A 72,089-nucleotide genomic window follows, 5' to 3' on the forward strand; every position below is an offset into this window, starting at 1 on the left:
GGGTCCTGGTCCGAGGGGCTCTGCATTTTAATTTAATTTTAAATGAAGCTTCTTAAACATTTTACAAACCGTATTTACTTTACATACGACAATAGTTTAGTTACATATTATAGACTTATAGAAAGAGACCGTCTAAAAACGTTAAAATGTATTATGGCACGCAAAACCTTAAATTAGAGTGAATAAATGAAGACTCGGCACGCCACTTCTGAAAGGTTGCCGACCCCTGTGCTATACAAACTCCACGGCCCACCTGTGCCATGACAACAACTGTTTTTCTGCATATAAAAGCCAGGGCCGGTGTTAGGGGGTAGCAAGCAGGGCAATTGCCTGGTGCCCCATGTCACAGGGGGCCCTGAGAAACTAAATTACTCAGGCTTTGGCTTCAGCCCCAGGTGGCGAGACTTGGAGCCCCGGGCTTCAGCCCCAGGTGGTGGGGCTTTGGCTTTCTGCCCTGGGCCCCAGCAGGTCTAATGTCAGCCCTGCTTGGCAGACCCCCTGAAACCTGCTCACGGCCCCCCAGTTGAGAACCCGGACCCCTGTTTGAGAACTACTGTACTAACACACACAGTTCCGGAGCAGAAGAGCTTACAATGTAAAGTATATTTATGGCAGGGAGTTGATTATAACTTCACGATGGTGTTGTCATTTCTCTGGGAGGTACAAAAATTTGTGTTTGGTCACCTGAGGGGTTTTTACAAAGATGGTATTGATCATCAGCAATCATTATTTTTTAGGCTTTTTTAGTGCTCAGTTCAGCTGATCCTGAATTCTGAGGCAGTGGTTTTTGCAGAGAGGTCAGTGTCCCATTTCTGTATGGTCTCCATTTGCAAAGTTAGTCTTTGATTTTATTTGCTAATCGCACTGAGGTATGCCTATAAATCATTCTCTTCTTTTGTTTCTAGGCCTTTTCAGCTAAGGTCTTTCACTGGCTACTTTCCCCCATGGCTGCCCACAGGGAGGGGCAAAAGGGGTAGTTTGTCCCTGGCCCACCATTTGAGAAAGCCCTTAAAATGACGGAGGGGTGACTGGGCCAAATTTGAGTGAAAGGCATTGCAAACGGGGTTGCAGCACTACTCATGTTTGGTCCAGCCACCCTCCATCATGGCAGAATGGTGTCTGGGCCAAATTTGAGTGAGTGGCATTGTGACCTGGCACACTGGTTCACAGCATCAGTTAGGTTTGATGCCCATCATGTATAGTGCAGGGAGTAACTCGCCCACCCTGGCTGGGCCCAAATCCCACCATTACCATCACTGGCATCCTGAGGCTGGGCCCGAGCTGACTCCCTAGGCTGAGAGCCCAAGAATAGGAGCAGGGTCGGGGTCCTGCTCCTACTGGCAGCAGGGCTGGATCTCAGGGAGAGGCAGAACTGCAAGTGGCAAAGTGCCCCATCCTCCTGGGGAGGGCAGCAACCCAGCAGGCCTGGGGCCTCTCTGACCCATCCCCTCCCCTTGTCTTAAACTCTTTCATCTCCATGGTAGTTTTTTTTGGAAGGATTGGGGGCGTCAGTTTCAGATTTGGTATTTGGTCCCAGAACTCTCAAAACCTCTCTGCAGCCCTACTTCCCCCAAGAAACAATTCCTGCATGCAGATGGAACAGCTCCAAGATCTGAAGGAGAGAATATTTACCAAAGACAAGACACTGCTGCTTAAAACTGTGTTGTTTGCTACAGTAATAAGGAAAGAAAAGAGATCCTGGAGATAGAAATATACTAAGAATTGCACAGTGCTATAGAGGGTCCTTTGAGTGTCACTCTTGGGGCTCAGGCCATCATATGGCCCACCTCCAATAAAGTCTGCAACTTAATAATCAACTGTAAAGACTCTTTGGGTTCCATAATGGGTCACATACCAACCTGCTTTTCAGATTTTACCAAGTTGGTGGCAGTATCCCTTACTTAATAGTTAATTAGCTGAAGATACTCCAAGCAACTCAATATAACAGCAAAAAAAGTCACTATAGATATTCTCTAACACACCAACATATCAAAGAGGATTTACCTGCCATGATGTACGGCTGAAATGCCTATGGAAATGCTACAGCACAGGAAAGAAAAAGGATTGATCTGAATTTTATACTATCTGTCTCCTAAATTCCTAGTACTTGAGTGCACACAAGCTTGTACGCTTTTTTCCCCCAACATTTCATATACTCCAGGAAATTCCTGAGAGACAATTTTCTATCTAGTTATACACTTTAATTCCAAAAGTGATGTCAGTGAGAAGTTATAGTGCAGCGGTAGAAGCATCTCTTGTTTTGTCTCGCAAACAGTACAGTAATTTACGGCTGTACCACTAAGGGATATCTATGCTAGTCTCCTGATCGTATCAGGACAGGATGGTGAAGTAGCCCTGGAAGCAAGGCAGAGTAATTAACTGAGAGAAAAAGTGGTCTCTACCCAGAACGACAAGGGCAAATTTGCTTGTTCAGCGTCTCAAAGGCCATGTCTTATGAAAATATGGGGAAACAACAAACGCATTGCTTACTAATTGGAAAAAACAAAGGCTGGGATTTCCAAAGGGCCTGAAGGGAGTAAGGCACCAACTTGCATTGAATTTCAGTGGCAGATGGGCATTTAACTCCCTTAAACTCCTCTGAAATTTCCAGCTAAAATACATAAAAGTGTATGGCACAACCAAACGCACCAGCACACGTGCCATTAAAAAGGAGGGAGGAGAGAGAAATCATTCTCCTTTACTGCTGCAATTACATTATTGTAGCTATATTAGATATAATGAGCACTAATAAGCCACACTTCTCTTTGGGTATTCAGACAGTGCTCTCTGTAGACTAAAGCATGGTTATGCTTCGGATAAACTGGGTTTCAAAACAATTTAAATTGGTGGAGTGACTGGCTTTCCACTGGAAGAGATTCCAAGTGAAACAACTCCACAAGATGTCCATTTTACCCTCTCTCTAATTTTTGGTCAGAGTCCAGTTTTAAGAACTTAGCCTACTTTCCAGTTTAACCCATTTCCTCTGCCCACCTTCTCATTCCCTAGGAATGCAAACAACAGAGGAACATTAATATTTGCTTTATTATTATGTCTTTAAGCTAGAGAGAGACAGATCTGTGTGTTGGGTAAGGTTTGTTTTCCACTTGGGGTTGCCCCTGTATGTTCTGAGCCTATCAAGAAGCAGACTAGTTGGAAGACCAGGCCATCCATCTCACTCCTTGCCTGCTGTCATTTTGTTCTGATCTTGGCAAGGGAAGGCAATGCCAAATTGAGGCTACTGGTTTTGATCAATAACTTCTTTACTTCATATGTCTCTCTCTTTCTCAGTGTCTGAGTTGTATCTTGCTGCTGGAAACCGCAGAATTTTGGCCTTTTCCCTAATGAATTTTCACTTCCTATGAGTTTTCGTTTTTATTTAAAAAACCCAGCATTTGTCTCTCTACAGTAAACAAGAAAAGGACACACTGTAACTACGACATTTAGGTTAAAATGTTGGCGTCCCTGGGAAAAGCTGAAATAAGATGGTGAATGCAAAGTGAAAGCCACCCAGTCCTACCGCTGGGATGAATGATGATGAGACACAGAGCTATTAGCAGTTGCTGAGGTAACATGAGGCGACTGTGTAGTCACTTGAACATTTCTCTGCAGGGCTGTACATTGTAGTTCAGGGTCCTCGGTTAAACCAAACTCTCCCCTCAAATATTCACTTGAAACTAAATAGTCGTGCCTAGTGTGTTTTAGTTTTTATACCAAATATTGATCAAAATGATCCCTAATGAAGGAGGGGATGGTCTAGAAGCAGAGATGGGTTTACACCACAGCAGGACAAGGTTTTTGTCTATCTGAAAAGAGTCATCCCCACATTATACTGATGGGAAAAGAACATTAATCTTCGGAGCATGTCCTCATCCTAACCCAATCACTGTACATCCAGATAAGAATAATTGTCATAGTTCATAGCTTGTAAAATATGATTTAAAGTAAACACTGCCAGTGAAATGAAAGATTCCTTAATCTACTCCCACATCTAATTCACAGTAAACCTCTAACACTCTAATTTACTGTAAACCGACAACATTATGGACAATCTGAGGAAAGAATCCCTCAGGCTGACCAAAGATTTTGGAAATCCAGATGCTTCAGACTAATTTCTTATAATGCAGATTTAAAAACAGGCTCCTGGGATAAGAAACAATAGAAGCCTCCTTAGGCCCTAATAAATACCATAGGCCACAGATTAAAAAAACAAACCAAAACACATCAACAGAAAGACCTGTTGTATTCTAACACTGAACAAGGAACTTTATTAGAAATCAGGGCAATAGTATTATCCGTAAAGCTATTCTGCTCTCTCTGCTTCATTGCAATGCTTCGCCCTAGAACTTTTCCTAGCCTTACCATCTGCCTGGCTTCCTGCTATAGATTAAAAGAAACACTACACATATCCTCAAATGGGGTCCAGAGACAAAGCTTAAAGCAGGTATCAACACTGCAGCTTTATTTCATCTCTGAGGAGGGGAGATGCCTAGGGAACAAGTTTTGGTTTCCTTTCTTTTCCTGTAAAAACGGACCATTTTGACCAAAGCTCCCTTTTTCTGTGAAAATTTTCCTTTGGTCAAAAAGCCCATTTTTCACTGACTTTTGACAAATAACTTCTGCACAAATCTAGTCAGGAGCTCCCAACTTCTACTTCAGTGCTTATACTGCTACACTATTCCCCCTCTATATTTTATTCATTAATAAAATACTCTCATTTTCATCATCACCGTCATGGTCATCACTGTCATTATTAACATAGAAAAATATGTTTTCACACCCCTTTAGAACACAGGGAGATATGTTCCGTGCCCAAAGAGAATCCAATCTAAACTAGATGGAACCAAAAAGACATGGAACAATGGGTCAGTTGAGGTGGAGGCTGTGGAGAAAGTACTGGTGAAGAGAACAAGGTAGAAAGGCAATCCTGAGGTAGTAAGCAGAAGGAAAGGAGGCTGCATTTTAGCAGTAAGGAAGTGGTAGAATTTTTCAAGAGTGGGAGGAGCATAAATGAAGGTGCAAAGCCAAAAGTTAGATAAGGAGATGAAGAGAGCAGTGCTTTGCTATATTTAGAGAGTAGGGGCTTTCAGACACATTGATAGTATCGCAGGCTCAGCAGCCCACTGTAACACACCCACTCTGCATCTCACACCTCACTGGCTTTTATATTAGTGACAGCTCCTGAAAAGGAGTCTTATCCGTTCTGTGATGTCAAGCCACTGTCTGGAGGTGTTTGTATAAAACAAAAGCATTTATAACATGTGGTATTTACTAATAACTGTCAGCTCCCTCTTGCACAGCCACTTCACTTCCTCACACACACAGAGTAAGAACACACATCTTTTAAATGATGTGCATATGATTGTTATGGCTCCTCTGGAATGGTTACTGTCTTTTGTTTGAACATCTCATTGCCACAATTTATAACACTCTTCTTATTTATCCATCAGCTTGTGTAATTGTTCCAAGTGAGCCATTCTGTCTGCTGTGTAACGTAAATCCATCTTCAGACACTTTTGAAGACATGCGTCAGAACAACACTTAGCATTTCAATAGTGCCTTACATTGGAGGATCTCAAATCACTTTACAAACATTGATGAATTTAGCCTTAAAATAGCCCCATGTGGGCAGGTTTAGGGCTGAGCAAATAATGCGTAACCAGGCCCTTATTCAGCAAGGTACTTAAATTGGGGCATTAACTTCAATAGGACTACTCATATGCTCAACCTGAAGTTCCTTGCTGGATAGGACCCTAAATGATTTATTCAATGAATTTGGCCTCTCTTCCTGTTTGCAAACTGTTGGCAGCTTACAAAATTTTTCTTGTAAGGAGGCCTCTTTTCAAAATCAATCCCCTTAGTTTTAAAAGGCATTTGTTTAGAGTATGTTTTTATATTTATAAAAAAGAAACATAGATTTTTGTTTCTTTTATGCTTTCCTTTTCGGGCTGAAGTGATTCGTACATGCATCACTGAGGTGTGATTGCTCAGTAGTTAAGGCACTTGACTACAATCCTGAACGTCATGGATTTGTATCTTGCTTGAGCTCACAATGAGAGATCACCTCCAGTTCAACTAGCTGCAAAATGGGTACCTGATTCTTTAGGTGAGGGCTGTCAACGCGGTCAGAGCTGATGCTGCCACACAGGGGCGGCTCTACCAATTTTGCAGTCCCAAGCAGTCACCGCCGAATTGCCGCCACGCCCAGAAGAACAACGGAGCTGCTGCTGAATTGCTGCCACAGGACACGGACTGCTGCCCCATTCTGAATGCCGCCCCAAACACCTGCCTGGAAAGCTGGTGCCTGGAGCCGGCCCTACTGCCACATCACTCCTTTGTGTATCGTGGGCTATGAAACTGAAGTACTTTAACTACATCAGGCAATGAACCATTGGCTCGGGGAGACTGTGATGCATAACCTTTGTGTGTTATACCTCTCCCCATCCTGGTCTGTGTTGTTTTTCTCTGTTTAAAATGAAGAAAAGCTTGTCAGAGCAAGATACTTCTGCTCTGTTTGTACGGTTCCTAGCACAATAGGACCTTTAGGCACTATTGCAATAAACATGACAACAACAACATATCTTGTGGTGAGCCTCTGCCAAGGAGTACATTTCACTCACAAGTAATCCCATCGCCTAGTTCTACTGTGCATGAGTGTAAAGTGAACAGGATTTTGACCCCAAAATCAATAGGATGAGCAGAGCTCTCTGACTGGAAGTGTCTCTCTATTCCAACTGTTTTGGCTCTGTGACCCAAGTAGCATAGGTGCTGGAGGTCACCAGGCCAACCAGAGACTACTTCCAATGCTAAAAACAAAACCAAACCACTCCACAGTGTCCACAACAGGACATGTACAAACAATGCTGGGACAGGGCCATGATTAAAATTAGTTTGAGAATGTGTTAAACAAAAACAAGTTCAATTTGCTGGATTTCCTTTTTTAAAAAAATCGAAGCTGGCCAGTCTCTCCAATGGATCTTGGCAAATACAGCCATCTACAAATCTATCTTCCCATTGAACTTGTTTTCTCATTTCAATCCTTCTTGTCAAAAATAGAGATTATTTTTCTTCACTGAGGGGAAAGAGGAATGTAATTTACATTTATTTCCCTAGTAAATATTTAAAGTCAAATTCTCTCAGTTACACTGGTACTAAAGCCCTGAAGAAAGTAGGATTGCATTGATGTAAATGGGAGGAAACTCTGACCCTTTTATGTGACTTATTAAAAATACATTTGAAGAGAATAATCTAAGTAAGATGCAAAGATCTCAGGACTAATTCAGGAGTAAATTTTATGAAAAGGCCTCTTTTGAGTGTGCAAATTACATATGTTTGTAACTTCACTTGGCTATTGTACATGCATGCTCACTTTAAGAAAGAGGAGGGTGATTTGAGTTTTTAACTTAAATTGTCTGGCTTGCTGGTGACAAATTACAATGAACTGTACTGATGCACTTATGTTCTTATGTTCTAAAGAATGGTCATACTGGGTCAGACCAAAGGGTATTAGCAATGCTGGGGTATTATTTCTATGTGCTTTTTAGGTTGTGTCAAGGTACCCTTTTTTAGTGATTATATACACCCAAAAGAAACAAACAAACCACCTGTGCAGACACTTTAAATAGCCTTCTGCCTGAATGTGCACCAGTGTTAGAATTTACACCCAGAACTGGATGGCCTCAATGCGTTTTACAGGAACAATTTCTAACATATGTGTGCACAGATATTGGACAATTTACTGTATGTGCATAGCTGGTAGATACTGAAAGTCAATGTACAAGCATTTGCATATGCAACATTTGAGGTGAATGTCTCTGTGTGTGTGTGTGTGATTTTGCACATGCACATACAGAGGCCAAGGTCTGAAAATTTACCCCTCAGAGAGGTGCAAGCAACACATTACGTGTATGGTGGTCAGAAAATGGACATAAAGGATTGTAAATGGTAAGCCAGCATCTCTAACAGGTTTCAGAGTAGCAGCCGTGTTAGTCTGTATCCGCAAAAAGAACAGGAGTACTTGTGGCACCTTAGAGACTAACAAATTTATTAGAACATAAGCTTTTGTGGGCTACAGCCCACTTCATCGGATGCATAGAATGGAACATATAGTAAGAAGATATATACACATTCAGAGAAAGTGGAAGTTGCCACACAAACTGTAAGAGGCTAATTAATTAAGATGAGCTATTAGCAGGAGAAAAATCTTTTAGCCTCTTACAGTTTGTATGGCAACTTCCACCTTCTCTGTATGTATCGATGTATCTTCTTACGATATGTTCCATTCTATGTGTGCGATGAAGTGGGCTGTAGCCCACGAAAGCTTATGCTCTAATAAATTTGTTAGTCTCTAAGGTGCCACAAGTACTCCTGTTCTTTTTGAGTATCTCTAACAATAATTTACCCAAACAAGGGAACCCAGGCAGACCCATCATATCTGGCCAAAGCACTTTTACTCAAGGAATATCAGGACACATAGAAACCATCCTCAAACCACTCACCACACAAAAAACTAGCTTTCTTCGTGACACTATCAACTTCTGCCAGAAACTCTGCAATGTTAACAACCTCACCCAGCACATCATCCTTTCCACCTCTCTGTCACCAACATTCCTCACCAAGATGGCGTTGCTGCCTGCTTCAGATACCTACAAAATAATGCACAGTTCTTGGAAATGCACCCCAACAACACACCCTCAAACTTATCCATTTCATCCTCACCCATAACACTTTTATATTTAATAAAAAATGCTTTCTCCAACCCATGGGAACAGCATGGTTCTGGGATGGGGCCTGAATATGCCAACCTCTTCTTAGGCCAATTTGAGGAAGAATTTCTGGAAAAATGCATCATAAAACAAATTATATAACTGATACATCAATGATATTTTCATCCTCTGGACAGACTATCTAAACTTGCTCATAGATTTCCACCACAACTTCAACAACCACCACCCACTCATCTATTAATCTCTCTCTAGAACACTCCTACACCAGTATCTACTTCCTGGACGCCATAATTAGCTTCAGCAATGGAACACTACAGAAACTATATACAAGAAACCCATGGATCACAGCACTTACTTCCACAGACTCAGCAACCACCCCAGATACATCAAGAAATCTGTTATCTGCAGCCAGGCATGAATACCACAGAATTTTCTCCAAAAAGGAAGTCTGGGATACACACCTAAAGATAGAATCATAGAATATCAGGGTTGGAAGGGACCTCAGGAGGTCATCTAGTCCAACCCCTTGCTCAATGCAGGACCAATCCCCAATTTTTGCCCCAGATCCCTAAATGGCCCCCTCAAGGATTGAATTCACAACCCTGGGTTTAGCAGGCCAATGCTCAAACCACTGATACTTAAAACTGCCTTCACTAAACAAAGGACACTCTACCAGAGAAGTAGATCACATACTGGAAGAGCCACAAAGATACCACAGGAGAACTTGCTGCACTACAGAAACCCCACTGCTAAAAAAATCACCACTGACCACACACTCTTAGTTCTTGCCAACCACCCCACACTGGAACCCATACAGTTCATCAATAGGGCTACGGTTTAGTCATGGGTGTTTTTAGTAAAATAAACAAAAATTCATGGCCCCTGACCTGTCCATTACTAGTACCGTAAATACCCGGACTAAATCTTGGGGTGACTGCTACTGCAGGGGCACCCCAGGGGGCCACTGCTGGTGGGCTGCTGCGGGGGGGTGGGACCAGTGGCACCAGCTGCCAGGGGCCATCGGAGCAGCTGCTTCAGCTTCCCCAAGAACCACTAAAACAAACAAAAGGAAGTATTTTTTCACACAATGCACAGTCAACCCATGGAACTCTTTGCCAGAGGATGTAATGAAGGCCAAGACTATAACAGGGTTCAAAAAAGAACTAGATAAATCCATGGAGGATAGGTCCATCAGTGGCTATTAGCCAGGATGGTCAGGGATAGTGTCCCTAGCCTCTGTTTGCCAGAAGCTGGGAATGGGTGACAGGGAATGGATCACTTGATTATCTGTTCTGTTCATTCCCTCTGGGGCACGTGGCATTGGCCACTGTTGGAAGACAGGATACTGGGCTAGATGGACCTATGGTCTGACCCAATATGGTCGTTATCTTATGTTTCTTATGTAACCACTGCTGGGAGCTGCCAGAGCAGCAGCTGCTCCGGCTGCTCTGGGGACCGCTGCTCAGGCGGTCCCCGGTGCCAGCCACACAGCCCAAGCTGCGGCTGGCCCCGGGGCTGGCCGAGCGTCTGGGTGCAGAGCCACTCCTGCAGTGGCCGGTGTGGCTGTCCCTGGGGCCACCTGAGCAGCTGGCCCCAGAGCCAGCTGAGTGGACAGCCTTGGGGTCAGCCACTCAGGCCACTGCAGAAGTCACAGAGGTTGTGGAAAGTCATAGAATCCGTGACTTCCGCGACCTCCGTGACAGACATGGAGCCCTAATCATCAAGCAGTTCCAATCCATATTTTGATTGGGACCATATTGTGAATAATCTTTCCTGAACCCTCTCTTCTAGCCTTCATACAACCTCCTAGCCTTGCCAAGCTCATCATCAGGAACAAGCTCCCCACAGATCAGGACCCACAAACTCAAAGCGGCACCAGACCCTGCCATAATAGATTTAAAACCTGCAGACATATTTCCACTGCTACAATGATCACACTCCCCACAACGCATCTTTCAAGATCCATGGGTCCTACACATGCCTATCACAACATATAGTGTATGTCATCCATTGCACCCTAAATGCCAACAACAACTATGCAGTGAAACCAGACAGACAATCACTACACTCTCAAATGAACTCACACAGAAAAATGATAAAATACCACCATATAACTTCTGGGCAAACACTTTTCACAAAGCAAACACTCCATATCTGACCTCTAAGTTCTCATCCTCAAAGGAAACCTGCACACTAAAAACCTTGCACTTAAGAGAAAGACTGGTTTTATGGTGTCATAACAATTGGTAACACATCCTAGTGCCCACTAACCCTTAATTATCCACTTCATTTTATGTGTCTCCTACAATGTGTGAGCCCCTTATGTTTAACAATCTGTCCCACCTTGTGTTTTGCTCAGATGCTGTTACCTTCTCCAAACATGTGGAAGAGCTCTGTATAGATCAAAATCTTGTCCCTTCCACCTTGTCTTTAAGCATAATCTGGCACTCAGTGGATGAGCAAACTAAGTGTAACACAGAGGAAAGTAAATCTAGAGCAGGAAAAGCCACTGTAGGATAGAGTAGGCCCCTCCTGCCATGTTATCGCCTCAATTGTTAGTTACTTTTCCTTGTACACATTCTGGTCTACCCATATTTTACACTCATTTTGAATATACAATGACTTCAAAAGTGGTGGAAGCTACATTCCTTTAGCACTTAGTGAGTCAAAATTCTCCTCTCATAGCAGATCTATGCTATTGCATCTCCATTTAAATCAATGGAATTTATTCCTGATTTACACTGGTGTAAATGAAAGGAGAATTGATCCCACAGCCTATTACTTATGACATTTAACCTAGAGCACGCAATTTGATCAGAGCCTTCCATAAGCACTTCACTTGTTTACACTTGAGGCCAAATCTTGGGTCTTATTGAAGCCACTGACCAAACTCTCATTGTTTTAAAGGGACCAGGATTTGGCTACCTTGTCTGAATTTGTCCTAAGATTTTAGGGACGGCTAAGCATCACAAAATGGGGAAGAGATGGCCAGCCCTCTGTGGAGATAGAGGTGGTTAGGGACTATTTAGAAAAGCTGGACGTGCACAAGTCCATGGGGCCGGACGAGTTGCATCCGAGAGTGCTGAAGGAATTGGTGGCTGTGATTGCAGAGCCATTGGCCATTATCTTTGAAAACTCGTGGCGAACCAGGGAAGTCCCGGATGACTGGAAAAAGGCTAATGTAGTGCCAATCTTTAAAAAAGGGAAGAAGGAGGATCCTGGGAACTACAGGCCAGTCAGCCTCACCTCAGTCCCTGGAAAAATCATGGAGCAGGTCCTCAAAGAATCAATCCTGAAGCACTTGCATGAGAGGAAAGTGATCAGGAACAGCCAGCATGGATTCACCAAGGGAAGGTCATGCCTGACTAATCTAATCGCCTTTTATGATGAGATTACTGGTTCTGTGGATGAAGGGAAAGCAGTGGATGTACTGTTTCTTGACTTTAGCAAAGCTTTTGACACGGTCTCCCACAGTATTCTTGTCAGCAAGTTAAGGAAGTATGGGCTGGATGAATGCACTATAAGGTGGGTAGAAAGCTGGCTAGATTGTCGGGCTCAACGGGTAGTGATCAATGGCTCCATGTCTAGTTGGCAGCCGGTATCAAGTGGAGTGCCCCAAGGGTCGGTCCTGGGGCCGGTTTTGTTCAATATCTTCATAAATGATCTGGAGGATGGTGTGGATTGCACTCTCAGCAAATTTGCGGATGATACTAAACTGGGAGGAGTGGTAGATACGCTGGAGGGTAGGGATAGGATATAGAGGGACCTAGACAAATTAGTGGATTGGGCCAAAAGAAATCTGATGAGGTTCAATAAGGATAAGTGCAGGGTCCTGCACTTAGGATGGAAGAATCCAATGCACCGCTACAGACTAGGGACCGAATGGCTAGGCAGCAGTTCTGCGGAAAAGGACCTAGGGGTGACAGTGGACGAGAAGCTGGATATGAGTCAGCAGTGTGCCCTTGTTGCCAAGAAGGCCAATGGCATTTTGGGATGTATAAGTAGGGGCATAGCGAGCAGATCGAGGGACGTGATCGTTCCCCTCTATTCGACATTGGTGAGGCCTCATCTGGAGTACTGTGTCCAGTTTTGGGCCCCACACTTCAAGAAGGATGTGGATAAATTGGAGAGAGTCCAGCGAAGGGCAACAAAAATGATTAGGGGTCTGGAACACATGAGTTATGAGGAGAGGCTGAGGGAGCTGGGATTGTTTAGCCTGCAGAAGAGAAGAATGAGGGGGGATTTGATAGCTGCTTTCAACTACCTGAAAGGGGGTTCCAAAGAGGATGGCTCTAGACTGTTCTCAATGGTAGCAGATGACAGAACGAAGAGTAATGGTCTCAAGTTGCAGTGGGGGAGGTTTAGATTGGATATTAGGAAAAACTTTTTCACTAAGAGGGTGGTGAAACACTGGAATGCGTTACCTAGGGAGGTGGTAGAATCTCCTTCCTTAGAGGTTTTTAAGGTCAGGCTTGACAAAGCCCTGGCTGGGATGATTTAACTGGGAATTGGTCCTGCTTCGAGCAGGGGGTTGGACTAGATGACCTTCTGGGGTCCCTTCCAACCCTGATATTCTATGATTCTATGATTCTAAGTGGGAATGGACAAGACCAGTGCATAATATCACAGTACATTAAAAAAAAATCACTGAAATGAAGATGAACACCACATAAAAATAGAGAACTCTGAATTTCTCCCTTCTCTAGATTTAAATCAGACCCTTCACCATTCTATGGATGTGGTTTATACTAAAGAATCTGAGAACAATCCCTAAGCAGTGAATTGAACACTCTATCATTCCAAAATGTGATATGAAAGTGAGCGAACACAAGATATGAAAGGACAAAAAATTAATATTCATACCCTCATAGCTCCTAATGATAAATGATGTCCCACATGTACATTGAAAATTGCCTTCCTTTTGCTTATGAGGGTTTTTATATTTAAGGTTATTGAAATAGAAAGAAATATCTTGAAATATCTATAATTATGGGGGAATACTATAATTGGAAAAATATATCTTGTTTCTTTATATGCCTCTTACTGGCTTTCTGAATAACACCTAAAGTGCAGATTTGAAGTCCAGCAGGTGCTGGATTCACATGGATTAACAAAAAGAAAATGAGTACTTGTGGCACCTTAGAGACTAACAAATTTATTTGAGCATACGCTTTCGTGAGCTACAGCTCACTTCATCGGATGATGTGACGAAGTGGGACTGTTCTTAATGTTTCCTCTGAATAGTGTGGGGGGTGCCTCAGTTTCCCCTATGCAGTTCTTAAGTATCTAGGTGGTGGGGTAAGGGTGTATGATCATTGCAGAGCCCTAGAGGGCAGGTGTGTGCAGGGGTCTGGACACAGAGAATGGCCAACACCCTGTTTTCTGGCAACTGATGGCCTGGCCCTTCCCCCCTGCGAGGTGAGAGCTAAAGGGTTGGAAAACAAAGGAATCAGGTGACCTCCTGGCCCAAGAAAAGGGAAAGTGAGAGGAGGAGGGGCTGGAGGGAGTTTCAGTTTGAGGCTGGCTGGGGCCATGGAGTGAAGTACAGACGTGGTTGTCTGGCTCACTGCCCCCCAAAATGGACCGAGCCGAGGGGTCCTGTTCTCTGCACCTACAAGCTCTGTGTTAGACCATGTTCCTGTCGTCTAATAAACCTCTGTTTTACTGCCTGGCTGAGAGTTACGTCTGACTGCGGAGTTGGGGTGCAGTACCCTCTGGCTTCCCCAGGAGCCTGCCTGGGTGGACTCGCTGTGGGAAGCGCAGGGATGGGCAGAGGGTACTGAATGCTCCGAGGTCAGACCCAGGAAGGTGGAAGCTGTATGAGCTGTGTGTCCTGCAGACAGTCTGCTCACAGAAAGGAGTCTTCCCCAGAGTCCTGACTGGCCTCGTAGGGAGCAGTTCCAGAGCATCGCCCAGGGACTCCGTGACAACTAGTGAGCTGTAGCTCACGAAAGCTCATGCTCAAATAAATTTGTTAGTCTCTAAGGTGCCACAAGTCCTCCTTTTCTTTTTGCGGACACAGACTAACGTGACTTCTACTCTGAAACCTGTCATGGATTCACTGTTACTCTCAGACAGAAATACACACATTAGTTCAGACTTATTAAGACTTATCTTATTAAGCTACTGTCTCCCAATATTTACAAAAGCTTTACAACCCACAAACTGCAGCTTTATCACATGGGTTACAAGATTGTTGCAATAGTTCAGAGTAAAAAATGTCAGGCTTGCCTAGTACTTTGACGGGAGATCCCCAAGGAAAAGTAAAGGTATTGCAAGAAGTATCTGTGATTCAGAAGGGGATGCTCTTCTCTGGGAGCCACTGCTGAACCAGTGATCCAGCAAAGTGGTAAGAGAAATCTTTTGGATGAGATGTTCTGCAGGGGTGGGGCTGTTATCCTTTATATCCTGGCCAAATCCCAGTTTGGATAACTACCTGGTTTATCCTACCTGGATTATCCAGCAGTTTCAAGTGGATAAAATGCTTTTTCCATCTGACCTCTCCTGCAGTGTTTTTTTAAATTGCTGCTGCTTTCCATCCAATGGTAACTGCACATCAGCACTGGGGAAAGTTATTCTTGTGTATAGGAAAAGGGCAGTATCTCTTTAAATAGTTTGTGAGCCTCCTGTGGCACTCAACCTGATGTATGTTTGAGAAGCTTTCAGAAGTCAGACTCAGCAGCATTATGTATGTTGCTAAGCCTTGCATGTTTATGTATATTTACCAAGTATGGTTATTTGACCCCAACTGTGCTCATGTGGTTTTCTCATAGTATTATTGTCATGTAAAAAGCAAAGGACCCAGCAAGGATTTAAACTGAGATCACTCAGCAAGAAAGATACTATGAGGCTGAATCCTTTGGTGCTGTGAAGCGGTGTAGAGAAGTCTTTAAAAAAGGGTGTGTGTTTGTGGAAATGCCCTCCTGGGAATATCCTTTGAGTCAAGGAGCTCTCCCCCTCATTTTAAGGAGACGAAAAACAGCTCTACATCAGCTCTGTTTTCAATGTAGGATGCATAATGGGGGCAGGGAGGTGAAGAGAAGGGACATAGCCACAGGGAAGTATGCTGCCACTATTCTCTGTTTCCAAAAGGCCCAAGAATACAGGGAACACAGAAGTGGCTTAAAGCAACCTTTGCCTCTCCTCTCCATTTCTGTACTGAGTGCATAAGCTGAGAATCAAAGAATATGGTTTATAGAAATGACAGCTACTGTTATCCCTTAATTACCAATTAGTCCATTCCATTTAGTCATGACAGATGCTATTAAATACATTGGACCAAGAATTTGGCCCATTGAACACATCATCCCCAAATACTGGAACATTTCTAACCCGAGAAGGAAAGGTGTATCCAAGTCATAGAATTCTTTTCCCTGACTGAGGGTGTGTAAATCTCCATGTTTGTTATGATACAGACACTGCTTCCAAAATGAAGAAGTCTGCCATATATTCCTAGAATATATAGGTCTGATTCTCCTCTTCCATGGTGTAAAGCAGCTGTAACTGCCCTGAAGCCTATACACAATCAAGCCTTAGCAGTTGTTCAGAGCTTTTATTTCATCTAATGTTTAGGCCACTAACACAGTATGTTTTAGGAGGCAAGAAGAAGTGCAATTCAAATGAGAAGGCACAGACGAGAATGACCTTTGAATTACTGACTTCAAGCAAACTAACCTACACACAAGTTTTTCCCATTATAGAGAGTTCTTCTGCTTTTTGGAGTCCTAAAATGTCAAAGTCACTGCGGTCAAGTTTTCAAAGTGCCAGCCACACATCCAGAGTCTACAGCTCAAATAAGATGAAGAAAACTATGGCATGCCTGAACTGTGTGTCTCCACTTCATTCCTCATCAACCTTCAGGTCACACAGTATTCTGGATGCTTCTTTTTGCCGTGGAGTTCCTCACTCTTCAATCTCAGTACCAGTGTTATTCTTTAGATACAGTTCATGTATCTAGATGAGAGCATTCGGTGGGGGAACAGGGGTTCACATATGCAGGTGATATCCAGCTGTAACTTTTACTCCTATCTCATTGACATGGTCAGATTTGCTTCTTGATGGCTTGGGGTTGGCTCAGGTGTAAACCAGAACAGACCAAGATGCCATGAGTTAGATCTGGTTGTCAGTTTGAGGCACTGGTCTATGCAGAGGAGCTTTTCCCTAGAATAGAATTCAAGTGGGACTACTTATAAGCTTTAACTTAAGCATATGTTTGAGCGATTTGCTTGATCACTGCTTAGGTGAACATGAACACGGAACCAGAGTAACAGCCGTGTTAGTCTGTATTCGCAAAAAGAAAAGGAGTACTTGTGGCACCTTAGAGACTAACAAATTTATCTGAGCATAAGCTTTCGTGAGCTATAGCTCACTTCATCAGATGCATTCAGTGGAAAATACAGTGGGGAGATTTATATACATAGAGACATGAAAAAATGGGTCTTACCATACACACTGTAACGAGAGTGATTACTTAAGGTGAGCTATAACCAGCGGGAGAGCGGGAGGGAGGGGGGTGGAACTTTTTGTAGTGATAATCAAGGTGGGCCATTTCCAGCAGTTGACAAGAACATCTGAAGAACAGTAGAGGGTGGGGAGGTGGAATAAAGATGGGGAAATAGTTTTACTTTGTGTAATGACCCATCCACTCCCAGTCTCTATTCAAGCATAAGTTAATTGTATCCCATTTGCAAATTAATTCCAATTCAGCAGTCTTTTGTTGGAGTCTGTTTCTGAAGTTTTTTTGTTGAAGATTTGCAACTTTTAGGTCTGTAATCGAGTGATCAAAGAGATAGACGTGTTCTCTAACTGGTTTTTGAATGTTATAATTCTTGATGTCTGATTTGTGTCCATATATTCTTTTACGTAGAGACTGTCCAGTTTGACCAATGTACATGGCAGAGGGGCACATGATGGCATATATCACACTAGTAGATGTGCAGGTGAACGAGCCTCTGATCATGTGGCTGATGTGATTAGGCCCTATGATGGTGTCCCCTGAATAGGTATGTGGACACAGTTGGCAACGGGCTTTGTTGCAAGGATAGGTTCCTGGGTTAGTGGTTCTGTTGTGTGGTGTGTGGTTGCTGGTGAGTATTTGCTTCAGGTTGGGGGGCTGTCTTAAAGCAAGGACTAGCCTGTCTCCCAAGATCTGTGAGAGTGATGGGTCGTCCTTCAGGATAGGTTGTAGATCCTTGATGATGCGTTGGAGAGGTTTTAGTTGGTGGCTGAAGGTGATGGCTAGTGGCATTCTGTTATTTTCTTTGTTGGGCCTGTCCTGTAGGAGGTGACTTCTGGGTACTCTTCTTCCTCTGTCATGGACCGGTCACATCCTCACATTCCAAACTAGTCACATTGAAATAAGGTACTATTGGGCTGTTAGGAATACAATCCTGTCCTGATAATGCCGATCACCTCCAGAGAAAGGGAAGTGCCTAGAAGATGTAAAAGGAAACTTAGTTTGATATCATCCTGTCTGGCAAGAACTCACTTATGTGAAATCCTCATTTCTGTGTTTGTTCTATCACTGTAGTCTCCATTTCCCCATTGTTTGTCTGTATAATCTCTGTCTGGTTCTGTGATTGTTTCTGTCTGCTGTACAATTAATTTTGCTGGGTGTAAACTAATTAAGGTGGTGGGATATAATTGGTTAAATAATCATATTACAATATGTTAGGATTGGTTAGTTAAATTTCAGTAAAATGATTGGTTAAAGTATAGCTAAGCAGAATTCAAGTTTTACTATATAGTCTGCAGTCAATCAGGAAGTGAGTGGGGGAAATGGGAACAGGGAATGGGGGTGGGGAAATTGGAATCATGTTTGGCTAGGGGCAGAAATAGGAACAGGGACACAGGTGTAAGGCTCTGTGGTGTCAGAGCTGGGAAGGGGGACACTAAGGAAGGAAACTGGAATCATGCTTGCTGGAAGTTCACCCCAATAAACATCAAATTGTTTGCACCTTTGGACTTCAGGTATTGTTGCTCTCTGTTCATGCGAGAAGGACTCGGGAAGTAAGTGGGTGAAGGAATAAGCCCCCTAACATCTCGTATAGATACCTCATACAGATACAGGCAGACTTCATTTTCCTTTCCAAATGCAAACAGATGGACATCATACCAAAAGGACTGAAGGTAAAAAATCCATTACAATTTACATACCACACAGACTATGCTGACTGCTTGTGCCACACACTCTCAAAGAAACTGCGGAACTACCTGATCAACATCCTCTACAGCAAACAGGGAAAGATTAAGAATGAGCTCTCAAAACTGGATACTCTCATAAAACCTTCCACACAAACTTCCTTGTGGCTGGATTTTACAAAAACTAGACAAGCCATTTACAACACACACTTTGTTTCTCTACAAAAGAAAAAGGACACTAAACCATCTAAACTACTACATGCCACAAGGGGCCACAGCAATAATTCCCTTAACCCACCCAGCAATATTGTTAATCTATCCAACTATACTCCTAGCCCAGCAGAAGAATTTGTCCTATCTCGGGGCCTCTCCTTCTGCCCCTCCACCCCCACAAACATGTTACAGTTCTGCGGTGACCTAGAATCCTATTTTCGACATCTCTGACTCAAGGAATATTTCCAACACACCGCTGAACAACATACTAACCCACAGAGACCTTCCTACCAAGACTACAAAAAGAAGGATTCTGGGTGAACTCCTCCTGAAGGTTGAAACAACAGACTGGACTTCTACATAGAGTGCTTCCGCTGACGTGCACGGGCTGAAATTGTGGAAAAGCAGCATCACTTGCTCCATAACCTCAGCAGTGCAGAACACAATGCCATCCACAGCCTCAGAAACAACTCTGACATCCTAATCAAAAAGGCTGATAAAGGAGGTGCTGTCATCATGAATAGGTCAGAATATGAACAAGAGGCTGCTAGGCAGCTCTCCAACACCACTTTCTACAAGCCATTACCCTCTGATCCCACTGAGGGTTACCAAAAGAAACTACACCATCTGCTCAAGAAACTCTCTGAAAAAGCACAAGAACAAATCCACACAGACACACCCCTGGAACCCCGACCTGGGGTATTCTATCTGCTACCCAAGATCCATAAACCTGGAAATCATGGATGCCCCATCATCTCAGGCATTGGCACCCCGACAGCAGGATTGTCTGGCTACGTAGACTCCCCCCTCAGGCCCTACGCTACCAGCACTCCCAGCTGACTTCTTGAGGAAACTACAATCCATCAGTGATCTTCCTGAAAACACCATCCTGGCCACTATGGATGTAGAAGCCCTCTACATCAACATTCCACAGAAAGATGGATTACAAACCGTCAGAAACAGTATCCCTGATAATGTCACGGCAAACCTGGTGGCTGAACTTTGTGACTTTGTCCTCACTCATAACTATTTCACATTTGGGGACAATGTATACCTTCAAATCAGTGGCACTGCTATGGGTACCCTCATGGCCCCACAGTATGCCAACATTTTTATGGCTTCCTCAGCTCTCGTCCCCTAATGCCCCTTGTCTACTTGCGCTACATTGATGATATCTTCATCATCTGGACCCATTCCTTGAGGAATTCCACCATGATTTCAACAATTTCCATCCCACCATCAACCTCAGCCTCGACCAGTCCACACAAGGGATCCACTTCCTGGACACTACGGTGCTAATAAGCGATGGTCACATAAACACCACCCTATACTGGAAACCTACTGACCGCTATTCCTACCTACATGCCTCCAGCTTTCATCCAGACCACACCACACGATCCATTGTGTACAGCCAACCTCTACGATACAACCGCATTTGCTCCAACCCCTCAGACAGAGACAAACACCCATAAGATCTCTATCAAGCGTTCTTACAACTACAATACCCACCCGTTGAAGTGAAGAAACGGATTGACAGAGGCAGAAGAGTACCCAGAAGTCACTTACTACAGGACAGGCCCAACAAAGAAAATAACAGAATGCCACTAGCCATCACCTTCAGCCGCCAACTAAAACCTCTCCAACGCATCATCAAGGATCTACAACCTATCCTGAAGGACGACCCATCACTCTCACAGATCTTGGGAGACAGGCTAGTCCTTGCTTTAAGACAGCCCCCCAACCTGAAGCAAATACTCACCAGCAACCACACACCACACAACAGAACCACTAACCCAGGAACCTATCCTTGCAACAAAGCCCATTGCCAACTGTGTCCACATATCTATTCAGGGGACACCATCATAGGGCCTAATCACATCAGCCACACGATCAGAGGCTCATTCACCTGCACATCTACCAATGTGATATATGCCATCATGTGCCAGCAATGCCCCTCTGCCATGTACATTGGCCAAACCGGACAGTCTCTACGTAAAAGAATAAATGGACACAAATCAGACGTCAAGAATTATAACATTCAAAAAACCAGTTGGAGAACACATCAATCTCTTTGGACACTCAATTACAGACCTAAAAGTTGCAATTCTTCAACAAAAAAACTTCAAAAACAGACTCCAACGAGAGACTGCTGAATTGGAATTAATTTGCAAATGGGATACAATTAACTTATGCTTGAATAGAGACTGGGAGTGGATGGGTCATTACACAAAGTAAAACTATTTCCCCATCTTTATTCCACCTCCCCACCCTCTACTGTTCTTCAGACGTTCTTGTCAACTGTTGGAAATGGCCCACCTTGATTATCACTACAAAAGGTTCCCCCTCCTCTGCCCCCCGCTCTGCTGCTAGTAATAGCTCACCTTAAGTGATCACTCTCGTTACAGTGTGTATGATAAGACCCATTTTTTCATGTTCTCTGTGTATATAAATCTCCCCACTGTATCTTCCACTGAATGCATCCGATGAAGTGAGCTGTAGCTCATGAAAGCTTATGCTCAGATAAATTTGTTAGTCTCTAAGGTGCCACAAGTACTCCTTTTCTTTTTATGAACAAGGAAGTATCTGAGCAATTCAGGGGGATGAAATTCACCTTCCACTACTGTTAGAACACAATTTTTGGGTGTGGTGAGTAGTGTCTTTTGCTGATTTACTATTTTCATCATACAGTGCAATTACTGAAAATGAATTGTAGATGGACTAACTTACTAGACTGTTCAGCTGTGTAGACATGGTGCTGAATTTTGCAGCCAGGGCTTTGATATTATCAGAGTACATGAAATCAATTTAAGATGCACTATACTGGCTGCCTGTATTCTTGGCTTGAAGGTACAGGTTTTGACATACAAAGGCCAAATACTCTCCTCAGTTACATCTGTGCTCCTCTTTTCATATCAAGCCCGTTACATTCAGTAGCGTTGTGTAGGATAACAAAAACTGAAGATAAGATTGGGTTCCTGAAACACTAATCTTTGTGATCACTGGTGCCTTATGTGCCCACCCCCCCTCTTTATTTTGTACTGCTTAGATCAAGGAGGAAAGAGAAGGGTGCAGTCAGAACTCTAAGTTGAATCTGACAGCAGTGCATTTGCATTTGTGGTTTTGTACCACTAGGACTTCTATCTGGCCCTAGGTTTATTTATGACTAAAATGTAATAGAGTTATTGCAACTATGTTCTCTTCTACACAGCAGGAAATTCTGAGCCAGGGTAACATGGGAAAGAGTAACTTTTTAGTATTATCATCATCATCAACAACAGCAACCATTGTGAGGTACTCAGGTTAAGACTTAAGAGAAATTACTGTTTGCCTTGAATGAGTTTTTAGGATTCACAGAAAATGTCCAGGGTGCCTGGTGATACAAGGTAACTCTAGTATCAGTGTGGAAATGATTCATTCTTCAAGTCTAGTGAAGATCAGGCACTTTCCACAGCTTCAGCAGGATCACTTTATCTGATAAAGGCTGTTACTATGCAGCCTTGGCACACATTTGTATTGACTAATGCCCAATCCTACAGGAAGGTCTGTGTGGGCAGAGCCCTGTGCTCATCTGGAGCCCCATTTAGTGGGGCACTGCATGGGCACAGGAGTCCACCTTTTAGAGCTCACTGAAGGACTGGGGCCTCATTTTGCTAACTCACTCTGGAGCACTCCAGGTTAGGATAGTCAGCAACCCCAAATCGCTTATGCATCCCTTCTCATGAAAGGGACGTTTGTCCAGGACTGGCTCTTTTAGGGCCTGATCCTGTTAGATACAAACTGCCCTTCACTCCAGTTGATTTCAGTAGGAACTGAGGGTGCTGCTTAGCACATTGCAGGAACAAACCCAAAATAAAGTTTAAATTTAATTTGTTCCCGCTCCTTGCATTAGCTTCTAAGGCTAGGATCCTGAGGGTGAAACTAGCCTGACCCTCCTGGGAGCAATGGGGACATCCATTTGCCTCTCCTCAAGCTGACACTTATGTACCCATTCTACTTTATGCTATGACCTTGTTCCACCACTTCGGTGTCTTAAAGCGTAAGTGTAATTTGCTCCCACCTTTACACTGCCAGGAAGTGCTTTGTAAAGTGTTAATGTTTTGTATTTTACTTCTAGCAACTGCATGGAAACTCTTTGCAGTCTGTACTGTACATTATCAGCCTTAATTCTTTCAGAACAGTGAAGAGGTAGAAATCTCATTGAAAAAATGGTGTGAGGGCTGTAAAGGCCGCAGTCCTGCAAGGTACTCTGTGCAGGCAGACTCCAGAGACAAGGCAGAACAGCTGCTTTTAATGAGGTGCTGTATGGACTCTGGGGTTGACCTATGCATAGCAGCTTACCAAATCAGGGAGAAATCCTGTCCCTTTTTGCCACTGATTTCAATGGAGCCAGGATTTTACACTTTAATTTATTCTTGTGTGTGCACAAAAATGTAGATTCTAGTGAGTAATTTTAAGGTTTTATTTGAAATTCAGGACACAATATCCAGTGGCTTCCCCTACCCCCATTGTTTCTAACATGTTTGTATGGGGTTTATGGGAGGTTTTGTTTCCGTAATAAATTTCCCTTTTTCCTTTGAATTAAATTTGTGGGGTTTGGTACTTATTTAGTGTAAGGGTAAATGGATGCGAAAAGAGACAGATGGAAATGAGAGGGAGATTTCTAGGTCTTAGGGAGAGGGCACAAGAAACTGGAACAGAGAGGGAAGGGGGCAGGCAGGCAGACAATCTTTAAGATGGCTTCTGACAAATGATGGCAGCCATTTTAAGTAATGACATTCATGATTCTGGAGTCAAATTTGTACAGCTACACATCTGGGAAAATTGCCAGACTCATGTACAAAATGATTCCAGTTTGGAAGACTGTCCCTTATGCAGAATACTGAAAGATTAAAAAAAGTAAAAATCTACCCAGCACAACCACAACATATTCGTAGAATGCATTAAATATAATCTGTTGACACCTCATTTCAACATCGCAGATCGCAGTGAGAACTGAACAAGGCACATAAATCCCTTGTTATGCGAAAGGATTAAAGAAGAATGGAATGAATGTTATCCTACTGCTAGAGTTTCTATATAGCAATCTAATAAGAGGGGAGGGGAAAGCCCAGTGTCAAGCAAAGAATGCAAAAGAGGATTTGGGGAATAGCACCATACACCTGCAGCCTCACAGACAGGCAGATTTTCAGTTCTCTGCAAACGCAACTCATGCTAATTTAGAAGTGTAGAAGGAAAGTTTTGGCAGCATAGAGAAAGAGAGGCTGCTCTTGTTCTGTAGAACCATGCTCAATAAAGGGCATATACAATATCACAGGTATCCGTTTCCAAGACTAGGAAGGTACGAAACTGTCGGCAGTCAGGTAATGTACTTCATACTAATAAGTGCTATGGATGAGTTGTACATTGAATTCACTGATAGGTAGATAATTTCACATTTCTTACAAAGGCCTAGTTTTATGAAAAACATCATTTACGTGGGAGAGTCCAAAAATCTCCCCTCCTCTCTGGCAGCTGAGCTGCTGATGCAATTTATTATTAAAAATAGCATTTTAAAAATCCTGCTGTAGGCAAGGTTTGGCTGCTTCCAAAATTCACACCTTCTATGATTTTCAGGCAACTCTCCATCTCCTCATATAATACAGCTCAGGCTCATTGTGGGTCTGGTAAGGCATTAATTGCCATTAGTGTTCCCCTGATCCAGAATGAAAATGAAATATAACATAGAACTGACACTTTAGCATCCCCCTAGCTTTTCTATGCAATTCCCGCAGCTAAGGCTGGAATATGGATTTTGGGGCCTCTAATAAGGCTATTCTCGGGGGAGTATGGAGTGAAGGAATTTCTAGAGATCCCATTTTCCCTTACTTAAGACAAGCTACAACTACAGTTTAATAGAGTGCAGATAAATGTTGATAGCCTGATCAGACCTCATGGGTTTCTCACTTCAACAGATGTCACTTATTTTAGTCCAGAAGTACTATAAAGCTTCCACAGTCACTCACTTATTGCTGAAAATTATTGCCCTTAAACATAAAGATTCATGCAAATGAGATTATAGGAAGAATAATTTGCATGAAGGGACTTACACAACAGAATTTAAAGTTTCCTGCATGATTAATTTTTTTAGTATCTATTGTTTTGGGCTTCTACTACCTTTGGGCCTTGAGAGTATGTCTAATAATCTTATGTTAAATTTGGGACTGTCCCACAATTTGGGGATTCCTTGGGTTTGGGGATACATATAAATCTGTGGTCAAGGGGATTTTAGATTTCCAGGGAACCTCCAAATTGTTGGGTTTTTTAATCCTCCTTCCGTGTTGCTAAGTGCTGTGCTACTAGAAAGAAAGACAAAGAAAGATACTGCTGTCAGGTGAATCAGAGCTGAAAAACAAATTCCTTATTTGTATTAGACAAAATCCTTATTTGTTCTGTATTTTGAACTTCAACTTTAGCATGCCAATCTCAGACACATATTTGCATTTCTTTTATAAAAGGGTAAATACAATGGGGAAATTAATGACTTGTGGAAAGAATTACAGACAGACTCAATCTAACCCACAGATTGGGAACTTGATGGAAGCTTTGTACAAACAATGGACTGCAAAATCATCTTTTTTTATTTGTGAACAGCAAAGTAGTGATGTTTTATGGCTTTGGTTTTGTATAAAACGGAAGCAAATTCTACAGAAAACATACATCATTTGTGTTCATTTTTAAAATACTGACTTGACCAAAAATATTTTTAAATAAAAAGTAGAAAAGGGGAAACTTAAAGTTTCTGTTTGTGTCAGGAGATTCTGGGGAAGACATTTAAAAGACACTTAATGCCTGCAATAATTTCAATGACTCTGGGGAGCAGAATGTTTGAATTTCTAAATGCTAAAAGAGGACAGTAAACCATTCCAAGGTCTTAGAGTACTTTCCTGACATGTAATGTACAAACTGTGAGGACCCAGCAGCAATGTACATTTGCATTTCCGCAGTTGTCCCTGCTGAGAAGATCGAAGATAAATCAGTGGGTTCACATGTATAATTTACTGCAGGAGCCTCTCAAGACTGCTCTCGTGAAGTGTACAGTATTTGCAATTATTTTATGAATACTTATTTGCCATATGCTGATGGTCTTTTTTTAGGAGAAAAAATAAACTAATTTAACTTAATTCTCAATCAGCATATTAAGTGTAAAATGACAACCAGAGTGTTTAACTTTATTGTTCTGATGTGTGTAATTTGTTGAGGCAGTACAACAAGTGTTATTTTTCACTGAGTAGGCCAAAGCAAGATTAAAAAAAAGGAACAAAATGAGGGTCCTGATTCCACAAAGCACATAAATATCTGGTTAAATCCAAGCCTATTCAGCAAAGCACAGGAGCACATACGTAAGTGCTATTGTAATGCCTGCTCTAATGTCTGCTGCCTGGGAACTTTTTGTGACAGATCTCCCATACAGGGGCCCTCGCTGGTGACAGTAAGCAAAGACAAGAAAATGGTGTAAAACTATCCTGTAAAGTTGGCTGTACTGTGGTAGGCAGGTTCTCAGCGTAGGGGTGGGGCTGAATCTCTCAACTTGGAAATGAAAAAAAAAGGCCTTTCCGAACTCTCTGATACACCTGGACAAGCCATTTATTAATACTTGATGCTGCGATTTGTCAAGAGTCCTCCAACGTACTTTTAAAGTGCCTTTTGCTGGAAGATGCACATTCAATGTGCTAACAGATGTTTTCCGCTGGGGTCTAAACCACAATCCAATTTTGATTTCCCCTCTTAACTAGTTTACAGCTCGATGGTCTAATTTAGCCAAAGGAGCTAAAATATTTTGTTGCACTAGTGAAATGGCAAATTCCTTGATTTTGTTGTGTTGGGCTCCGTGAGGCTAAGGACTGGGCCAAAGGGTGTATAAATATTGAAGAGGGAGTGTTTAGGGGGCCTTGTGCTGGCCCTCTGTAGGGGGTGAGTTTCATTCTAATGCATGGGTTCTACTGCATTTGGTCTGTAATGTACCATAAGAAACCTTTCCTGATGCCTGTAAGAGGATATGGCGCATGAGAATTTAAACTCTTCAGTGCATACAGGCTGTTCCCTTCCTTTCACTTGGGTGGTAGGGGCCAGTGTGTTGCTATTGAAGGACCAGTGTTTTAGACTTACCTCTCCAGTTGTACACACGTGAGTCTCACAGTGATGGTTTGTATGTGGTCTGCAGCCCATAGGTACATTTTACGTTCATGGTCTTGGACTGTCCACTTTTCAGGCAATGGGTTATTCTAGATTGTGCCCTGTTAGAATGCTGTGTACATTTGAATCATGACTGACAATAAACACTCTTAAGGGAGAGGCCAGAACAAAACCACCGTGGACCTGAACATCCAAATTCTGCAGCTTGGGCTCCTTGCCAGTGGTTAAAAATGTTCATCTGTTTAACATGGCTCCAAGGACACTTGACAAGGGACAATGGCTGTACTTTCCTGGGTGCATTGCCAGGTGGTCTGAGGCCAAGGAGCAGGGGCCATGTGGTTCATCTGGGAAGTTCCAGATGGCTAAGGGGAGATATGATTGAGGTCTATAAAGCCATGACTGGTGTAGAGAAAGTAGATAAGGAAGTATTGTTTACTTCTTCTCATAACACAAGAACTAGGGCTCACCAAATGAAATTAATAGGCAGCAGGTTTAAAACAAATAAAGAAGTATTTCTTCACACAACACACAGTCAACTGTGGAACTCCTTGTCAGAGGATATTGTGAAGGGCTCAAAAAAGAACTAGATAAATTCATGGAGGATAGGTCCATCAATGGCTATTAGCCAGGATGGGCAGGGATGGTGTCCCGGAAGCTGGGAATGAGCGACAGGGGATGGATCAATTTATGATTATCTGTACTGTTCATTCTCTCTGGGATACCTGGCACTGGCCACTGTCGGAAGACAGGATACTGGGCTAGACGGACCTTTGGTCTGACCCAGTAGGGCCATTCTTATGTTCTTATGTCTTGCTGAATCAAGCTCTGGTTGTGTATCTAGCTAGAGGTACTGATACAGTTCTCATTACCACAGTATCCCACAACACTCCTGTGAGGTAGAGACGTGCTATTATCCCATTATACAGATAGGAATGGAGACCAGGTGACTTGTCCAAGGTCACACAGGAAGTTTGTAGGAGAGCAGGGACCCGAATGCTTGTCTTTCAAGTACTAGCGAATGCCCATAGTGGGTAGACCATCCTTCTCACTGATAGGAGGAGGAATGAAACCCAGAGTAAGCAGGAGACTTTTCTCCTACATACTGTCAAATAAAGACCACCAAGGCCACCAGGGAAAACCATATGTACATGTTTCAAAAATACATATAAATTATTCAAATCACTTCTATAGTACCATATAATATATATACACAATTCTTTAGAAACACAGCAAGATATTTTCCCTATCCTGACAGTATAAACTGAGCAAGACAAGACAAAACGCAGTTATATTTCAGGACTTGGAAGCTGTGGTGGGATTATAGAGTAGGAAGAGAAGGTGGGAATGATTTATTGAATAAAAAGTGGATTTGAAGATGGTGTTTGGAAGAGGATGGGAGCTGGAGGAGCCTGTTCTAGGAGCGGGGGAAAGGAACACTGGTGATGACCAAAAAACGAGCCAAGAGTAGGGGGAAATTATGAGGGTCAGTCATCACAAAGACATAAGAAATCTAGGTTTCAGAGTAGCAGCCGTATTAGTCTGTATCTGCAAAAAGAAAAGGAGTACTTATTTGTTAGTCTCTAAGGTGCCACAAGTACTCCTTTTCTTTTTATAAGAAATCTAGCACATTAGGTAGTTGCTGGTGAAAATGCATCCAAATACTAACCAGGTGGAAAATCTTCTGAAGGCGCTTATAAATTTGTGGGGCATTTGGAAGAAGAACTGATGAGAGGGTCCTTGGGCCATCTTGTTGTGCACAGGAGGCTCGTTCATGAGTCTTGGGTTTGTCACAGAGGAAGTCTGTGGTAGCACAGGGAATCAAACCCACCTTCCAACCTAGTGCTCTAACCACTGTATAGGGAATAGAGACCTGAAGCTATCTATGTCAATGTGTGGATGGCAAGTGGAACAATTGGGTTATCCTAATTACAGAGTAAAGTTAGAAAATTGGTTAGCAATGACATTTTAAAACTGTCTTGTGGAATGATCTGTTACTAAATATCCTTTTTCCTTTACATACTATATCTGAAAAGGAGGCGCGGGGCAAAATGTCATTTTTAATTGTATCTTCTGTTCCCAAGGTAAATTCTAGCCCTTTTGTTCTAAAAGAAAAAAGATTGCACTATCTCATGCATATGGCCTAAAATAAGATGCTTACAGTGCCAGAAAAAAAAAGAGTTATTTTTATCAAATGAATATAATTAGGGAGTCTGCATTTTAGTTTCTATTTTTGCAAGTGTTCAATACCTTGCAATTTCTTAGAAAAATCAGGTTTTTACATGTTTATTTAAATTGTAGCAGTATACATCAGAACAGGAATCAGTTTCATTCGTACTGAAACAAACAACAAATAAAATTATTCATAAAAACTTTTAAGAACAGTTTCACTTAGTGTTTGCTTCCTGTGTTCCCGCAGCATATCTAACCACACAGATTAAAAACCACGGAACATGCTGCTGTTACTGGTATACGCCATCAAAAAGCGAACCACAGCGCGCAAGAACAGGAAATATTACACGTATGTTATAGTAGATGGTGTGAATAAGAGGTGAATTCCAGTGGAAGGCCCTTCAAAAGGAAACTTGTCACTTTCTGCATTTTGTTGTGTTTATTTTTACTCTAGAAAATTTACCACTGGTGCTTTTATCCGAAGTCTTTTGACTAAACTGAAAACCAGAATCCCCACGTACACAGTGTTAATTGTATTGTTCCAATTCACTGTAACTGAACAGAAGCATACACAGAAACAGACTTAATTGTAACTTTTAACCTAAGGACAGATCCTGTGGGCCTTTCAGACGGGCTTGAGCACTCACAGCCTCCATTGTCTTTAAGACTGAGATCTCAAAAATGGAAGTTGCCTCCACTGGCTTCATTTGGACTTTTCACATGAGAAAGTGTTTTTAGGATTGGGTAAGTAAATTTAAAGGATAGAAACTGGAGGTGAAAATCTTGAGCATCTTGAAGTTGTAGGCAAAACTCCCAGCATTCATGCTGTGTTTTAGATTTGTCTGTAAACAAAATGTGTCATGCAAACCTGTAGCACTGAATTATACATAGGAGATTACACTCAGGACTTGTTCCCCTATATACTTTAGGCACTTTTGAAAATCTCCACCAGAATACTTTATATGAACAATATAAAAGGTGAATATGTGCAAAACAGTCTAATCACTAGCCTTAGCACTTTGGTAATGTGTCATCTATCTTCTTTATTGGTGTGATGTAAAGTTGAGACATATTGCGTAGAAAAATGCAGAACTAATAACTTTCTCTGCCAAATAAACATTTAATATTATTGCCAATTAGTAATGAAGTTTTAGGGCACCTTGAATAAGGAGGTAGCCATAGAGTTTAAGGCCAGAAGGGACCACCCGATCATCTAGTCTGGCCTCCCTTATATCACAGGTCACCAATACCACCCAGAATCCGCACACTAACCCCAGTCACCTAAGTGGTGCAAATTTGCTGCCGCAGGAGCTGCTGAGGGAAGAAATTAGTTTTTCATTAAGGGTTTTTCTAGACTTCAGAGAAAAATCGCTACAGTTTTTGTACATCACTGCAAACTGTACTGTTACAGTAATCACATTGGAAGCAAATCACAAGTAAACATAAGTAAAGCATCAATCACACTACTGGCCAGATTCTGATTTCAGTTACTCTGATACCACATGTATGTATATCTTCAGTAACTCCAGCTTCCGGGGAGTTTGTATTTACATCAGGGACCTGAGATCAGAATCTGGCTCAGTGCATTTATGACAGAACTGGAACTGCTCTATAATAAATTATGAACACGGAATGTTGACCTGGTTATTTTGATGCTTAATATATAAATACCTTGGTTTACTTTGATTCAGGAGTTGTCAGGACAGACAATGGCTCAAGACAAGATGCCCTTTGTAAACACGGATTATTAAGAGACAATGCCTGAACTCTTAGCTTGAAGATTCAACATCCTGGTCCCAGGCAACCTACAAAACTTGTTTTGATGAGCAGGGCCAAGGCCTGGGAACCAGCAGATGAGAAGGACTAAAGCAGTTTAAAAAGGGTCTCTCTCCCTCTCTCTCAAGAAAGAGGGGAGATATTTGGGGGGTGGGGGAACCAAACTGAGATACAGGACCCCAGTGTGGTGTCTGAAGAAGCTTAGGTAATCATCATAGGATGAAAGAACTTTAGGTAAGAGACGTGTAGACTGACTGCTGTTTTAAAATTGTCTCTCTCTAATGCATTGTTCCCACTGATAAAATAAACTGTCTGGTCACTGAATTGTCCACTGTCGAACTCCCAAAAGGAAGAACTGTAGATATCTAAACCCAGTCAGAACCACCGGGTAAGCACAGTTGATACCCAGAGTACTGTAGCCCGGGGCCCAGGCTAAGCATGAGGGACTACATGCCGGGAGAGGTAAAGGTTGGAGATTTGATATCTGAGGGAGTGCACTGAGAGACCAGGAAGGGGATAGAGGTGCAGACAGTCCTGCAACCATGACAATAGCCCAGCAGAAGCCTCACTAGTGTGTGATGTAAGAAAAAACAGCATAAAGGAAAGGGTTGACAATAAGTTACATGTTAAATGGCTTCATACTAAATCTTGCAATATGTTTCTTAGAATTGTCTGTCTTATAAAACTGTTCATAAAGAAGCACAGATAGTTTTGCTTGGATGTGGTAGAAAAAGTATCTGATTGAAAAGTTGCCCAGTGTACCAAGTTACTGAAATACAGTTCATGCCTTCACCAGTGACAGGAAGTCAGTGGCAATGATGAACTACAAATATGCCAAGACATATGCAAGCAAACAGTTTAGATAACATCAAACAAGCCCTGTGTGTGGTGTTTTGTGACAGAGTACAAACGCAATGCCTGCCGTACCCCAGCAGTTAACCATTTCAAGGCACACATGGTACTGGCAGGTACATAATTGTTTTCTCTATTTTACAGTATATTAGATGCCTTGTGAAGTTGAGTAAAGCAAGAATAACTTGAAATACTAAACTGGTGTGGAACATTGTGGGAAAGGGGATGAATCAGCAAACGTACAAGTAGCAGATACCTAGCTCCATATGTTTGAGGGCTATGTCCACAAGCAACAGATATAGGAAGTTTTGCTATTAACTTCTATAGGGTCAGGATTTCAACCACAATATTACTACTTCGCGTTATTTTAGATGGGAGAGTTCTTGATGCCTCTGTTCTATGTCTCCCAATTGAATTCAGTCTTCTTCCTCAAGCCCAAATACTGTTGGCGTGGGTCTCTATAGAAGTCTTGGAACTAAAAGTATTGCAAAAGCTGCATTGCTACATTAGTAATGAGGGTTTTTTGTTGTTTTTGTTTTTACTATCAGGATGAATTAAAAAAAAAAAAAAAAGACAGTATCACCCCAAATGCTACTTCTGCAACATCCTATCTCTGAAACCCGGCCTTCTGGAAGTCTGGAGAGATGGGGGATCCACTTGATTTTACACTCCCAGATAATATTAGTAGGCCATTAAATGCTCATACTTATTAGTTTAAATCTTCAAAGTTCTGTACAATAATTAAGGACATGATTCAGATTTAATTTAGCCTGGTTTTATGTGGGCCAAAATATAAGTCAGAGTTACTTCTGATTAACACTAGTGTGAGATCAGAATCAGCCCCTAATTAACCCATAGGAAATGGGAAAATATTTATGTACCTCCTTATACAAAAGTGGTAATGAGTAACAGATGTTAAGTGACTCTCCCTTCCAGAGGCAGAATTAGAACTTGGGAGTTGTTATCTCTTGTTTTCCTGGTCACTTCACCAGATCACACATTACTCCAACAGAGATGTGGCCCAAACTGCCATATCTCCAGTGATTTACACCAGATGAGGAGGTGACTCATTATGACATTGTGTCAAGTTTTTGTTCTTCTTTTATGAGCCATGAGATTACCCTTTTCAGTACTGTTACAACAGAACACACAATTAATTCTGTTCAAGACACTACTTAAGAGCATTTTCCCCACCTCTCTTACCTTCTGCATTTTAATTACCTCCCTTATTTGGTTGTCTGTTCCCACCCCCTGCCTACTTCAGTTCCTATTTGTCCTTTCAGTTTCTTGGGTGCTGCGGTGGGGGGGGGTGGGGGGAGAGAAGGAGATAGATGAAATAAGGATGGGAAATGCTGTTGCTAAAGATCATCTTCCTGGTCCATTACTTGAACCATGTCAACCCCTTTCTCCTTTTCTTCACAAGAAAATGTATATGGTTAGAATGTGACCTTGAGTAGGAGGCAAATGGTGCCTGGGGTATTCTGCTACTGTTTTTAACATTTGTGAGGTTATTTCTCCAGAAGCCAGGGGTGTGGGGAGAAAGACTTGCTAAAAACATTGCAGTTACCACAAGAATGGTTAATTGAATGCCACAAGAGAGAGAGAGAATCTTCTGTAGCAGCACTCCTTCAAGGCTGTATGTGGCTTAACAGGCTCTCCTCCTTTTGCAGCCCCTGACACCTGCTCCAGCCCTGTAATGGTCTGCTCATTCTTGTGACTCAGCTCTTTGGCGAGGTCACGTGTTTCCCCCTTTTCTTCCCAGGTAACAGAGTCCCAACAAACAGTAGTCCAGTAACCTTATGCCAACTCTTTCTTAGTCACTCTGCTCTGCTAAATTGGGACTCCTCCTTAATTCATCCAATCAACTCCTTCCCAAACTGGACCTAATCATAAATTAGGCCTGGCCCACACTTCAGGTGCACGAAGAACTCTGTCTGTGCTAGTGTTGGGTATACATCTCATCACATCTTCATTTGTTGGATCAATTTCCCAAACTCAAAATTACATTTTTTCCTCTCCTCTCTATTTTACTCCAAGTGCTATCAAACATCAGAAGCCAGATTTTGGCCTGTACACATCAGTGCAGCAGTGCATAGGAGTCCTAAAAGAGCCTCAAGGAGAAGGCCTCTGATGCAAAGGTAGTATAGGCTGGCATGTTGCTTTGCAACCGCTAACATAGGGGTGAGGCAACACCCGTTAGAGCCCCCTTGGAGCTGCTCTAATTTACACTGCTGGCCATGACAGGCTGCAGGTTAGGAAAAAAATCCAGGAGGCACAATCTCACCTTCTAGTGTAGCTCCCATGCAGTTGGGTCAGACCCATACAACACAGAAGAAGGGCTTGTCAGAAATTTCCCATCGCAACTAGACTTTTGACCAAATGAAGATTTTTTTTCATGATGGGGTCTGCCTTCTGTGGAAAATTTCACCTTTTCATCAAAAACTGGAAACCAGAAAAAGCCAACACATTTCAGTTTCTGGCCAACATTCGCCCCCCCGCCCCCCAATCTGGGACAAAAAAACCAAACATTTATAGGTTTTTCAATGAAGAGTTAAAATTTTCTGCTGGAAAAAGCAAAAACAAACCACATCCAAAATGTTTTCTGACCAGTTCTACACAGAAGTCTTATTTCTACAGATCACTCACAGAAGGGTTTCTGTGCTCTCATTTCCCATAGAAAGGTTTAGACTGTGAAAGCACCCCGCCCTTCAGAGCACGCAAAATAAGCTCAAAGTCTGTTTTTTATTTCATGTGCTTCTTGAGAAGCAGTTCTAAAATCATTCCCCATCAGAATGGGTTGAATAATATCTGGTTTCTGAAGTAGGTATTGTTATGTTGAGCCAGAAGTGAGTAGTGTCCTATTTGTTCACTGAGAGACTGCTATAAAGTTGCTTCCCTGCTCTCAACCATTTTGATGGCTGTCTGAATTATATCTATATGCTCCTTACAAAAAGGCCTGATCCTGAGAGGTACTGAGAATTTCCCATTCTCTGGAAGTCAATGAGTGTTGTGGGTGCTCAGCACATCACTGCTCCAGGCCAAAAGTTTGGGTGCTGTTTCAAACTGTACTTGCCTCTACAGGGTATTGTTTTCACCCTGTTTGGGGATCTGGCCAGAACATAACACCCACATCAGTCCTATCTTGACATCTACAGTTATTTACATTTCTTTGCTATTCCATTTAGTACCAGCTGGCCTATTACAGTCCCATGTGACATGTTATAATGTATCAGTTCCATCAAGTTGTTACATCTGTGAACAGAATATCAAATGAGGGAGGAGTGGTGGAAAGGTTTCCTTTTAATGATGCACATAAGCAAAACCACAGCTTTGACACAAAGAGCAACCTAAAGAGAAACCTAGACTCTCCATGACTTATAAATTGCAGTTACTCAGATAGGAGTGTGTTGACACTGAACACAACCCACCAGCTACATGCATGTACGTCGCCTGAGCGATTCAAAGCTAGGATACTTAGGGTGGGAAGAAACAGGAATTACTGAAAACAATAAAATAAGATGCCTCCAACCCATAGTGGAGCATATTCTAAGGCCAGACTTCTGTGGAGCACTGCTGATTTACCATAGCTGAGGATTTGCCTTACATGTCTATTATTCTTCTAGTTCAAGCCACATAGTTTTATTTACATTTTTAACGTGTTCGGAGACAGTGATGTTTTTCCACCCACAGCTATTATTTGGCCCCGTGCTGTTTAAATTGAAGGTTCAGTCTGGGAAAATACCGTTTTTGTTTCTACACACAGGTGTCTTAACTCAGAGGCGAACCTTCCTGAATGCTCAAGGTCTAGGACTTTTCTGAGGCATTTAGGCTGCTGCAGTCAACTACCCTTGTGAAGAGAGCTTTTGCTACATTAAAACAATAATGTTATTATTTTTCATCAAACAATATGGTTCAAAGAATCAGTGCTATATATAAACTCATAAGAATGTATTCATCAGGTTCGGAAGTCAAGTCTTTGTAAGGCTGAAAAGAAGACATTTCAGTAATGGAACAAATGTCCTTTCTGCAGCACACTCCCCAGGGGTTAGAAAAATGGCAGAAGGCTACAGAGTTTATGGCATATCAGCATTTTTTGCATGTGCAGCACTGGAGAAATGAAAATATCTTTGTTCCATGTGGAGTCTTTAGCCTTCAGACTACTGAGCTATTCTTTAGACAGCTTTTGCCAACAAAGACTTAACATTTACCAGGGGATCGGGCAAATTCCTCAGGCATTAGAACCATGGTTGATTAGAAAAGCCTGCATTTAGTAGTTAAAACAGGGCAACTAATCTACAACTTGAAATATTTTGGAAGCATATCAGAGAGTGCACAAAACAGCTGTCAAGTAAAGAAGGGCTTTTCTCATAAAGGAGCCCTTCAGAAAATGAGCTGCTTGAGCTTCCTTCCAGCTATAAAGACACTCCTGCATAGTTGGAGATTTTTAATACGTCTTAATCGCCAATTTAAATCACAGCATTTCATAACAGCACAAGCCATCGCATGGCTGGTTCCACACATAGAGAGCAGCAGTTTTCTGTACCACCTATCTAGTTTCGATGCCCAAATTATTCTGATCAGATTATGCGGCATAATGATGGGCTTTGTAAATTGCTTGCTCCTCCATTTTCAGAACAGATTTACCACTCCATGTTCTGAGGGGTCTGAAGCCTCGCAGTCAGTAAAATAATTTCCCCTCAAACATTCAAGACACCAGGAAGGAGGTTTTGTGGGATATAGAACCCTAGCTTAATATTTCCACCAACCATCTTAGATTGGTGGGGATCCAATTTCCAGCAGTTAATTGGTAACAAGGACACTTTAGCTTTTCTATCAGCGTTCAGAAGGAGCAGGTTTGTATTTCCAGTGGTTTTTATTAGAGTTTTATTAGGCACTGTGTTGTAGGAGAGCTACTGATGTGCTCCACCACATTCACTCATTCATACACAGTTGCCCTTCACCCACACTCACCAACGTACAGACAAACTTACTCCTAGCCACTTGTGCAGGAGGTTGGGAAGCCTGCAAAGCAGTTACTCCATTGACCCAGGAGGGGCTGACTCCCTGCCAAAAGGGTAATGCCTGGAGGCAGACATGATGTCTTCCTGAGCTTTATTGTCACACAGCAGGGCCCCCTTGGGCTGCCCTCAGCCACTGCTTCCTCCAAGTTGCTGCAATCATCACAGGTGGGAGGAAGCAGAATAGACCCTAAATCCATGCAGGGAACCAGTCCAAGAGGTACTGCTATATAACTAGCTACCTAGTAGTCTCGTCCCTTTATGGAGAATTAATGATTTGTGTAATGGAGAAGGCTTGCTATATACTTTCTGTTTGTTACTTTTCCTATCAGCAAATACAAAAAGGAAGAAGATTTTTAGGGGCTAGGGTTAGTTTCTATTTAGCAATGTATTACGTATATTTAATCACTATGTACATCTGACTGGTGATGTGTACTAGTACCTTTCCTGCTCATAATAATCATGCTGCTACTGAATCAGTATAAGTTATATGGCTTCGTTTTCCAAGACTACTTCACACCTTATCTTTACTACCTGCAGAAAGATCATTTGTTGATGTTTTTAACTACCACAGGAATAAAAATGTACATAATAAAATTGGATCATACTAGAGCAGTGGTTTCTGATTCAGAGTAGATTAAAAGCCACTGCTAAATCTCTCCAAGGTGCCTATAATACTCAGAAAAGGAGAAGAAAATTTCTCAGAGTTCTTCTCCCTGCCTTCCCCTGATGTTGTCTGTATATAATACTACCAAGAGAGAAAGATTAAATAAAAAAGAGCTGGTGAGATGAGAAATGAATAGTAATTATTTTCCAAATGAACAATATAGGTCACTAAACTTTTAATTGCTATAAGTCAAGGGTCAGCAACCTTTCACAAGTGGTGTGCCCAGTCTTCATGTATTCACTCTAATTTAAGGTTTTGCGTACCAGTAATACCTTTTAACGTTTTTAGAAGGTCTCTTTCTATAAGTCTATAATATGTAACTAAACTATTGTTGTATGTAAAGTAAATACGGTTTTTAAAATGTTAAGAAGCTTCACTTAAAATTAAATTAAAATGCAGAGCCCCCTGGACCGGTGGCCAGGACCCGGGCAGTGTGAGTGCCACTGAAAATCAGCTCACTTGCCGCCTTTGGCTATTTAAGCCCCTGGTATAAGTCATAACAGAAAGTTTTACGAACAAGAAAAAAACATCTAGTCAACTTGCTTTTGACCTGTTCATAGAACCCACCTGCTTCCCAGCTCATGACAGACTCATGAGAGAGAAATGAATTACATTAGTACATGACATCAGTGGAAAGGTGTGTTGTGCAGGTTATGTCTAATACCAATGAAGTGAAAGAGATAAACAATATTTAAGGCAATTGAATCATGACAGCCATTCCCTACCCTTCATCTATCCCATCCCTCCCCACTTCCTCTCCCCACCCCCAATAAAAAGAGAGCTGGTCATCAGAGTTAAGAAATTCTTCTAGCACTTTTTTTTATTGTAAAAACATGACAAAAAGTAGAGACAAATCATAATTCACTACACATCCATCTATCTGAGCCCTTGTGCACAGACCCAGAGATTATTAGATTATTAGACTCTAATTTTAAAAGTTATTAACATTTTAAATAGTAATGTCAGAATGGGTTTCTGGGAGCTAATTTTAATCTAATTTTAGCTCACTGGCAGCTCTAGGGACAGGGCTGGGAGGCAGAAAGACCCAGCTAGGGAGACAGTGGTTGTTCCCTCCCTGGGTTTTCTGCACAAGAACAAGTTCAAAATTTAAGCCATAGGCTTAAAGAAACCCTTTAAAAAAATCCTTGATCCAAAAATAGCCCACCTTACAATGTAGCTCTCAAAAGAACTAGGCAGAGACAGAGGCAGAGCCCCAGTAGTTCAGGTACTTTAACCATGAATTTTCAAACTTTCAAATCTTTGGCTTTCTAGTGAATTTAACCTTGATCCTGAACCCCTGCTTTTTAATATATTTTTGCTAACTACAGTGTTCTGGTAAGAATTTTTATCCCAAATTACTGACCTGTACCCCTTTAACAAGGTTTACTTGTCAGGGAATATATATTACATGGGACATATTTTACTGGCTCCAGATTGTCCCTTTAAGCACACTAAAGAGTTTTGTACAAAAGTGACTGTGCTGTCTATACCTTTGATCTCAGTTGTTGCATTGGCATAGATAAGGAACTATTTTCTCCACCCTAAAATCAATCCTTCCAGATCAAGGTTCAGATATTCAGGTGGGCGGGAGGGACCTACCACAGTGGCTGCAACTTTTCTGTGAATAAACAGAGGACTTCACTTTACAGTACTGTCAGTCTTGTGCTTTTCACAAGCACTAAGTAAGATCTTAAAAATAAAGCCCCTGTGTAATGTTAAATATTCTGTAAAGCAGTGTAAGTGTTAACAGAGGAGCAGATTATTGTTCAGCCACAGAAAGAAAATTGGCTTGAGGCTGTGCATTCTGAGTGATGAAACTAAGGGCAATCCATTGTTTTTCTCTGGTCTGTCCACTTCTTCTCAAATTTTGATTGACATAAACACAAGAAGAAATTCAGCACAGCCATTCTCTATAGGAAAGTATGACCATGCTTATCAATTTTTTTACAGACAGTCTGAATATTACAATAACAGCAAGGTTATGCTCCATTTGTTAATTACCTCAAAGCTAATTTTGCAGCTTGAGTTACCATTATAACCCTTTAGTCACTGTGGGTGATAAAGGAGAAACCACATCCCTTCTGGACATACATGAGAAATGACTTTTTAATGTCTACCAGAGCTGTGGGATGAACATTTCTGTTTAAAATTTATATACTGATAATTCTACATTTTCTTCTTTAGGGTGAAGACTATGAAACAGAAGCCAATATCACATTTTTAAGAGGTATATTTCAAAATATATTTAGGCTCATTATTCTGTTACAGAGAAAGATTTCTATGTTGTCTTACCATTTGTCTGAGCAATTTCTCACTTCCTAGAACACTTCCTCGCACAGCCCTTTCACATTTTCCCCATTTCCCTCTCACCCGCAACAGCTTCACTGTAAGTGAAGATTTGCTATAACCTGAGCTCCATTTTGCATATTGCTGGGCATTGAAACAATTCAGATCTTTCTGTCTATTTCACTGTAAATGGAGTAAAAAGAACGAGGAATACTTGTGCCACCTTTAGAGACTAACAAATGTATTTGAGCATAAGCTTTTGTGGGCTAAAACCCACTTCATCGGATGCATGCAGTGGAAAATACAGTAGGACGATATATATACACAGAGAACATGAAAAAATGGGTGTTGCCATACCCACTATAACAAGAATGATCAGTTAAGGAGGGCTATTATCAGCAGGAGAAAAAAAACTTTTGTAGTGATAATCAGGATGGCCCATTTCCAACAGTTGACAAGAAGGTGTAAGTAACAATACGGGGGAAAATAAGCATGGGGAAATAGTTTTACTTTGTGTAATGACCCATCGCTCCCAGTCTTTATTCAAGCCTAATTTAATGGTGTCCAGTTTGCAAATTAATTCCAATTCAGCAGTTTCTCGTTGGAGTCTCTTTTTGAAGTTTTTTTGTTGAAGAATTGTGACTTTTGGGTCTCTAATCGAGTGACCAGGGAGACTGAAGTGTTCTCCGACTGGTTTTTGAAGGTGTTTGTCTCTGTCTGAGGGGTTGGAGCAAATGCAGTTGTATCTTAGAGCTTGGCCGTAGACAATGGATCATGTGGTGTGGTCTGGATGAAAGCTGGAGGCATGTAGGTAGGAATAGCGGTCAGTAGGTTTCCGGTATAGGATAGTGTTTATGTGACCATCGCTTATTAGCACTGTAGTGTCCAGGAAGTGGATCTCTTGTGTGGACTGGTCCAGGCTGAGGTTGATGGTGCGATGGAAATTGTTGAAATCATGGTGGAATTCCTCAAGGGCTTCTTTTCCAGGGGTCCAGATGATGAAGATGTCATCAATGTAGCACAAGTAGAATAGGGGCATTAGGGGACGAGACCTGAGGAAGCGTTGTTCTAAGTCAGCCATGAAAATGTCGGCATAATGTGGGGCCATGCGGGTACCCACAAGATCCTGAAACCTATTTTGTCTACATATTTACCTACATAGTTATCCTGGAACCTATTTATTTCCACATAAGTAGGTTCTGCCTTTGAAAAGGTAATCCATACAATACAGTCTTAAGGACCTTGTTAAAAAAATGAGTTCTGTTCATTTCAAGGTGAAGTTTATTTAACTCTGTAGGCAACTGTTGATCTACTGGATCATGGTGTACATGTAAAAGGTCTAGTCAGGTGCCTGATGAATCCGTTTATGGCTGACAAGCCCAGTTCGAGAGCTACACAGCTTTTTACAAATTTCACAAATCCACGTGTTTTCTGAGTTGGAGTCCAAGATTAAAGCATGCTGCTTTCTTCTTTCTCACTGTGCTGCCGTCCTCTGGATCACAGCTGCTTCATGTTGAGATGTACCCAGCACCAGATAGTCCCTCCAGATTGAACGGGATTCTGCACACTCCTCCCAGCTTTCTACATTGATGTTGAACGGCTTCATATAATTTTTGCACACATTGTGGCACCACCATAAAGGGTGATCCAGCTTTCAAGCGCTGCCTCAAATCTCTCTGTACAAAATATTCTTGGGGATATGGTCTCCTCCCATTCACGTGACATGACCGAACCATTGCAACCTCCTCTTCTTGATAGTCTCTAAGTGTGTCAGTCCTGCGTGCTCCACCACCTCTATGTTTGGTAGTTTGTCTTTCCACTTTATTTCCAGGATCTTGTGCAGGCATCTCACGTGGAAGCTATTCAATCTCCTGATGTGCCTACCATATGTAGTCCATGTTTCTGAACCATAAAGCACGGAGCCCAGCTCACAAGTCTCATAGATTTGCATCTTCATCTTAGGTTTCAGAGTAGTTAATAGTTTGTTGTTATTCCATGCACGTTTCTGTAATAGCCTAAAATTCTATTATTTACACTGAAAAAAATGGCATATGTCTTCAACAGTCACAGTTACACTGGTTTGGAAATTATGCACCCTTCTTTCCTTGTGCAACTACCCCTAGGGGAATTCTACGCCACTGCACATGTACAGAATTTGTGTCCCCAGCAGATTTCTTCCCCACACAAAAATGACTTTCTGGTGGGGAAGCAAAGGGAAGCCACAAGAGCAGTCATGTGGCTCTCCCCAGCAGAATGATTTGCGTTCCCAGAACCCCCACTCCCCCTGCACCTGGACCACTGCGACGAGCCACCCGCACCTGGATCCCCACACTACTGAGCCCCAACCAGCTACACCTGGATCCCCACCCCACTGAGCCCCACTCCCCCAGCATCTGGAGTCCCCCACTGAGCTTCCCACACCCAGACCCCCCTCCCCCCCACTGAGCCCCAACCACCTTCACCTGGACCCCCCTGCAGAGTCCCATTACCATTGCACCCAGAACCTCCCAACAAGCCCCTGTGCATCCAGATCCCCCCTGTACCTGGATTCCCCACTGAGCCTCCCGCACCAAGATTACCCCACACAGAACCCTCTCAACCCAGACCTGGACCCCTCCACACTAAGCCCCTCCACACTTGGATCCTGCCTTTCTGAGCCTGCCTGCCCACACCTGATGAACCTGGCCTGGAGGGGTAGGGCACTGGGGTGTTTCTGGGGCAGTGAATCCTGAAAGTTTACCACTGACTTCAGTGGGGCTAGGATTCTGCCCCTTGGGTTTTTTTGGCTATGTAGTTCCCTGTGTGGCTTCCCCTCTCCTGTCACCTGTGTTCTTAGCATGGGATCCTGGACTGCAGTTCCTGCTTAGCTATCAGATTCCATGTGCAGCTGGGGTTGCCAATGCCATGATGAGATCAAGAACAGGTTTAAGAAATGCAGGCACTTTGCTGATTTTGTGACACTACATTGCCACATGATGACACTTTTGTCACAACATTAACATCATCTTCACGTTGTGAGGAGGGTTAGGGTGACATTAGACTGTTGCTGCAAAGTAACTCACCTAAGCCTTTGAAATAATTAATAAAAAAAAGTTTATTTTCAAAAGGACAAATGACCAGAGCCATATAATACTTCAGCCAGGAACTTCTCTCTACAGAAATTAATATCAAGCTCTGCTAAGGAAAGACCACAAAAGAAAACACCATATATAGCACCAGGTAGCTTTAAAAAGGCCTTCTTCTGATTTTTTTTTAACCTAATGGTCATCAGAAGTAATAGGATTTAAGTTTGGTACATTTGGAAAAAAACAGAGAAAGAATATAAGAAAAACATGAAGCAGCTTCAAATGTGATTGATATTCAGGAAGCAATTATGTATCAAGATTATCAGCACCTGAATTTAATATTTCACCTTTAGAAAATTGGTTCTGTTTCTTATTATACAAAGCTGAGACAACAGAAAGGACTTAGCATTATAGTAGCCAGAGGATACAAAACTTTTCATCTTTTATTAATCAAAGATTGCTAGGAAATAATACTGAGGCCTGGAAACCCAGAGAGCCAAAATCAAAAAGATAAGATTAATCATTTATAATGACTATTATGGGTTAATTTAGAAGTGCCAGGGGAACATGAGAAAAGTTTTTTATAAAACTTGAAAGTGGCCCTTCCATTTCCAGACCTCACTCATATTTTGATGATCACAATGTTGTGAAAATGATTATAATACAGTAGTAACAACTGTAAAAACGAAAGCATTTTGAGCAATAGTGGACTTTTATTTAATGGTGCATGTTACATTTCCAGTATATTCAGAGCAGGGTCAGTTGCTATCAAAGAAGCTAAGAAAGGATGAGACCTTAGCAGACAATATACCGACAGATTCAGGGATGCTCCGTGTTCAGATTGTTGAGTTAATAGAGTTTTCCATCAGTTCTGATTTACAGGGCCCTAACCTATTAGGGCCACTTGCAGCCACAATCAGGTCTGTGGTAAGAATTTTATCTCTGGCTCCTCTCGATTTTCCTTTCTACCTTCTGTTAGGTGGCATAATGAGGAAAAGAGTGGAATAAAAAAGGGTATCCTTTAAGCCAAGACTCTAGCAGGAGATCATTAAAAATAGTAAATCCCTTAAACAGAGGGCTGGATCCTCAGCTGTGGATAGAGCTCAGCACAATTGATGCGGGGTTCGTACAAAGATGTTTTTCACAGGAGTGCGGCCTACATGGGTGTCCGTTTGATCTCTGGTGTAAATCAGAGCAGCCTGAAGACTTGAGCATGTTCCCTTTTCTTTGATGTATTCTCCTGATGCTAGCAGCTTGTGGTGTGGGGAATAAGAACCGGTACAGATCCTTCTGTGCTGGGGTTATCTTTCAGTGGCCAATTAAGCCAGGTTTAGAGCTGCTTGGTGCCACTGGGGCAGTGAAAAGCGGCCTTAGTGACCTGGTATTCTCTATAGTGGAGTCTTACTATAGAGAGTCTCAGCAAAGGGCAAGAAAAAAGAATAAGAATATCTAGAAGCAGAAGGAAACCTCCTTGATACAATACACAGAACCATCTTGGCATTGGTAGGATAAAGAGAGTCATCCACATTTGGAGGTGGCGTCGTCTAGGAACAACACTAGCATAACATGACAGCCTTCTCGTTTCATCTGGAAGCCTGCCAATTCAACCACGCTCAGTGGGCTACAACCCCCAACTGACTCCAGACAGTGGTAAGGAAGCAAGTGAGGCTCTTATCCTGTGCAGTGGATGCTGTGAGAAGATGAGTGGGTCCTATAGGCAATGACCCTTGCCTAGCTCTCCAGTAACACCACTTTCTGTGGACCAGGCTGGATCAGCAGCCTGATGGAGCAGAAGCAGCAGGTGCCAAGAACAGAAGAACAACATTGCCTGGCAATGGGGGATCTGGGTTTGGGACCTGGAATTCTTGTGCATCTCATCCCAGTGACGTCATTTCCTAGGGGGGTTGATAAAGAGAGGCAGAGGCACAGCCAGAGCTGCGGGGACTGGAGCTCTTAGCTCAACTAGTGTCACCACTTCTTGGTGGTTGGGCTGGGGGCAGGGCCAGGTGGAAACTAGCAGCAGCAATGGTCAAGAGCGGGTGGGAGACACTTCAAAAGAAGCATTTTTACAGGGTGGGAGGAATGGTTTTAGCCTATGTATGTGCAGTTAATGTTCCATCCCGGAAAATCACTGGCAGTCCTATTGCTCTAATTAGCCGCTGAGTATAATGGAGCGGAGAATAACCTTTCTCTGCTTTGAGCCAACAAGCAAATCCTCCCTAGGTTGTGAAATGGGAATTACTTTGCAGCAAAGACAGGAATCAGGGCTCTGGTGTTATGAAACTCTAGCACTGCCATGGAGCTAAAGTGGAATATGTAAACCCTGAACTTGGACAACTGTGGAAAATCTGGAATCCCAGATTTGCAATGTGCCTGGTTATATGAGCACTGAGCTCATAGCTGGCAACCATCTTCATATATGCTGCCAATTACTTTAAATTTGTACTAAAAGCAAAGCATGTACTGTTTTTATATTTGACCTTGGAAACATTTTAAGAGGTAGGAGTGAATATCCATTACATCTGAAATGTGGAGATAAACTCCTTTTGTTTAGTTTTTTTTCTTGCCTAATATAGGAAACACCAGCTGAACAATACAAACACCTTCAAACAACCCTACACCACAAATACCGGAAGCTAGGTATATTTTTATATGCTATTCAGAGCAGTCCTGCATTCCTCCTCCTTCCACTCCTTGAGCTGCTAATGTCCTAAATTTAGCTTCGGAGGCTTGAATGGACTTTTTCAGGATCTATAGGAGATTGAAATAGAGGTTCCACTAGAAACTGATAGCAATTAATTTGGGTTTTCTGAACAGCGAAGGTTGGTTTCAAGTGCTTTCTGTGGAAAGGCTGAGCATCATGCTCTAGTTTAAATTTAAATTTAAGTTCAAAGCAGTGGACTCAGTTTGTTTCCATGGGGAAAAGGGAATAGTCAATGTTTTGCTACCCATCTTCTTTTTCATGTTAGGGGCCAGCCACTATTATGAAACGTTCCCTCATCATCATAACTTGCTTCCTCTACAGCCAACCACATAAGCCCCAGAATGAGTGACAACAGTTACATCCCTTCACTCTTAAAACCTTGCTATGCACCCTGCAGTGGGGATTTAAATTAATGACCCCATATAAAAATGCACTCCGTGGTAACACAAGTGGGGATTTTTTTATGCTCCACTGTCAAGCAGCCTCACTCTGAAGTTGGCCAGTGATACTGACGGGGGTAGAGCAAAATGGCAAGTGGGTTAGCAAGGTGCTGGTATTATTTACAATGTGTACCAGCTCAATTTGATCCCTATATACCAAAATATATCATGTACTATTGTGCGGTAAAAAGTTGGGTCTGTGAAAATATCGACAGCAGCAAAGAATTGTGGATTTGTGGAAATACTTTGCAGGTTCACCTAGAATTTTTGGCTAATTTTGAAATGGAAAAACAGGTCCCACAGGGAAAACAATTGCAAAAACAAGCCCAATATAAACTTAAAACCGCCACCCCCGTGAAACCATCCTCCGTTACTCAAAAAATGATGTTTTGTCAAGTAAATAATGCAATGTTGGAAAATTGAACACAGTTGGGAAATATGAACATTTTAGGGTTTGGAGAGGATTATTTACAAAATGAAAGCTCAGAATTGTGCACAGCTTTAGGACCTGATTCAAAGCTCATTGAAGCCAATGAAGGTTTGGGTTTTTCCATTGCTATGGGTAAACTGCCCCCTGTGCAGAGGACCAGCAAAAGATTTCAATGCTATCCATGCTTTTCACTGGCCCTCTGCACAGGGATGACCTTCAGCCCCCTCTGCCCCCCGAATATGAGCATTCGTATTGAAATTAATGCTGTGTGGGTTCAATGCCACCTGGAATTCCTATTTTGGAATTCCTCGGATAGCTTTCCAAGCAGACCTTGCGGCTGGTTTGTGCTGGCAAACTGGTCCCACGCAGCCAGAGCAGAGGTCAGGATCTGGCCCAAAGTGTCTTCTGTGAGTTTTGATTCCTCTTTTAATACAATATCTTCTTCATCTTGTTTACTGACCAAAAGAAATTAGAAGGTACACCCCCTACTGAATTGCTTCCTGCTAACCGTAAGAAAATTCAATTGCCTCCACTAATGTCAAACCATTGTAAGACCAGCTGAGATTTTCAAAGTTACCCAAGGAATTTGGATGCTCTATTCCATTACACTGAATGGGAATTGGGTGTCCAAATCCTCTAGGCCTCCTTGAACATCTCATCTTAGATGTCCAGTGGAACCTTCCTATAACAAAGCCTTTTTCTCATGGATCTTCATGGTAAGCAGAAATTCAATATAAGTTGCCTTGCAATTTGTACATTATGATACCCTGAAAATTTTGGGACAGTTGGGCTACTTCACAACAGTAGTAACAGATTTTCACTATATGCAAGTACAATAAAGGCAGGTTTCACTATACATAATTATTTATGCCTCTTGCCTCCACATCTGAGATAAATCCATTCTTCTGTTCGTTGGGTCTGTGCTTTGTCTCTGTGTTGAATAAAGTGTCAATTGTACTGAATGTGTTTGATTTGGCCGATAGTCGGTCAGTTATTCAGTCTGACATTAATTGCTTCTCAGAGATCCCATTCAGAGAACTGAGCACAAAATGGAGTGTTTTATTACATAAAAAAAAAATCACATCTGAATTTCTTTGACATGACATTCATCCATTTAGAAGACAATGGTCTTTTATCCCTAAGATGTAAAAAACTAGCTAAGGAATCCCATTATATAAGGATCTCATTGTTTCCTTTCAGCCGGTAACCAAAACTGGACATAGTTTCATTTGAAAAAAAGATGTATAACTTTACTATTAATGTTTGAACAATACATATAATTGATAAAAACATCCTATTTTTATTGGATTGGTCAATCAGTTATTTCAATAATTATATTTTTTATGGGTTTCAGAGTAACAGCCATGTTAGTCTGTATTCGCAAAAAGAAAAGGAGTACTTGTGGCACCTTAGAAACTAACCAATTTATTTGAGCATAAGCTTTCGTGAACTACAGCTCACTTCATCGGATGCATAATGTGGAAACTGCAGAAGACATTATATACACAGAGAAATCGCAGCAAGTACACACATATAGGATGAAATCCACCCAGGTTAGCACAGAGTGGTGTAATTCCCTGTAGGGGGATTTGCCCTAAAGGAAGGCAGGCAGAGTTGCTGTCCTTTACCTTCCATCAGTTTCTGCTGGGAGTGGAGTGAAACAGCTTTAACTTTCTACTTAATAGACTAAATTCTGCCCTGGGATGTATTCCAATGGCTCCCACTGAAGACAATGGTAACTGGGTATATGCAACTAAGGGCAGAAGATTCAAGGGATTAAGGATGAAGACCTTGAATTTAGATCTAATCTTCAAAATGCTCAATGGCCTGGGCCAAGGATATCTAAAAGATTGCTTAAAGCTCTGGGATGAGGACTGTGGTCAGTAGATCTGCTCTTAGGCCCCCAGGAGCTGTCCACCAGCTAAAATGTTTTCTTGACCTATGAAATGAAGTCCCAAAGGAACTACTAACTGTTATAAAACTCACTACCTTGTACTACAAGGGCAAAGCACACTTGTAAGCATATCCATACTTCACATCAAAAGCAATTCTTCTTTCAGCACATTGACAGCTGTCCAGTGTCTGACCATTATATAGAATTGTTAACTATAATGTAATTAATCAGACATAACTTTGAATATATGTAAAATAATTTAACCTTTAAAAATAAAATCCACAAAATTCCCCTAAATTTTATTAAATGTGTGGCACCTTGGTTGTCAGATAATCATACACTGCTATTTTAGTTATGTCAACATACTGATCTCTCACAGGAGGTCCCAGTGAGAGTTGTTTCTATCTGATAAATGGTGTCTTATGCAGCATTTGCTTATAAATGTTTTTTTACTGCATAACACTGCTGGGAAGTATAAGTTAGGGGATGTGAGCTACTGTCATAGTAATATAGCACCAGTTTACTGAGTTAGTTCATTATGTTCTCCTGTAAGCTACTTCCTTGTTTCAGAGGACATAATCCTTTCTGCCACTCTTGTGTTCTTTGCTGATACAGTTTCCTTCGCTCTTTTGTACAGTCATTTCTCCTTTCCAAAAAAAGCTGATGTTTTCCCATAAGTGGATATGCAGATCAGTGGCTCCTTCACTTCTCTCTATCTTTCAGTAGTTCCTCTCAGTCCTGGGGTGTGTTATTCTTCACTTTCTGTCCCAGCACTCACACATTTCAAAGCAGCAGTAAATATTTTAACCTCTGGGGTGCTATGGTATATTTACAAAGGATAAGTAGGTAGAACACTAACATTTCTAAGATGACTAGCATCCCAGGCTCACAATTTTGGGCCAGATCCTCAGCAGGCGTACATCACTTTCACTTTACTGAATGTCAGGGGAGCTATGTCAATTTACACATCTGAGAATCTGAACATTTGGGCTTTGGACAAGTCACAGGGCTTCTTGCTGCCGTCATCATCTTGTCTGGTAAAATGCACAAACTCAGGGCCAACAATGAAAAACCAGATCTTGCATTTCAGTTGAGCTTTTCTAGGTTAAAATAAAAGGCTCATTGGTAGATCTGTTGCATTTTGTTTTACAACTATGTGAGGAATAACCGTTAAGCAGATGTTATTGACATTGAGTAAGGCTATTCACTGAAATAAGATACTCAGACCATATGGAAGAACCATTTGCACAGTGAAGAAAGCCACAAGAGTACTGTGGACTTGACGTTTATTGGCACATAGGACTGGATTGGAAATGGGCCAAACAGATTCAGACCAACGCAGGGATCAGGAATACCTCTGAGTTTTGTGCCTGAATGGATGGTTGCTTCCATTGTCGGTCCTGTGCTTCTTTGAATTAATGCTTGTGATGGCAGTATTGCCAAGAGTAACATCAGTGGATAACACTGTGATGAGACTCTTTCAGAATACCAACAACACAGTATAAACAGCCTCTACTGCAACTGGCTTTTAAAATCTGTGGGGCCATCGTTGTCTATACTGCAATAAAAAACCTGCAGCACCAAGTCTCAGAGCCTAGGGCAGCTGCCTCAGGCGCGTGGATCTCAGGCTGTGGGGCTAAAAATAGCAGTGCAGACGTTCAGATTCAGGATGGAACCTGAGCTCTGAGACCCAGCCCACAGGGCACCAGAGCCCAAACATCTACACTGCAGTTTTAAAGCCCCTCAGCTCAAGCCTGCGAGCCTGAGGCAGCTGACCAGGGCCAGCCACCACCATCTTTTCTTGCAGTGTAGACATACCCACTATGACACTGATCACATCAGTCAAGAAGTTGAAATTATGCTGTGTTATTACCACACTATATTGTCTCAAGGCACTTTGAAAAAGATGCATGATAGTTTATCCATTTTGGCACTAGTCCCACGCTGCTTATGCCATACACCCTTGAAATTCACAGACCATTAGAAGGCACCTGCTACCTTTGGGGAACATTTGGGGAAACTGCTGTCTCATGTATCATATTAGGCAGCAGTGAATGGGTTAATAAACAGATTCCAATCTCAAGTAAGTGACTGAAAGCAAAGGGAAAATAAGATAGACTTTCAGATTGATTGAACTGGATTTGGCACCTCCAGATACGGAGTTTAAGAGAAAAGTTGCAATAGCAACTAGCACCCAGCATAGCACAAGGAGTCAATGGTGAGACTGATGGTACAACCTCAAATGATCACCAGCACTTAGGACGGAAAGAACACCCTGTGAATCAAGAATCGTGACAGCTTTAGGAAGGAACTGCATTGAAACTAACAGAGAATGTGAATGGCAACTAGCAGAACAGAGTCAAAACATTCTATCCCATGAGACACAGAATGTTCACTCCAGCTACAAAGTATTTATTGTGCATATACAGTGGGAAGACCATTAAAATGATATAGAGGTCTCGAGGGAGATGGTTCTCTACAGGGAGCTTGCCCAATCTACCCTATTTGCAAAATAAAGCCGACATATGAAGAAGAGCCTCTTCATCACAAAGAAGATTTAGTGGTAAATGCTAGGAATATTCCTAGAACAGGAGAAAAGAGGTCTGGCCACAGCTGAGACATGTGATTCAAACGTTAGACCAGAGTTCCACAGGGTTTGGTTATAAGCTTGTAACCACTGAAGAATACTGAATGTGTGCATCACCAAAATTCAGAATAAAACCTGTGCAGCAATATACATAACTATAAAGAAGCCAGAGAATTTTTGGCTTTCCCTCTTTTTGCATTGAATATGAAATTTATGGCATTTTGCCTGAAATTTTTATGGTAGCAGAAAGTAGATCTTGCAGTTGAAGCCTTCTTTCCCCCAGCCATGAATCCTTCCCACCCACTAATCTATCCAAAAAACATGAGACCTGGGCCATATAACGTGCCTTGGTATTCCCCCACATTCTTGGCCATTGCTGGGTGTATAACAACAACATGGTCTAGACTGAAGGTTTGATCTGTTATGACAAATCCTTATGTTGCTCTAACAGTCAATGAGGAAGAGGAGAATGAGGAGGACACATTTAAGAACAGGGGAGAGGAAGAAAGTGGGCAAATATGGGGATATTATTTTACAGATATTCTCCATATAGCATACTATGGGCTCAGTTATTGGCTGCCCTGTGTCAATGCCCAAGGAGGTAGAGAAAGTGCATGGATCCTTACTCTTCCCTTGAGCCCATGTGCAAAGGCTGGGCAAAGAAGGGTGCTGCTCCTGACAGTGCCCAGACTGGCCCTAGCTATCTGAAAGGAATGGATGAGGGGAGGGGAGGTCTGACATCATCTTCCCACCCTTCTATACCTGCCAGCATAGCTGACTGGGTGCTGAGGGGGATGTGCCGTGCATCAACTGCCAGTGCGGAAGCAGCAGAGCTCACACGTAAGCATGTACTCCCCATGAGAAATTTCTGACTGAGTCAGCCAGAATTCCCCCTGGGGGTTCTTTGTACAGTGCAGCCCCTCCACTGTGGCTAAGAGTCACAATCTGGCCCTATCGGATGCTATTTCTGGTACATGTAACTGTGTGCGACAACACCATGCAAATGGAAACTGCTTGTGGTAGCTGCTGACACTTACACCCACCCAGACTAAAACTTGAACCATTAATACTCAAAACATAAAGGGTCAACTCCAGCCCTCATGTACCTCCACTACTTCAGGAGAAGTGTATTCACTTACACCAGGGATGAATTTGGCTCATATGGGTTTGTGTGTTAACAAAAAGGCCAAATAAAAACTGTTTAGGTCACCAGTTTTTCAAGCTTATTTTACATCTAGGCTGTTTTCCTAACCTAATTCCTCCTAGAGAATTTAATGAGCGTTGATTCGATTCATAGGCTATGGTATTTCTTCAATAGCTCTGAATCCCATAAAACCACATAAGGAAAGAGCTTTCTTATTCCAGGTGGTAATAGGTAAGTGTACCTCCAGTTTCCACCTGTTTTCATTTAGTCCAGGATTGTTAGCCTTGTCATGTTCTTGTCACTAATGCGGGATACAACTTGACACACTCATTAAAGAGTCCAATACTGCAAATCCTTACTCGCATGAGGGTTTGGACCCGCAATCAATGGGCCTGTCCATGTGAATATAGATTTGTAGGCTCTTGCCAGTAAAGCTGAAGCATTTCAGCTAGCAAAGCCCCCATGAGTCTAGCTAGAAAATTCAAACCCTGTTTACCTGGCTAAAATCTCCTTTTACATATAAAAATTATATAATAAATATTTTGGTCCTCAGCTCCTAGGCCCTCCAGCCTTTGACCTTGCAACTAGCGAGAAGAAAAGAAGCTTTTTTAGCACTTAGTCCCCTTCACACACCCCGCATTCCCCCACTCCCAAGAACTTTGCTGTAACAGAGTGTGACTATATGATTAAAATATGATCATGTATATCATTGTTGCTACCACTGTTATACAATTGCAAGAAATCTTATACAAAGTATGTCTTGGAAGGTGTCAATGGAAAAGTTATGATTTGCTGAATATGATTATCCTGTTCGTATGTGTATATGATTTTTGTACCTGAAGTTATGAATATTGACTATATGCCAGTATTTCAAATGTGTTTGCTCCTGTGGTGACACCCACAAGGTAGCTAGTTTACATCCAATCTAACCAGCACATTGTGAATGGACTATTCAAGTTGATGGCCCATTAAATAACATTTAGCTCACACAACAGACGATGGAAGAAGCTTAACCCTGCCTCATGGACCTTCCTGAGGGCACTTCAGCCAGAATATGGGTAATGGCTGCTCCTGAGTCATCATAGCATGTAAGGACATGTGACTTGATCATGTGACCCTGAACTCCATCATGTGCCTGTACTTTTCCACAAACTAAGAATGAGCATTTTCCCTTCACATGGGAGAAAGTATAAAAGGCCTTGGAAGCATCTCCATTTTGCCTCTTTCCTGCTCTGATCTCTGGACTTACATTAAAAGGAGCGTTCCAATCAATGGACTGAGAACCTTACAATCTTTTGGATGTTACCAGAGATATTAAAAACCAACAATTTACTCCATCACTGCTTCAAACCTGATACAAGAACTTTGCAATGAGTATATGGATTTGATTCCTTTGACCATTTAACTCTCTCCTCTTTCTTTTTTTATAAGTAAACCTTTAGATATTAGATACAAAAGCATTGGCAACAGCATGATTATTGGGTAAGATCTGAATTATATATTGACCTGGGTATGTGGCTGGTCCTTTGGGATCAGAAGAACGCTTTGGTTGATGAAATTGGTTTTACATAATGAGTCACCACTAAGTCTAGGGTCTGGGAGGGTTGGGATACCAAAGGACACTGCATTTCTGACTTCTGGTTAACTGGTGTCATGAGACAGAAGTTTACTTTTGTTAGTGGTTTGGTATATCTTATGGAAGACTAACCAGCAGTTTGGGGTGAATCATCCCTATTTCTCAGCAGTTTGTCCTGAATCTGGCATCCTCAGTTTGGACTCACTGAGGCCCGGTGACAAAGGGCTAACCAAGGCCCAGCCTACAAGAAGCCATTTGCCCCTTCCCCAAGTGTGGGGAGAGATGAGAATAGAAACTTCATTGCAACGCAACTCCCTTCTGACAACAAAAATTACTACAAGATGCCAGGAAGGGGGACTGAAGCCTGAGCCCCCCTGCCCTAGGGGGTGCCAAAGCTTGAGGGCTTCAGCCCTGGGTGGCATGCTTGGATTTTGGCTTCAGCCCTAAGCCCCAGCAAATTTAACGACAGCCCTGGTGACATTAAAATGGGATCCCGACCCACAGTTTGAGAACTGCTGAAATAGAGAGAGAGCCGTTGGCTCCTAGTTTGTGGCATATAGTTTTTATGCTCTTGTGCTCTTACTCACTCACTCCATTGAGGAGTCTGAAGAATGGGGCATGGATATCTGGTTACAGAATACAAAGGTTTGTGTCGAATAGAGTCAGATATGTGTTGTGGGAGGAACTCACCAGCTTATGGTTGTGCTGTAAGTCCAAATGTGGCCACCGAACTAAGCGATTTGTGTGTGCAGAGAAAGCTGCTGCCGGATGATGTGCGTGGGACTATTTGAGGCAAATGTAACTGATAAATTTGAACTTCTCCATAGTACACTTGAGCAAGCCCTATTTTTATTTTGTGCAAACACTGCTGACATTTAAGAAACTTTTTTTTCCATTTAAAAGAGTTTCCTAAGGTAAATGGAGTTTGATGTCAATGAGGTGGGAAAAGGCAGCTATATTGAACACACTGTATGCAAATTTAGAGAACAAAGATCTTGAGTATTTCTTATGCATGAGACCATCCCAGGAGATATGACAATATTATGCATCGCATAGCATGGTACCTGTATAAATAAGTCAGCTCATTAATGAGGTCTATTTTGCAAAAGCTTAACAAATAATAAGTTGGTTGTTAATTGTAGATACAATCAATAAGATTGTGTTTCCCTCTCTCTCTTTTTAAAACAGGGCTGTACATTTCTGCCATTCATGTTTCTGTAAAGATGTGATTCTCTGAGGAAACATATCTGAGGAGTTTGTTGTCTCTGTTATTGGTGATAAAGGTAAGCGGGGAGAGTTCATGTCATTTTGCAGGTAATATAGATCCTGATATTGCAACCTTACATGCCAGATATTAGTCACATGACTATTAACTACAGGAAGGTACTCAGATACTGCAGTGATGAGGACAATATAAGAACCTATGTAGAATGCATGCACATGAATAACTTTACACACAGAACTAGTCACATGTATAAAGTTAAGTGGGTACAATCAGGGCCAATGGAACTACAACAAGTAACTGCCGCACCTAAGTATTTGCAGGATCTGACCCATAGATATGATTCATAATGCAAAGAAAAAGATCTGACCGTTTTTAAAGAAACTTTCCTTTTTTGTTCACTCAACGCTTATCTGTCCTTGCCTTTGCAGTCAGTCAAATATTGAAACTGTTAAGTGCATTATTTATTTAACCCTGCTGCCTTTTTCTATCTCAGTTCTAACCAAACTAATGATAGAATTTAAAGTCACAGTGGAACTGCCCATTTGTTTGTTTCCTGGTCAAGAATACCTGCTTGCGATCTACCTAACCACTTTTGTTGTTCATAAAAACCAAACCAAATCAGGGATGAAGAAGTATGTCTGAATTTTATTTAATTTTCAATAAGAAACGAAAAGTTCAATATACTGCTATTGCAGTTCTTGAATTCCATTATGAAACACACAGAAAAGCCAGAATGGTCTGATAATTCCAAGATGTCATTTTAATCCACACAAGGCATGGCTCACCCTGGATGGTCCTTAGCTCTGAGCTGTGTTGATTACAGTCTTGAGGTTTGATACTGGAATCAATTACTCACTTGAGGAGTCTTTACTTATAGATGTACCACGCCTGAAATCAGACTACTTGTGAGATTAAGGACTATTTGGCTGAGCCAGGCTTTCAAGACGGGGTCCTGGCTAAGAACATATTTCCCTTCTTATGTAGGAGCAATGAGAGTTTTGCCATTGATTTCACTGGGAGTAGGAGCAGGCCCATATTGAACAGTATGTTTTTGCAACAACATTTTTATCATCACAGTGATACACACAATTGCATTCCACTAAAATGGATCCTGCAGTTTAGGTTCCTATTCTGCAAGAAGCTTCGTGTGGGTGGACATCTGCACCCATATGAGCTCTCTGTGCAGGATGAGACTATGATGACCCGCCTACATAACTACTGAAGAATGCAGCTGCTCGTTGGTGCTATTCACTCCTGACTCTGCCTAGGCTCACAAAACTTTGCCAAGCCTTAATCAGACAGGACAGGTTTCCGCAGATTTTAAAGGAAAGAAGAAAATGCTGCTTCTCCCCTTTCCAGATGTGTCCAGTCTAGGTCCCCTCAAGGTTCAGTAGTTGAAGAGAAATTAGGATAGAAGTTAAGGGCCAGATCTTCAGCTGGTATAAATCAGCACAGCTCCACTGAAGTCAATGGAGCCACAACAATTTACACCAGCTTAGGATCTGGTCTTAATAATTGTACATTTGCACCTTGCTGACATGACCAGAGGGAAAACACTGTCAGACGGTCATAGAGTACATACCAGAAAGCTTCCTCAGTATATTTCCAACCTACTCTTATTTTGTATCCATTGATACAAGTGCAGGGAAACACAGGCTTGAAGACCAAATCATAATGGATGTGCTGGGGTGAGAAAGAGCTGACAAAGAGAATCAGAATGAACCACACTGCTTGCCACTTTAGCAGGATTTGTAAATTAATATGTAATAAACAGAGCACAACAAGCAAGCAACATATGGCAAATGGCATTAATGGCATTAGCCAAGGCTGTTTAGTGCATATTTACCAAAATACAAACGCAAAAATATAACTGGAATAATCAAACCGAGGGCACTTTGTTGTTGTTGTTGTTTCTAAACTCTATTGGAATTTGCCATTTTAAGGCAATACAAAGTCTTTTTCATATCAGACTACTTGTGAGATTAAGGACTATTTGGCTGAGCAAGGCTTTCAAGACGGGGTCCTGGCTAAGATGCAAAATCAGTGGCCATGAATATTTAACTAAGTACGAAAAATCTGAAGCACAATCATTTCATTAATTAGAGGAGGTGTACCAACTTGCACCAAACTTTACTCACTGAGCTCCAGGCCTGACTGCCCTTCTTGGAGCTTTCACTGATGAACTGCATTTCTTTTCCACTGGTAGTCCAGCAGCCGTGGCTCCCTAAGGGATGCATTTAAACAGCACATCCCATGGCAGCCCTGGACTTTTCTTGTCCCAGCTAGTGAAGGCAATACAAAGTCCTGTGGACTCTGCAGTTCTGTGGAGACAGTTATGGGGACCTTTCACATCTGCAACTGCCCTCTGGTGGATTTCTGCTGGGGGCTCTCTATCCAGGGGCGAGGGGTGTGACTCCCCTGCTTAAGTACACGTACCCTTGCGCTAGTTCTCTTCTAACTAGCATGAGTATAAATAGTAGTGTAGCCACAGTAGCACGGAAAGCACAGCTGAGCCATACCAAGGACATACCCAGCAGTTTCAGCCTCTATGGGTATGTCTACGCTGGAGTTAAAAACCTGTGGCTGGCCCATGCCAACTGACTCGGGCTCCGGGTAAGGGGCTATTTAATTGCAATGTAGATGTTCTGGCTCGGGCTGGAGCCTGGGCCCTAGGACCCTGTGAAGGAGGAGGGTCCTGGCTCTTGGGCACCATCCTGAGCCCAAATATGCACACTGCAATTAAACAGCCCAGCAAGCCCAAGTCAGCTGGCATGGGCCAGCCACTGGCGTCTAACTGAAGTGTAATCACACCCATTGAGAGCTAGCACAAATGTGTGTACACAAGCAGGAGAAATCACACCCCTATCTCATAGTGTAGACATAGCCTTCATGTGCCAGAAAACCTGGCAGAGACCACAGGATGGACCTGACTCAAGAAATGCAGTGGACATTTACTCTGAAAGCACCTGATTGCTAATATTATATTTACCTGAAGCAGCCAATATCTATGAAACAAACATTTATTTATCCTTTGTTGCTTTGGAATCAGGGATGTTCAATAAAGGAGGAAGGACAAAGCAGTTAAAAATTTACAGGAACTGGTAAGGGGTGGGCTGCATGATCTAACGCAGTAGATCTTTTCCCATCCCTGTCTCTGAATCTGTATATGCAAGAACAACATAGCTCCTACAACGGCTCAACCAGAAAGGAGTCTTCTCTTTTGTTCACTTCAAAACCTGTGGACCTGTGTAATTCTCTCTATTCCCCAGGCTTGTCTACAGTGGCACTTTACAGCGCCTCAACCCTTTTGTTCGGGGGTGTGAAAAAACGCCCCCCTGAGCGCGGCAAGTTTCAGTGCTGTAACGTGCCAGTGTAGACAGTGCACCAGTGCTGGGGTCCGCACTCCCAGCCCTGGTAGCTACTCCCCTCGTGGAGGTGGGATTTTTCCTAGCGCTATGCCGCGACTACACAAGCCACGTTAAAGCGCTGCCGTGGCTTTAACGTTGCCAGTGAAGACGTTGTGGAGTGTGTTTAGGATACACAATAAATCCAGTTTTGAAATGGAGGACTCCGAGTCAGCTCAGAGTGCCTGGTAATGGGGATAGGAAAATGCAATAGACATGTTAAATCCAGGCAGATTTCCTTGGGTTGTAATTTGATTCACCAGTGAGAAACAGATTGATTTTACAGATTGTTAAGCAGAAATGATCATTTGCTCCTCTGAGAAAAATCTGAAAGATAAAACCTGCTCACCAGTGTAACCATGGAGCCACTGTGGATAGTGCTGGCTGTGCCAAAGCAGGAAACAGCAGTTATCTTGTGGCACACTGAGGTCCACTCAGAGCCAGGAAATGCCGTCACAACCTGTAGCCGATAAAACAAACAAGCCCAGAGGGGGTTATGGAGATGCATGGAAAGCATTTTTAGAACAGCACAAAAGAGCTGAAAACAGCATAAACTGTGTTTTGTTTAAATAAATCCTTAGCCCTTCCTTTCCGCTCCCCATGCCAGTGACACTTCTGGCAGGTTCTCACACTCTCAATCCAGCTAATTCTTTTACTTTTCATTATGAATTCAAAAAGAAACTTGCAAGCATAAAGAATCCATAACAAAAAAAAAAAGAAAGTAAATGCTCCTTCCCCTTGCTAATGTCCTTTAGTGGTGTTTAAACTTATGGTAGATGAAAGAGTTAAAACAAAATGAAATACAGTATGACATCAACAGGCCAAATCCTTAAGCTTTTACTCAAGCAAAATCACTGAAGTCAATTGAAATGTTGTCTCAATAAGCACTGATTGAAAATTAAGAAAGGGCTTTTGAGGACTAGTTTTTTGATGATTAGGTCAGATACTTTCGGAGCAATTTTAACTCCCCCAGAGCACACCAAGGGGAAACTGCGGCTCTAAACATTTCTCACTGCTAATTCAGGCACGAGGACGTCAGTTCTTTTATTATACATATTTACTCAACAGGGGAATTCTGCAGGAGAACTGTTGTTGTAACAATCACTGTAATAAGAACCTGAGGTAACTGCAGCAGTATGGCTGAGAAAATTAAAATAATGTGCCTGGAATGGATGCTTCCTCTTACAAAAATACTGCTAAGCATTAGGCAGTATACACACACACACACACACACACACACACACACACACACACACACACACACACACACACACACACACACAAATACATAACATAGAGCGTGTTGGATGTATTATTTGTCTACCTGTCAGGTTCTAGATCAGGAAGAAGCAAAATTACTGATAGATTATGCAATGGAAGTGCCCAGCGATGTGCATTATTAATTAGTCCCTGGTTGTTAGGTTTTAGAACAACGCAGTGGGTCTAACTACCCTACTTGCTTCTGGGGCAACTTATTCCTTGTCCTCCAGCAGAAACCAGATACCAGTAGAACCAGAGATCAGAGACTAACAGAGGCTAGTTGAAGGATTATAAGGGAGTTTACTAGAATTTTTGCTCAGGCAAGGATGGACCAATGGCCTGCCCGCTCTCTTCTGAGGCCTGAAAGATCCTTCCTCATTCTTGAAAGCATGTTAAATGGCCTTTCCCCTACAGCAAATTCTTCAGGGCTCCCCCAGTAAGGATTAATTCCAGATCAATGCGAGATTTTTCAGGGGGAGGGCTGGAGGCCCCTGCACCCATCAGGCAACTAAATCTGTCACTACAGTTGCCAACACTTTGGCACTGCTCATAGATAGGATTATCAGTTCTGGTTGGACATATTCCTGGAGGTTTCATCACATGATATAATCTTTAATTAAAGATTAATCTTTAATTCCTGGAGATTCTAGGACAATCCTGGAGGGTTGGCAACCCTACTCATATAGCAGAGAGATCCCCAAACCCTTAACATACAGCAATGAGGTAACCCCACTTGTACCCTAGCAACAGCATGATAGGAACTACATGGTGTCCTCCAGAGGACGCTGTGCAAAAGATTATGCGGATTCACTGTCACTATACTTCGGGCAGAAGAACCGATAGAGGATGGAGGAGTTTATTACTCTCTGATGTCTGATTTGGAGTGGGATGGTGAAGGTGCAAGAATTTCTGCTTCTTTGGTAGGAACAGTAGTCCTAATTAGCAGTATCTAGAAAGCCCTGCTAGAGAGGGAAGTCTGGCACCCTAAAGACCACAGAGGAGTCCCCTGACAGTGGTGGGAGGGAGGGTGAGAAGAGGGGCATCCCCCAAGAAGACAATAAAGCTAAGTGTAGGGGGATGGGTGCCTGAAATATAAGGGAAGAAGGTTGACAGGAGTTTAGGGGAAAGGATCTCAGTGTGAGGGTAGGAAAGTGTGTGTTTTCTTGGAGGTATAGATTTTCTTGACCCTAACCTCCAAGCTGTAGCGTAGTCGAGGGCAAACATGGGTAAACAGAGTTTATCTACTTCTCATCTGGGGACTATGGAGTTTAGGTTAGTTTTACCCACTACTTTTTTACCACTACATAACTCTCTCCCAAGTAACCTATAGGGCTGAACCAATGTCAACTCATGCAGGGGTAGGTAAGTGTGGCCTTCACAAATCAAACTTGGCAAGCTTTACCCATCCTTCATTTAAATTATGATACAAGTTGCAGGCTGTGGTGATGCATTAAAATAAACCACCACTAATTCACTTCTCCACTACATTTACAAAACCCATCCTAAACCCAGAAACTTGTGTGACTTTGGCACAAAAAAGCGTCATGCCAAAAAAAGCTACTGAAATAACTTATTGCCATTCTCTACAAAGAGTGAGTAACTTAAATGTGATGCTACTCCATCTCTATAGCCCTTTACCTAGATCAAAACGTTGTGGGCTCAAATTTTACATTGACTTACATTTCATGTGATTTTATGGACTCCAATGGCATCACACGGGGTGCAAATCAGCACACAATTTAGCCCTATATCCTTTATTGATACATTAATTCCTTCCCTTCCAGCCTTCTTTTCCCCACCTCTTTCATGTGGTTTGAACCAATTCAGTGGAATGAGTACATTTACAACATTGCAGAACTAGCCAGCTTTCTGTTCATAGCCTTAGGAGACACCGTCAGTCCGCAATCCTGAATTCAAGTACTGATTAGACAGCACAGAAAGCAAAACATAAGGCCATCGTTTCTCAGCCTGCAGCAGCAGTTTGGAATAGAAAGCTATTAGTAATCCCCTCTGTGTTGCTATCACTGCAAATAAGAGTTTTTCGTGGATTACCCCAGGATGTAAATTTCATATTTTAAAACTTCGTTGTGGCTGCTGAGTCTGAGAGTACAAAATAAGCTGTTAGCAGTAATAGATATATAACCAAGAGTGTTTAGGATATAACTTCTGCTTCAGAGGGCTTGATTAAAGGCTCAGATTAGAGTATCAGTTAATACATTTATATTTATATTGTCAGGCTGATCTGAAACTAACAAAATCATTAGAAACAAGAAAAAAATCAAGCTGATTAAATCAGCTAGCCCTGCTTTATGCAAAACATGCAAACATTTTCCTTTTGTCCTCTTTTCTGCATGAGTTTTTGTTTGTTTGTTTTTGTTTGTTTTGGGGTTTTGTTTGTTTGTTTGTTTGTTTAAAGAGAGAAAGGTTCAGCTGTTTAAGACTAAATCAGGAAGAAAAAGAAAATGCCAATTTAGGAGTTTGTAGGTATGCCCGGCTCAAAGACTGAATAGAGAGTAGGGATACAGATTAAGGGGCATCTCCTCATCCCAGTATGTGTCAGGAATGGATATGTGGCTCTCCTTAGTGTGAAGGGGACTTATACACATAACTCTCACAGAGTTTATAGGCTGAGTGCCTCTGTCGCTTTTCCCTTCACACCTGGAGGAAAGGCTGAGTCAAGAGCCATCTGCTGCCTTTGCATGCCATCAACAGACACAGGTGAGCAAGTTCTCAGCCAAATGGGTCTTATCTGGGAGCCTTGCCAGGTGGAAGAAACAGGCAGAAACAAGCATCAGGGTCAGAAAAAAGTGTATTTTTGTCCCAGCTAATACTGAGGAAGCATCTCCCACAGGGCTTGAAATGAGACTCATGGCTGGCATTGCTACATACGCCTCTATGGAAAGAGATGAGAATATATCCTAACTGTCCAGTCTAAAAAAACCCATGTTCCACAGCCATATAATATGTCACTGTTAGACTTTCACTGAGCATACAATAGAGCTCAACAAACAAGTCCAAAAATGAGGGACTGCCAACATGTCTCTTTTTGCTCATAGAAAAACTATGCACCAGTTCTTTCTTGCCCATCTTGTGCAGGCAGTTTCATTAATCATTTTCTCAATAACCATTTGCTTCTAATGTTCATGGCATATCCTGAGGCTGGAAAAGGATGTACAGCTGGAACATATGGTCCCAGCAATGGCTAGCTGGCATGGTTTGAGGATCTGTGTTGCACAGACTCTTAGATGGGCAAGATGATGATGGGCACATCAGAATTTCATAAAGAGTAGAGCTGGGCAAATAATTTGTAACCACTCGGCTTTCTTCGGTTTGTGAGTTGCCTGGGGACAGATTGCAATTTTCAGGAATTTATGCACCAAATAATTTATCTTTGAATCAATCCTGGGCTATAGATTATTCATGAGCAGTTCATTGGCAGTACTCAGCGTTCAAAACCAAACTGTGATCTGACCGGACACATAGTTTAATGGTTCCTGACTAGAGGTGAAATTCCACATTATGCCCAGGATCACTCAAGGTTTATGCAGTACCCGAGTGCCACTACAGTGCATAGCCCTTGTGCAAGCTCCTTGGCACAGGGGTGAATTTCACCCTGCATTGGAATAATCCTTCAGATCAGGTTCCTGATGCAAAAACACTCATGTTTACAAATGCAAAACTCACTTTCTGTGACTATTCTCCACTATGTGCTGTTCTCACAAACTTTCCTGCCAGCAAACACAGTAACAGGAATACCAGAGGAAAGCAAAAACATAAGAAGTGCTAGCACAGTTAAAGTAAAGGCAGTAACTAAAAGTTGGAATAACTTTTAGCCAAAAATAAAGGCTATTGATGGCACCGACCTTGTTTGCAGTATCCATATTTCAAGCCTAGGCGTAGCAAACAGAAGTGAAGTAGCCTGAATTCAGTGGGACAGCCAGGCCACTCTGAGCTTGATGCAGCTTGAAAACAAAGCTTTTCTGGATGCCATGAGACAAACCTTCCATTGTTTGCATTATTGGAGAACACACAGAATGCTATTTAAAGGTGATTGTCATGGCTGGATCATGAGTGACCAGATCTCCAGTAGTAGGATCAAGAGTCCAGGGTCATGAGACAGGAGTCCAGTGTTGACTGGGTCAGGACACCAGTGGGGTTGGGGGGTCAGAGGCAGGAGACAAACTGGAGATCAGAACCAGCAGTCGGGAACACAGTCAGGATACCAAAGAATCAGAGACAGGAGACAAACTGGAGGTCAGGAACCACAAGTCAGATGCCAGGAATCAAGCTGGTTTGGAATGCCAGGAGTTCAAGCCAGGGAAGGAGAAGCGGATAGAAGGAAGCACAAAGCACACAGTCTAGAATGGGGTAGAAGCCAGTTGTTCAGATGGCTTCCTGTTCCTGCTGCTGGCTTAAGCAGAGCCAGTGGGCCAAATAACTGCTAAGGGACTCTACCAATGAGCCCTCTAGTAAGCTGCTGCCAGATGGAGGGTTGGCACATGGGCTGCTTCCATGAATACTGCAGGCCAGTAGGGTAGAGTGAGGGGGAACTAGCATAGAGGTCTGTGTTTACCTGCCAGAACAGGCCTGCTTGAACCAGGAACATATGTATTTACAAGACTGTAAATGTATTGGATTTTCTATTGTCCGAATGCTGACCATGTGCAAGGAAACATCATTCTGGAAACGTCTTCCACAGCCAGACCTACAACATCCAGGTTCCAAGGACAGGCTGAAGAAAGAGGCCCTGCATCATGTGCAAATTTGGTGACAATTGGAGAATTTGATTCTTAGTAAAATCACAATTTCTTACTAAGCAGAATGGGACACGTAGGTCTACTTCCCCAGGTGTACTGGTCAAGGTGGATGGCAGAGTTAAAGCGATGGCTCCACCTTCTCCCTTTTCAAGTTGCTCATGAGCTACACAAGGGGGGTGAGGGCAGCTAGTCCTTCATCTCACTGCATTATTTAGTAGCTCGATAGTATACATCTACCACCACAAACACCGCTTACCATATGGCACTTTGCTGCAGATCTTTGCTGGTACTATAGCATGCACACATTGTTTAAACACAATGATGGTGTCACCCTAGAGTACTGGTTTTCTGGGAAGTAAGTATTTAGGGAGAACACGCTGGTACGAGGTGCCCCTCTGCAAGTTAATTTGCCTATAGCTTTACTTATGCTCAGTAATGCCCAACTGTCAACAAATTCGATTCTTGGGCTGCACTTTTACCAGTTTCTTCCATGCTTCTCATTCCAGCCCAGTGACCTAGCCCATTTGTCCCCATTGTGTGTAATTAGCACAGTAAAGCAGGGGCTATACCGGTCATGGTAAACCTCACATGTATGAAACACGAGAAAGAGGAGCAAATTATTTTGCAATCTGTCTCTCTTTTCTCAGCCATGCTCATTTGGGTACCCAGGCAGCCAAACCTAATTTATTGCTCTTTGTAAATTATTGACCCATTTATTAAATTGAAATGTATCCTACCTGTCCTGAGCAAGCTACCTACCTGGAACAATCATTCCATTTTTATGTCATTGGAAATCATTCTTTCACTATATCATTAAAACTATTTATCCTGTTTCTTCTTCTTCCCCACCAGATACTCATTAAATTAAAATACAGCAAGAGAAATGTGCTAAAGAAGGGTTGGGCTTGTTAAAGCAAAAATATATTTGGCCTCATCATAGTATCTGCTTAGAAATACCTTGGGCTTAGTTACCATTCAGTGAAATAGTTTCCCAAATGCACAGAAATTGGAAACTCCAGAGCAAGGCTGGAGGTTATTGGCAGTGCAGTTTTTGTGTTCATATACCTGTTAGGTATCTAGCTTTCGTTAATTTTTTTTCTGGTATTAAAAACACAGATATGTGCTCAAAATATAGTTATAAAGTTTAGCCATTAGTGAATGGAAAACACGTAAATGCAAAGCTTGTATCAACATGGTATCAGGCTACAGCGTATTTAGGTTGAATTTATGGGATTGTTTTACTGTATGATTTCAAAAAGAGCCCTATTTAATACATGCATTAAACAACATTAAAAAAATGAAGACAAATAAAATCCTTATTAAACCTACTAGCATTATGGTTAATGCAGGGTTGAAAGTTGGAAATCTGAAAGTTTCTGTAGTCCAATATCTTCTTTTTTAGCCTCATATCATAAAAGCAGCTGCAGTACTTCTCCTTAAAACAAATAACTGCTGGAACAATTTTGTGTCAACAGTTTTGTTCAGCCCCAAATGATATAATCTAGATGCCTAACTACATGGCATGCAGATGCAATCAGGGAGTTAGATGTCAAAATACATAATGTTGCTCCTTCTTCCAATACCGGTGTCCCATTCTGACTCCAGCATCACCCCTCTGCCAAACAGTGACAGATGTCTGGGGCCTTTCAAGGTTGACTTCTCAGTAGAGGAGGTCTGGTTGTACCAGTGACATGGAGTGTGGTAACTTCTAAGTGTAATTTGTTTTCTTTACGCATGCACACCAGTTGTGTAATGGAAGTGGTCAAACAGCATGCAGGGCAATCCGTTCTTTCAGGAATCTCAGCCCAAACATCAGTGCTGGTTCCCATGGAACAACTCCACCTCAAGCATTGACTCTAACCAAGGACCAAGGCAGAAAGCAAACTTTCTTGCTGCTCATACAGCTCCCTCTCCACTGACCACTCCCTCCACAGAGAGCCTCGCATAGCAAAAATGAACAATAACACAGCATGTCTCCCCAACACTCAACATTTGCTTGTTTGCTAAGAAAAAGATTTTGGAAGCCTGCGTCATGGCTCCATCTTGTGACACCTGTCAACATGATAATATAGGCCACAAAACTGTGTTCACAGAAATGTGGGGACGAAAATGGCGGCTGGGTTGAGGCTACAGTGGCTTTTCTGGATGGTTTCTGCAAGACTTTTTCGTCATCTGAAGCATGCAATGTCATCACACAAACTGTATGGTCGGAACTAAATTGTAAATGGCTTAGTTCATTGTTGGATCAACCTCTTAGTACAAGCTCATGCAGATAAACTAAGTGTGTAATTAAGTGCTGAAAGAATAATTCATTATTTGTAGGCAAGATGTTCCAAAGAAAGAATTTATGGAATCTACCTGATATCCAGTATATAAGACTGAATTATTATTTTATGTCTTGAGCACCAATAACATGTTCAAAGCTGCATACATTTATAAAGAAGATTACTGGACAGAGAATAGTTCATTACCTCAATCTTAGCCTAATTTTAGACCTCAGCACTCAACAGCATCTCCCATACCAAAAGATAATAAATATAGATAAGGATCTTGATCCAGGGCAATTAACTGAAGTAATTCTGGTTCAGGAGAGTGACTCATTTTCATCATATGGCAAAGTCATTAGTGATCTGAGAGCACTCCATAAACTCTTTGGGTGGACTTTAGCTTAGTGTTGGATAGGAAACAGTTGCTAATACAGAAGGAATTTAGTCAAGTTAAGCAACAGCTCTAATGGGAGCAGTACAAGGTATAGTATTAAATACATTGATTTTGCAGCCTTTATTAAGGCTTACAAGACTGCAAAGTCCATACTCCCACCCACTGAGCTGCAATTAATACAATTGTGTATCACGCCGAGAAAACCCAGTATTTGTAAGAGCAAAAAATCGTATGAGCCTTGATGAAAAATAGTTCTAGTCCGCCCAGTGGGCCCATCATATAAGGAATGTTGCTAAACACATCACCACCAAAGCATTGTGGGGGGGGGGGGGGGCAGGTTGGCCTGATTTCATACAGCAAGTTAAAATAAAGGAATACCTTGTTTATATCGTGCTGAGAGTCACTAAAATGACGTTGGCGCACAATTTCCCATATTGTGATACCAAAGTAATGGTCATGATTGGCCTGTTGCCAGCTCATATCTATTCATAAAGAGGTGCAATTACTTGCTAAATGAAAATACAATCCCAGTCCTGCAAGCAGGTCCATATAGATGGACCCATGTGCCTATGCAGGACTTCATTGAAATCAATCCATAGGCCCCTGCATGAGTGCAGAGATCCACCCAGGTGGAGCTGCTTGAAAGATTGGGGCCTATAGTCAATACTCCGTAAGAATGACACATGTCAAACCAAAAGAACTAGGAAAACTTCTAGTACATTGACATATTTCATTAAAAATACAGCACTCTTCATCTGAGGTACTCAAAGACAATCATCAGTTAATTCTTATAACACCATTGTGAAGTTGGTAAGTAAGTATTTCCATCTAAAATGGATGGGGGAAGGGGAATTTAGGCACAGAAAGGTTAAATAACACTAAACATCACACAGACAGTGGCTGAAATCAGAAGCCCAGTTGTCCAGACCTCTGCTGTAAATATTAAAATATGCTATAAGCAAACACCTGTATTGTTAATGGGATTAGTACATATATTCCCCCATGAAAAACACCCAACATGCGTCTTTGAGGACTTAAATGGTCAATAAATCAAACTGAATTTGGGATTTTTTAAATAGACATAGGTTTCTAAAATGGAGATCAGATTGATGAATTGCAATTCATGAAATTCCCGAAGTCACAGTGATGTTCTGAGGATAAATACATTAAAGATAGTGATGGGGGCCATATAAGTACTTAAGATAGATAGATGAATATGCTTTTGCTTTGGAGAGAATATCAGCATCAACAGACAATGCAAGAGAGATGGTTAGTACCACGTGATGGTTAGCTAATGATGGTTAGCACCCATATACTGTAGTACTTTAATCTTCCATGCCCTATCCAAAAAGTATCCACTCCAGTCCTCACAACACTTCTCTGGAGAAATTAGGAGCTATTATCCCTATTTTACAGAGGGAGAACCTGACACTCAGGTGTGGACTGTGGAAGGGCAGATTTAATGTCAACGTGTTCAAATTTGGGTGCCTAAAGTTATGTTACTAAGGGAAAAACCACCAAAGGCTCAAATGGCACCTTGTCAGTCAGTTTGCCTTTGAAAATCTCCCCTTAAATCTCATATTTAGGCACCAAAATAAAAATACAACCTAATTTTCAGAGATGCGGAGCACCACAACTCACACTGACTCTAATAGGAACTATGGACTTTAATAGGAACCACTTTTGTTTAGGTGCCTAAATATTGATTTAGGTGTTGAACTTCAGGCATCCATGTTAGAAAATTTGGCCTATGTCCAGTATTAAAGTTGGAGCTAGAAGTGAGGAACTCTGGGCTTTCTGCCCCATGTGCAATCCACACTAATTACCGTTCAACGGCATTCTGCTGTTTGACAAATCCCTAACATAGAAGAACCAATGGCATTTATTTTGGACAGCTCAATCAGAACTAATTTGATTTTACTGGACCTCATCAGGATCTTTGCAGCTGATACTTAGTGTGATAGCAGCTGTGTCTTTTAACATTTGAGGTAAAATCTGTACCAGGTTCACTCTTGCTGCTTGCATCCTCCTTGATCTATCTCCATCCCCTGTGCTCAAAGGGAGAGGGAGCTACTTCAGTCAGTGCCTCTTTAGCCATCAGATGCCCTATCCATGATCCCACACATGCCTCATCATGACAGCTATGCCTATGGGGAAGCTGTGGCTGACAGAGCACAGGGCAACACTCTTGGGGGCTGATATAGGTGGAGGGCTCCCAGCTACAGAATTTCTTATCAACAGATATCAGAATGAGTCTGAGCCTGACCAAAGTGGTACTTCTTTTTGCTTCAGACTTTCTGCGGTGATAAAGAAAGAACAATGGCCCAGAGTCACCTCTCATGTATAGCTAGTAAGTATCAATGACAGAAACACTGAACTGTGTGCTTTACAGACAGTTTGTGCTCTGATTTGATCTGGTACATGATACTTAGATACCACAGCGATGGGTGCATTAGAAATGCTTACCTAGAGAGACAGCCGGATGCACATTTATTGTACCTATATTTCTGGCTTTATCCTCCATCAACATTTCTTTTGCCTTGCTTCTCCGCACACAATGGACAGATAGAAATCTTTACACTGAGGATTTAAATTAAGGTCAGTTTTTGAATCATCACACAACTCTTTTAAACATTCTTGGTAGTTATCTTTAGGTCTCTATCAACTATGCTGGCTCTGATGAGATAAGCAGGGATTTACTGAAGCTTCCACATAACTATGGATATCTTTGAATAATATAAGAACCAACCTGAAACTTCATTCCCATTTTCAACCTAACCAATGCTTTTTGAAGATTCTGGTAAGCTTAACTTTTACTACCCCCTCAACTCATCTATATTTGTGCACACCTCTGCCTGCCAGAATCAGAAGCAGGAAGATTGAAAACACTTATTCTCATGAGTTTTACAGTCTAATGCTGCAGACCCAAGAGTCTCTGACAGTTGCCATGCACATCTGGGATCAAATGGCGATCTCATTTATACCTATGCAGCTCCATTGATGCTAATCAGGTTATATCAGCATAAAACAGAGCAGAATTTGGACCCTGAATTTTTGGGTGCTTATTTCAACCAAACCTGAACTCCATTCCCCAATCAATACCCTTGAAACCAAAAATGCTACCTTGTCTGACTTAGCACTTGCCAGTCTAGAAAAAACAACCTTCTCCTCAGCCCCCACATGCTTTTTGTGGTGATTGCTTGATAAAATTATACTTATTGTAGTCTAAAGATCACTGGGTTTATGGAATAATCAGTAATTACTTACACACACACACACACACACAAGCTTGGATCTTGTATATGTAAAGTAAAGCAAATGAATCAAGGCCAGATTGTATTTATCTTCCATTGTGTAAGATTGAATACATAGTTAAATTAAGAACAATAGGTATTCATAAATCAGCCTGAGTGCCCATGAGAAACTAGTCTTCTAATTAAATAAGAAGAGAATGAGCATTCCTTGTTCCAGGAATTGTTATTTGGTACTGAGGCAGACTATACTGATAGTTAGCAGGGAGACATTTTCTAGCTAGAAGAATCATTCTTTTTTAATTTATAACTATTTTACAAAAACTCACTGCCCCTTAAATTATTATTATTAAAGCAATTTAAGAAACACGAATTTAATTTTTTTTTCTAAATAAGCATAAAAAAGTTTTAAATCTTTCTTACTGGAAAAAAAATTCCTTTTGCGCAATGCACAAATACAGAAATAATTCTGCTCATTTGAATGGTAACTATTGTGTCACTTGCCTTTATTTTGTCCTTAAGCTAAACAATGTAAAGAAATTAACATCACTCACACAAGAGGAAGTTCTCACACAGAAAATGCATACAATTTTGAAAAAAGAATAGGTCAATTTCTGCTCTCAAGTACACTACCGTAAATCTAGGATGACTCAATTGAAATAATTGCAATTACTCTGATATAAACTGTAATAAATGACAGAAGAATTTGGTCCAACATACAGGGTTTGACCCACAGCTGCAGCCACATTGTGCTCATTGGAGCCTTACAGTTACAGATAGTTATGTATATCTTTCCATGGCTCCATGGGGCCATCCCAGCAACAGGGGATAAACAGCGCCCCCTTTTCCCCCAGTAATGCCCCCACAACCAAGCTTTTAAAATATTCATTAGGGGGCATCAGCCATTCTTCAAGTTCAAAAGAAAATGTATGCAGGTTATATTGGGCAACAAAGCCAAGAGATCATGCACTTCAAATCATACATCTGTTAGACACAGACAGTTTCCTAAAATGTACCTCAAAATAAGAAAAAAAAATGGAGAATCTCTCAACATTGCCTGTAGTCCATTAGAAAGAACAAGGAGCAAGGAGCTTTAGAGACTGGAGAAAACAATTAACTACAGCCTGTATCCACTGCAGTATTTGGCCAGTAGAAGCACAGATAATCAAAGGTTGAAATATGTAAATATATGTTGTATACAAATTGAAAATGCCAAGTCATTACTCAGATCAGCAGCCTAGGAGTCTGATTCTGATCTCACAGTAGTGCAAATCAGGAGTAACGCCACTGAAGTCCAAATGAGGTGATAGAATTAGACCCGAGGCTATATTGATTTCATGTTAATTAATGTTTAGTTTGCAGTGGTTGGTTGATAGTCCATGGAAGAAAATCAAGTTATTCAAATGTTCAAATACTAAGAACCTAATTACATGATACATTTGCAGCTCACTGTCTACATTGAGGGAGATTTAAATATTTTGTCGTGCATAACAGCTTAGAGCCTGAGCCAATGACCATTGAAAGCAATAGGAGCCTTTCTATCAAGGATGTTGGAACAATTTTTATAGGGGGTGCTGAGAGCCATTGAACCAAATTGTAAACCCTGTATATAATGGAAACCATTTCAAGCTAGAGGGTGCAGCAGCACCCCCAGCACCCCTAGTTCCAGCACCTA

This window comes from Lepidochelys kempii, chromosome 2 (genome assembly GCF_965140285.1).
Source record: "Lepidochelys kempii isolate rLepKem1 chromosome 2, rLepKem1.hap1, whole genome shotgun sequence".
Taxonomy (NCBI): Eukaryota; Metazoa; Chordata; order Testudines; family Cheloniidae; genus Lepidochelys; species Lepidochelys kempii.